At 50.9% G+C, this 70,205-nt stretch overlaps 1 protein-coding gene and 2 long non-coding RNA genes across 13 annotated transcripts; 2 read left to right on the forward strand and 1 right to left on the reverse strand.

Annotated features, from left to right (window-relative positions):
• Positions 1-7,666: 7,666 nt before the first annotated feature.
• On the reverse strand, positions 7,667-11,786 carry LOC106146933. The gene is made up of 3 exons (XR_001231579.1): positions 11,630-11,786; positions 9,607-9,718; positions 7,667-8,223 (listed from the first exon to the last, which is right to left on the reverse strand). It is a non-coding gene; the product is annotated as an uncharacterized LOC106146933 (long non-coding RNA).
• A 195-nt stretch (positions 11,787-11,981) lies between these two features.
• On the forward strand, positions 11,982-26,232 carry LOC106146953. The gene is made up of 3 exons (XR_001231616.1): positions 11,982-12,103; positions 25,307-25,375; positions 26,097-26,232. It is a non-coding gene; the product is annotated as an uncharacterized LOC106146953 (long non-coding RNA).
• Positions 26,233-29,115: 2,883 nt separating this feature from the next.
• Positions 29,116-58,499, forward strand: LOC102013854. Of its 11 annotated transcripts, none has more exons than XR_264353.2 (4): positions 29,116-29,775; positions 53,926-54,220; positions 54,311-55,774; positions 57,076-58,499. XR_264353.2 is itself a non-coding variant. In XM_013506140.1 (2 exons), exons 1-2 carry the CDS (start codon positions 29,322-29,324, stop codon positions 30,370-30,372), a joined length of 636 nt encoding a protein of 211 aa, XP_013361594.1. In that variant the 5' UTR covers positions 29,116-29,321; the 3' UTR covers positions 30,373-30,960. The 11 variants fall into 11 exon arrangements, 1 of the variants encoding a protein (XP_013361594.1); XR_001231612.1 differs by having other exon boundaries at positions 54,311-54,626; XR_001231614.1 differs by having other exon boundaries at positions 54,311-54,402.
• The last annotated feature ends 11,706 nt before the right edge of the window (positions 58,500-70,205 follow it).

The following is a 70,205-nucleotide window of genomic DNA, read 5'->3' on the forward strand; positions in this document are numbered from 1 at the left end:
CAGTACCAAAAATCGAACTCACGACCTTGTGCTTGCCAGGCAGGCTCTTTGCTGCTGAGCTAAATCCCCAGTCCTGAGCTTCCTGTCCTTGATGTACATGGGGCTGGAAGGAGGTTGTGGTCTTCAGAAAGCTGGAGGGCTACAGGGCTCAGCCCCTGCACGACAACTGGCAATCCAGAAACAGAAGCGCAAATTTACATATCACTTTGCATCTCATTTGCATAGCTCCTCAGCCTGTTAAAGTCTCGCCTTTCCCTCTTCCTCCAGCACGTGGGGGCTTCTCTTGCTCTTCCCTGCTTCACAGAAGGCTGGCTCTTTTCCACACATGAGAAGGACAGGACTGGAGTGGGATGATGGCTCCTGGGTGGCACTGGATCTCTTTGGTCCAATTCAACCTGGAAAACCTGCAGCGGGTGGTGGTGGTGGTTCTCTGCTTCTCTTCTGGGTCATTTTTTACCCCTAAAACCAAGAGCACAGTGCTAACAATGTGGCATGTGGCTTTGTCTCTGAGTCCTTTGCCTCTGCCAGTCCCTGTGTGTAGGCTGGAAAGGGGAAACACACGGCCATAAAATGAATGAGCCACAAAAGTTCTTTCATTAAGATCACTTCAGCTAGCCCCCCCCCCGCCGCCCGTGTCTCCTCCTGGTTGGGCTTCGAGGCCCTTGCCCAGGGCAGGCTAGGCCAAACTCAGGGTCTGATGAAGGCCAACGGGGAGGATCACTGGGAGAGAATCTGCTGTGTGTAAGACCCCAGGCTAGGGGTTTCCCACACCCCCTACACTGAATTCCAGGGAGTGGAAACAACCCCAGGAACATATCACCTTTGTTCTTTCCTCCTTGGAACCCAGCAGCTCATTTCAGCCAGGGCTTTCACATCCAGCAAGGAGGAGCCCCAGATTCAGGCAGTCAGTAGAGAAAGACAGCACTGTGACAAGTGCTTGGGATCAGATTTCAGCTCTGCCACTTTTGGCTGTGTGATTCTGGGAATATCAGAACCTCTCTGAGCCTAAGCTTCCTGCTGCCCCTTCATCGCAGCACCATTTTTGAATGGGTGACATTTCTGAAGTCTAGGGGTCAGTGGCATCTGTCCTTCTTGGAGGGTGTTCCTCAGGCAGAGACTTCCTTCTCCCCTTCAGCAGCCACTTCTGGCTTTGGTCTGCTCAGTCTTTGGGTCTGAAGTTAATGCTCACCCACAGGGATGTCGCAGAGACAGACCAGAGTACCCTGGCTCCACAGGAATCCTCGACTCCCATCCCTGCCCCATGCTCCGGAAAAGGGAAAGGGATACTGTGGGGAGTGGAGATGAATGGGTGAGATCTAAAGAATACTAAGCAATAAAGGACTTTAAAATAGATTTACTTTAATTATATACTTCGGTAATTTGCTGTAGTTCCCTATCCCATTATTAAATTACGACTGTAACTCATCGAATGGATTTTCACAGAGAAGACATTCATTTCATTTTATTGTGTTTTTGTGTTATACTCTATAAGAAAGGCCACCAAATCTGCCCTTGTACCCTGAATGGGCTGGGGGTGGGGATGGGACCAAGGTGGGAATCAGAATGCCACCTGCTAATTGCTCTGGGGGCCACCAGGAGCTGCAGGTGGGGAAGGCAGAGGTGGGGCTGCAGGGGGCCAGACCTTCTCTGTGTGTGCAGAGGGAATGGGTGGAAGGACCTGGAAGGTCCTATGTCCCTACCTGGATGTAGAGGCAGGGAGCTAAGGGGGAAGACTTAGTTCTTCAGGTGACCGAATTAAGGTGTGGGGAAGGGCTGCAGGGAAACCCAGGTGGCCTTGAGCTTTCATTTCTCTAGGAAAGAAGTGGAATCTCCCCCGAGCACTGCCAGCCTTGCCTATCCATTCCTGAGTCCAGGCCCTGTGTGCGATGGCTGGAGGAGACGGACATGGTGTGGCTCCCCGTGGGAAGGCCAAGTGTCTGGGAGTTTCCAGGCTCAGCGGAACCTTCTTCACCTCTCTCTTCAGGCCCCATGGAGCTGAGTCAGCCACGATCTGGGACATCTGAATGTTGCCTTCCCATGTGGACAGAACAGACCTGTATGTGGAGGGTGGGGGTCACGAGCAACAAAAATAATGAGAAAACAAGACCTGCTTTGAGCACTTACCTCTTGTTTGTGCTGAGCACTTTATAAATACATTGTTTTTAAAATTGTTATGATATGGCCATTAATCCTTACTATGCCATGTTTACCTATGAAGAGACAGGCTCAGGCCAGCTTGTGAGACAGACTGGTACCTAGGGCCCTATGGAGAGCTGACTCCGGGTCCCTGAGACTCATGCTGGTCACTACAGGTTCTCACTAGTGAATGTGGGAATGAGCTACCAGGGGGCCCAGGCCAGGTGAGGAGGGCTGTGGCTGCTGGTGGTGGGAGGGGACCTTTATAAGCCAGTAGTGGAGATGGCCAAGCTCCAGGGTGGTTTCCTAAGGCTTTGTGGACATCCCACCCCACTCTGAACCCTCTGGCTCTGGCCCTAGCCCCTCTCTGGTGGATGACCCGGCCTGGATTCCCCTCACTGTACCCAACTCGCCCAGTCCTACAGGGCTCCTTCCTAGGGTGGCCTTATGGATGCCACTTATACTTGTCACACAAAAGACTTTCCCTGTCCTATGCCACCCTGTGGTCCCCTTTGTACCCTGCGGCCTCCTAACCTGTCCCTAGGTATTTCCAGACTTCCCCTTGGCTTGCTTTCAGGTATCAAGGTGACCACTTTGCTACTTTGAACTGCCTAGGTGAGACCACTTCAGATTCTATGTAGCTCCTGGGGAACCCCTGGCTCAGGGCCGCTGGGATGGGTCCCACCTGCTTCTCCCTGGTCCTGAGAGCTGTCCTGTCCTGCTTCCTCCAAAACACTTGCCTGGAGGGTGGGCTCTACCTGATCCCTCCCCTTCCTGAGACTCCTCTAGCCTCTAGCCTCTAGGCTTTGGTCCTCTGAGGTCTGCCACGGAGCAAGAGAGGGGAAGATGCCTGCTCACCTGCACAGTGTCATGGGAACAAGCCTCCCTACAAGGACTGGAATCAGCAAGCCACTCTCACATGTGCTTGGCACATTAGAAAACCAGCGGACAGAATGGTTCCGTCTGTAATCTGTAAACAAAGACAGCCAGGCAGGTCAAAACAAGTGAAGGAAATACCGTGGTGTTTTATTTAACAAATCCCTGGCAATGCAGCTTCCTCAGAGTACATGAATGAGCAGCATGATTCTCCAGCCACTCAAGGCTGATACCAGGTTAGCCCTCAACCAGAGGCGCAGTGTTCATGGAAAGCAGGTCCAGACTGGCTCAGGAGGGGGATTATCATGAATGGACAAGCTCTAGCACCTGAAGGCAAATTAATTTGTCTCCAACCTTGGGCTTCTCAGCCAGGGATCTGAGGTGGAGAAGGTGAGTTCTGTTACCTCAATTTCCCGTCCTGAGCCCCCACATGACTCAGTTGGCCCCTTGGATTGGAGCGGGGACAGGGGTTTGAGGGGAACAAGTAAGCTGTAGAGGAATTGCATCTGCTTGCATGTTTGTGTTTCCCCAGCAGCTCCCTGGTTCTGGGAATTGAACCGAGGGCCTTTACACTGAGCTACATCCTCAGCACTCTTTTTTTCTTTTGTTATAAAACAAGTCTCACAAAGTTGTTAAGTTGCCCAGTCTGGGTTTAAACTTGTGATCCTCCTGCCTCAGCCTCCTATAGTGCTGGAATGATAGTCCTGCATCACAGCGCCCAGCTTTGCACATGATTTTGAGATATTCTGAGCACCCCTTTGTCGGTGTACTCACCCAGGGATCTGGGCAGCGGCTGTATGCCTTGCATTAGCAGTACTGTAGCTTTGCGCACGACTCTGCCCCTGATCCCTGACCTGATGTGATGACTTTTCTAGGATGTGACCTCCCTACCCTGCAGCCTCGTCCTGTGCATGTGGTGTTGGGGTTTAGGAACCAGGGGGATGGAGAGAACTCAGAATGGAGAGCGGCTCCCTGGGGGGCATGGGCTCCCAGCCCTTCTCCAGGCCGGGGCTATTGGAAACCGATTGAGTCTTCATCATGAAACTGGAGCTGGCTCATGTTTCCCATTGGTGGGAGCTCTTCATTTCTGTGAGGACCATTTATTTCTAAGTTACAGCCGTACCTTCCCCTCTGTTGTGTTGTAGGTTTGGTTTCTTGGGAGAGAGACGGAGTGGCAGAATGGCTAGTGGAGAACAACGGGAAGGCAGGAAGCTGAAGCAAGGGATGTGGGAGCAGAGCTCTTGCCTGGATGGCCTGGATGACCAGCCTGACCCTTACCCACAGGCTCAGAGGAGGGCTTGACGCTGAGCGTGGCTCTGCTTAGTGTCACCTGCTGAAGGCAGTATGTCCACCATCCAAGCCCAGGATGCAACACATACAGTGTCCCACTGACTCTCCAGGGTGACCAGGATCCCAATCTTAGCTACCATGTCCTAGCCAGTCCATTCAGGTTCCCTTCATCTTCTGGGAGAACTCCTACTCATGCTGCAAGACCCAGATCAAATGTCGTCTCTGCTGAGACCTGTCTCTGATTGTGGCCTTACCAGCCACTGGGGCTCTACAACCCTGCCCATTCCAGACTTTGTTTTTGTACGATGAAAATAGTATCTCCATGCTTGTGAATGGACTCCCTTCTTCCTCCCACGAGTTCCCCAGGGTGAGAAACTTGTTTCTCCTTTTATTTTTGGTACCTAGTGTCATGCCTAGAACATGGCAGCTGCTCAGTGGCTTTGCTGGGTGGATGTAGAAGAGAGAGAAAGGGGAAGGACTGTGGGAGGACTCTCTTGCTTGCTGCTTGCCCCTTTGGCCAGGAAAGTACCTTTCAGCAGGGCCCGGTGGCAGAAGTCCCCCATGGAAGTCACTATGGCCAGACTTGGTGGCTCATGCTGACATCTTGGTGGGTCTTTGTCCTTCTTGGGATCCCCTGATTCTTGGTGGCCAGAGCTCTGTCAGTTTAACGCGTGGAGCAGGTTTACTGTGGGTGCACCCTGCTTGCTTTAAACGTTTTCCTCTCTGTGCCTGGAGTCCAAGAGGGGCCTCTTGCGGGGAGCTCTCCCTCTGAGGGTGGCACCTGGACTTCTTGAAGGTTAACTGTATTTATGTGGCACCTACAGGAGGTTGCCTGGCTTGACAGAGCTGAGGGAGAAGAATGATTAATGGCTCTGTTCCACCACTGCTGCTACGGGGAGAGCCCTTGGCCCCTTCCCAGGAAACCCTGTGCAGTTTTGGCTCCAACTTTTGGGAGGCTTTCTGAGGAGGAGGCTGGGGTCTGGAGTGAGGCCCAGGAGAGCTTCCTGCCTGTTGCAGCTGGGTGACTGGAAGCAGGAGAAAGCAGAGCAGGCCCCAGGGTCTGGGGTTGCAGACAGAAGTGAACTGGAGCTTATGGACAGCAGAGGCTTGTCTTAAAAATTCAGGAGACTTGTGTCTTCCCCCAAATTTAGTTTTACATACCTTAGCGGGACAGTTAATGTTTTAGATTTCTTACCAATTGAATGATTTAAATTAACCCCCTTTCTGATATTTTCCCCCCATTACTGAAGATTGAACTTGGGGTCTTGAGCATTCCAGGAAAGTGCTGTACCACTGAGCTTCCTCCCCAGCCCTTTTAAAATTTTATCTTGAGACAGGGCTAAGATGCCTAGACTGGCTTTCCATGTGTGATCCCCCTGCCTCAGCCTCCCAAATAGCTAGGACTACAGATATGCACCACTGCACCGAGCTCCCTGCCCATTTTTAAGTAAAATGATGTTTCCAGCAACATCTGTGGATGCGTATCTTGGGACTTGGATTGGCAGAGCTCCCTAAGGGACAGGCAGGAGAAAAAGTGAAACTGGAAGCTCATGGGGACCCCAGCACAGTTTTGAGTTTCTCTCATCACCCCAGGTCCCATGTCTCTTCCTTGGAGGTACACTGGGGAAGCTTCCTAGAGCCAGGGACAGTGCCTTTGTCATTTAGGGCTCCCTGGGAGCATCGTGTGATGTAAGGTGCAGTCTGAGTGCTTGGAGTGGGGTTGTTGAATGAATGTGCAAAGCAGGGCTCTCTGGATAGAGTTAAGTGGTATTAGGTACCTGGAAAGGCAGCAAAATCCTTGGCGAGGAGTAAGGAGGTTTCTGCTGGAGCAGAGGGGACAAACGGGTGGGGCACACAGAGAGGAGGCTTTGTCTTTGTTATCAGTGCTCCTGAGAGCATCTGTCTGTCTCTGTCCTTGCTTCCCCATTGGGAAGAACAGGAAGGACACCAAGCCACTGCTGTGTGCAGGATGGTTGTAGATGCTTGCCTTCCCCCATTAGTACCTCTGATGAGACGGTCAGAGTGGTAGGCAGGCCAGGAAATTGGTGGAGTCCTGTCAGTGTGCACAGCAAGGTGTTGATCTCTTCTGATTATGATACTTAAGGTTGGAACTTGGGTGCTGACATCATTGCTTGGCTGTTGGGGAGCTCCGGATGGGGACACAAGGTGCCGACCCTCTCTGATGGGTCAAGTGGGGATCTGGGCAGGACTCCAACCCTATATCTTGCCTTCTCCGCTGGGCTACAGCTGTCCTTTGCGTGCAAAAGAACTTGTTGCAGGTGACCACAGCCTCATTTCCTTTGGCGGACCATAGAAGCTTCGAGGAGGTACACACTGTGTTTGGGTTTTGTGGCTGCAGCAACAACCCCAAACAGACTAGAGAAGCTTAAAATGACATCCAGATATTCTCTCCTGGGTCTAGAGGCCAAAGTCCAAAGTCAAGGTGTTGGCAGGGATAGTTCCCTCTGAAGGATCTCAGGAGAATCAGCACCAGACCTCTCCTCTGTTTTCCAGTGGGTGCTTGCAATCCTTTTCATGCCTCACCTTATACACATTACTCCAATATGAGGCCTCAGTGGTCTCCCAAAGTGTTTGTGTGTCCAAATTTTCCTTCTTTTAAGGAAGTCCATCAATGCATTAGAGTCCACTGAAGTACAGTGTGAACCCTCCTGGACTTGATCCTCTTCCTTCACAGGAATGAGAGGTTAGACCTTGGGCATTATCTCGTGGAGAAAAAAGTGCAACTCATGTAGATACTTAAAACTGTACCTGTCCCTAAGCCTGGGTCCTGGACTCTGCTTTCAGAAACACCTAATCTAGGGATGGCAGCAAAGAAGGCATGCATGTGGAGCAGGTGGTGTGCGGTTGAGGCATGAACACATCTGTCATGGAGGCAGGATGGAGCTGTGCAGAGGGAGAGGCAGAGGTGCCAAAAGGTCATTGGTGAGTAAGACTCCAGGGGAGCAGGAAAGGCGGGACCAGGACACAGGACTAGGAAGGAGGTGGGAACCTTAAACTTCAGTGACCAGGGAGAAAAGATGGAGCCCACAGTGTGTGTGTGTTTGTGCACTGTGCACTCAGGTTCAGTGTGCAAATCCCATTCCAAGATAGAGAAGTGACCTGTGCCCATCCTTCCAGCACCATCCTGCAGCCCCCTGTTTGCAGACCCCCCTCTAACTGGGAGAAAACCTCCTCCCTGTGGGACAACAGATGAGAAGGTGCTTGGAAGACCAAAGCAATGTTCTTCATTGAACATTTCATGACGTATAGCCCTGCATGACTGCACTGTCAAACATTAATAGCTCATCTATTCTTGGATTCATAATAATGATCAATGCCCCTGGGACAATTAAAACGCCATCACAAGTGTTGACATTTTTTTCTGGGGTGAGCAGAGCTTTGGGAAGGAACAAAAGGAAGCTTACTAGAAAACTGACAAACTTCAGGACCCAGCAGGAGCTTCCTTCTTCCTGAGCACAGAATCAGGGTCAGGTGATGCTTCACACACATGGAGTGCATTCCCACATGGAGTGTGTTCCCGTCTGCGGCACCATCCCTGCATCTTCTCATCTGACATGCACAGCAGCACTGAGGTGGGCAGACTCGGAAGCGTATTTACACCTCGGAATTGAGTCCCTCTAGGGGAGCAGGAGGGAGGGAGGGAGAGTGTAGGAGAGTGTGCAGGCATAAGCATGGGTAGGGCCAAGTTCTTTTTTATTGTCTCCTCTTGATAGTTGGTGGCAGATTGCATTCTTGTATCCAAACCTTTTCATCCTTCCTCAGTATAGAATTTCTCATTTGTGTCTTTTGCAAAGTGGTTTTGCAGTCCTCCAGTCCAGAATAGAGGCAGAGTTTGGGGGTCCCATTGGTGCTGGTGTGGCCACACACCATGGTTACATCCAGAGCCAAGCAGCTGCAGACCTGAATCCACAAAGAGGAGAGAAGGTCCATCATTGTTGTTCCAAGTCTGAGATTTCTGGAATTGTTTGTTACGCAGCTTTACTATTATAGCTTACTAGCTTACAAATCATAGGTTCCCCTACTGGAACACAGCTGAGCTACCCTTGCCTAACACCTGGGCTGAGGTGACCTTGGGGAGAAGGAAGTGTATGCATATATTGATCAGGGCTCAGGCCTACCCACGAGACAGGTAGTCAGTGCTACTGGGACCCGGGCTGGTGGTAGAGGGATAGAGAGACAACTTCTTGGTGTCCAGGGGTGGCTATAGTACCCTGACATGCTCCTGTCGCAGGAATCCAGTGGTCCTGGGGATGTTCCACCATCCCCAGAAATAGTCATTTGAGGCACAAGGAGACCGAAGCCCCAGTCTCACTCCAGTAAGACTTGGAAGCCATTCTGCACACACGAGTCCACGTAGTTCGTGGCAGATTTGTTTCTTACAGGAAGTGACCAATGTGGCACCTACCATCAGGGCCAAAAAGCCAGGCCACACTGAACATTTGATTCACTGCCCTGTAGAGTCTTTTTGTTTTCAGATGTCATATGAAATCTTTTTGTGTTACCATGACCTACCTCCAGGCCCATCTGAGTTAGGGTGGGATGGGAGAATTGGACATAAGGGTCGGGGACAAAAACTCTTACTCTGGCAGTTCCCAGAAAGCTAACAAAGAGGTCAACACACCCAAGTGACATGGTTACAGTCTCATGCCCTACATGGGCTTGTTTCATCCTGCTGCAATCTGCAGTCCTGAGGCCTGAGGGGCTGAAGTGCTTGCCTGAAGTCACCAGCTATAGGATGAAAGCAGGTGGTAGGTGCGGACCAGTCCTGGCTTATGCGTTACAGAGCCACATGTATCCCCCTTCTTGAGGGGCTCTCCCTGAGTACAGCTGGATGTACCTTTGCTCTGCCTGGCCCCTGCACAGGGAGGGCATGGAGCTGACTGCTGGTTGGTCTCCATGGTAACAGCTGATGAACTATATCACACTGTGAGCCTCGAGCTGCCTCAGAGTGTGAGTGGCTGGCTGAGATGGCAGGGACCATGGAGGATGGAAGCTGCAGAGTGGGGGCAGGGTGGGTGCCCATGGGCCCTCCCCACCACGGCCATTCTAAAGGTGCTCAGTTGTATCTCAATTGGCCCTGGTCCTGGAGGTGGAGTTTTGCTCTCCTCTGGGAAACTGTTCATTCCAAACCTATCACTTTCCTGTTCTTTGTATTTTTTTTTTTTTTTTTTTTTTTTTTTTTTTGTGGTACTGAAGTGGAGCCCAGGATCTCTCCCATGCCAGACAAGTACCCCACCCTGAGCCATATGCCCAGCCCTCCATATGCATTTCACCAACAGTTACCATATGCTTGGCAGGAGGATCTGCTCTCAAGGGGATGACAGTCCAGAGAGGGAGGCAGGCAGTTCATCAGGCAGTTCCTGTCCTCCAAGGTTCAGCAGGAGGTTCCAGTCCTCTGAAATTGATTGGAGGTGGGGGAAGTTTGGGGCACAATACAACCCCCCAGGAGAGGCACCTGCCCCATGCTTGGGACAGCAATGTCATTCAGAAGAGAAGGATATTTGTCTGGCACCTAAAGATGCGCAGTCAGTTCTGGGTAAGTCCTGGAAGGCAAGGGACTTAGGTGTGGGGTACAAGGGATCCAGGTGTGTGTGTGTGTGTGTGTGTGTGTGTGTGTATGTGTGTGTGTATTTTGTGGGGAGGTGACAAAGAGATCCAGTCTTGTAGGATAGGGGACTCTTGGGTAAGGAGTAAGGGATCCCAGTGTGGAATTCAAGGGATTCAGGTGTTGGCAGCAAGAGACCCAGGTGTGAAAGGTAAGGGATCCAGGTGTCTAGTTCAAGAAACTCAGGAGTTCAGGACAAGGTACCCATGTATGAGGGCAAGGGAATCCAGGTGTAAGTTTCCAGAGATTCAAATGTGAGATTCAACAGATCCAGGTGCAAGGGGTAAAAGATGTGGTGTAGGGAGGAAGGTGATGGAGACTGCTATGAAGCAGCTCTGAGCAGGACTTAATATTAACCAATTGGCTTTCCATGTCTACTTGTGAGTTGTCCAAAGCTTAGGCACCTTGTCTGGAGATGGGCAGTGGACTCATAGTAAGTGAACCTCTGTGAGTCACTGGTCCCCTGCTCAGGCCTGTATTGGCCTGTGAAGTTGGGACACCTCAAAGGACAAAGGTCACAGCTGAGGACATTTGACTCCAACCCCAATTAACTAAGAGGAGACTGTAGCTACAGGCATCTCACTCTTGCGGTGAAGGCCTTCCTGGAGATAACATAGTCCTAATTTAACATAAAGTATTACTTGGAGAAGTCCTTAACGGGGTTCCCAAGTCCTGCTCAGTTTCCTGCATTTTCTTCAGTATTCCCCTCCTTTGTTTGAAAACCTAATAAATATGGGCTGCCCAGAGAATCTTGAATTCTGTGAGATGGTTGAACCCTCCTGGAGCCCTAAAATCATTTCAATTCATTTATTTAAGCCTTGGCAGTCCACTCATTTGGGAGACTGTGGGCTGGTCAGCCACAATAACTAAGGGTTATTAATGCAATAGCCAGGGATCCAGGTGATGGGGACCTGGGATCCAGGTGAGGAAGGCCAGGGATCTGGAGGGAGAGGTAAGGATCCAAGTGTAGGAGGCCAGCCTGGACATGGGAGAAAGAGGTCCTGGAGTGAAGGGAAGGGATCCAGGTTGAGAAGTGGGGAGAGCCAGAGAGAGACACAGAGAGGAAGGGGAGGGAGAGAACCTGAGCTCTTGAGGAGGAGGGCATGGGGAGGCAACAGGGCTTTCCCTGGGTCCCAAATCGGTAGGGCAGTGGAAAGGAGTGCTCTAGGCCAGGCCCCAGGCATGGGGACACAGAATTACACATCCTTGCATAGATGAGGAAACAGAAACTCACATAGCTGCCACCCAATAGAGGAGGGATTGGATACCATGGTGGATCCAAGTAAGGGACTTGGATCCTTCCTCCCCACCCCAGAGTCCCCTATCCTACATGCCTGTATCCCTTTGTCACCCCCCGCCCACACACACACATGCAACTGGGTCCTTTGTACCCCACACCTGAGTCCCTTGCCTTCCAGGACTTACCCAGCACTGACTGCTCATCTCTAGGGTGCCAGACAGACATCCTCTGACCCTCTCTGCCCAAGTACCATTGTTCCCAGGTTAAATGTGGGGTCCTTGAGTAGAGTGGATAGGGCTGCCTTTCTCTGAGATCAGAGTTCCTTGGCCTCAGGGATGAGAATGCAGGGTGGGCTCCAGGCCTGGCTCTCAACCATCTCAGCACGCATCTGGTCTCATGGCTCTAGGTACAGACCCTAGTGCTCCAGGCAGTCGCACAGTGGGTCCTGTGGGGATTCTCACCTCTGCAGGTAGGCTGGGCTCTGCAGGCAGGTTGTGACACCTGGGAACACCAGCGACCCTGGGGAATCAGTCTGAGAAGGAATCTAGTCTTGCCAATCCTCCCACAGGGTTGTTGTTTATGCACCAAAAGTCTAAAGGGAATACGAGCCTGGACTGTTCCAAGATGCTGGGTGGAAATAAGCCAGCTATGCCCGTCCCCAGAGGCTCCAGATTTAGATGAACGGAGGGCTGGAAGGTTCTTTGGCTGAGCACTAGATAAACAGCTTACGTCACCTGCCCAGAGGAGCTGTCAGGAAATCCCCTGGTTCCTGGGCGAGGTGACGCTTAACTCCTTCCTGGTAGGAGTGGGGCCTACTGGCCTTGACAGTGGAGTTGGGAGAGTGCAGTGATCCAATCCCATGGGAGGGGAGATGCATCTGGGACCTGAGGTCTTCCGGACAGGGAACAGTAGTCCTTGCACATCTGGTGTACCAGGTAGGAAACAAGGACCACCTGTCTTCCTGTCAGTGCTTTCTGTGTGGCAGACATGCTGGGCAGTGCTGTGACTGTGGGGTTTTCCCTGCCCTTCTTTCCTCCTCCTCCCAGCTCTCTGCACGTCCCTCACACATGTACACTTACATATATGAGTGAGTTGAGCTAGGGATATAACTTAGTGGCACAGGTGCCTGTCTGGCAAGCGCAAGGTCCAGAGTTCGATTCCCGGTACAAAATAAAGTCACAATGAGTGAGTTGCATGCATGTGTATTGGCACACACATACCTACACACATATTTGCACACATGTACACACTTGCACACACTGCATTTGCAAACATACACCTACACACTTTTGGCAACATGCTCCTCTGTTCGCACACCACACACCCCTCTGCACCAATATGTGTTCACATGTGCACTTGCACACACCCATACGCACATGCACACATGGACACACATTTGCACTCCTGCACATCATATACTTGCACATACAGCAAATTTAAATGCATGAACACACACATTTTAGTGCCCATCCCACGGCACAAGCCTCTATCTCAGTCTCCCTGGTTACTTTTCTCTCCTGTGTCTCCCCACTTGCTGCCTCCACTGGAAGGGGCCTGGCCTTGTGCCTACCCCTCCGACTGTCCCTTGTCTGTCTCTCTCCTGCAGTGCAGGAGGCTTCCTGATTAAGCTGACATCTCCCCCTGAGCTGGCCACAGCCCAGTGGAAATCTCTAGGGTGTGAGGCCAAGAGAAAACCACACTTATGCTCACTGTGGGTCCCTGAAGCCCTTGTCCTCTGAGGAGCAGGGGGATGTGTAAGTGTGAGATGGGTTGGGGGAAGGGTGCTCTTGCCATATCTCTCTGGACAAAACCAGGCCTCATGATCTAGGAGAAGGGAAAACCATGTCACCTAGTTGTGCTCCCTTGGGCACAGGGAGCTCTCCAGGCGCCTTCATCTGAGGCTCTGCCTCTTGCTTCCTGGACTTACCCTTTGGGTCCTGTAACCAGTTTTGAGTGGGCAGATGGACCTTTGTCTCGGTTACTTTTTTCTCGTAGCTGGGACAAAATACCTGACACCCAAAATTAAGGAAGGAAAGGTTTATTTCGCTTACAGTTTGTGGAGGTTTCAGTCCGTACTTGGCAAGTTACAAGGCAGAGTGGCACATGGCAGAGGGCTACAGCTCATTGCAGCAGAACACAGCAAAACAACAAAAACAAAAGCCAGGAATAGCTGCAAGCAGCCTCTTCCTCTCCCGTTACATATGCAAACTATCACCCCAGGGCGGGTGTAGCTCTCACACCCATAATCAATCAAACTCTAAAAGCCTGCCCCATGGCTGCATGAGGCTTTGGGGGGACACCCAGACACAAACCGTAACAGCCCTCTTCCTGAGCTTGCTCTTTAGCCTCGGCAGTGGACACTGCTGATGCGAGTGGTGCCCCTGGCATGGTTCTGTGTGGAGGTGACCCCTGAGAAAGAGCTCAGGCTCCTTTAGTTTTTCAGCCTGGATGGGCTTCTGCCCCAGGGATCCTGGGCTTGGGGCCAGAGGCCCTGGGAATTTTCTCTCCTGGCTCTGCCTAGCTATCTGACAGGTGTGAGGAGAGGTACACACTCTCCACCATTGAGTCCTGCCAATGGGGCCCAGAGCTGCTTTGGCTGGCGCACAGGGGATGGCCTGGCTGAGTCGTAGCACTGCACTTGGGAAACAGTCTTTGCTGCACATCTGCTATGTGTCCAGCACTGGTCTAAGGATGTCTGAGTGATACCAGGTGTGGCGATTTAGAGTCAATGCTCTTAGTACCTGGATCCCTCCAGTTATAGTCTTGATCACTCAATAAATATGTAGCTAATAGATTTGATCTGATCAGAACCCTGACAGCCTGGCTCTGGGACCCACGCTGTAACCACTGAGCCATGCAACCTCTCCAGAGATGCGAGGCTTGCTGGCATCGCACCCCTCTGTTTCCCAGGAAAGCGACTGCTAGCAGCTCTCCCCTTGTAGGCTTATTGATGGGCAGCCAAGGAACTGCCTCTCCTCCAGGAAGGGTCCAGGTTGGGTCTTCTCCAACTGGCTCTTCCTCAGATGTGGGTCCTGACCTTCCCGTGTGGGTAGGGGGAGGTGGCCAAGAGGGCTGGTTCAGGACAGAGCTGGGAGGTGACATGGATGAAGGCATGTTGAGGTTTTTTGAAACACTAAGCCGAGCAGGGTCCTGGCCTAGCCTGGAGCAGATGCCCAACCTCCTCTTCTATGTGGCCAGTGCAGGTGAGAGGGAGGACTACTGACAGCTTGAGTCCCTGGGGGAACAAGGCCTGGAAGCTGCCCCACAGGGAGGTCACCTTCCCCTGCCACCGTGGACCTCAGGCTCTTGCCTTCAGGTAGGAAGAGAATTTTCTGTGGGTGCTGAGTCTCCTGTCCCCAGCTCCAACAGACACCAGCAGGGATGTGGTGGTAGACCCTGGTCCCCTAAGGTCCTGACCTCCTTGTTGCTACAAGGCCAGACCCCAACCTTGCCAGTTCTCCCAGCCCCCGGCCACTCCCTTCTCCTGCTGCTGCGCAGTGAGGGCTGCAGGAGAGCCTCCCGCAGCGAGGGGGCAGGAGAAAGAACTTCACAGGTGAACAAATAGTAGAGCATCAGACATTCTTCCCGAGCCTCATTTTGTCTCCTTTCATGCTAACTTTCCCTCTATTAGGAGCATTTTGAAAAAGATGAAAAGAGAGGAAGAAAAAAGGGAGGATGAGAGGGCACGCAGGACACCTGCGAATCCTTTCAGCCACCTGCTGCTGTTCAGGTCTGAGCTGAATAGTGGGAAATTGGAGGATGCTGGAGGGGCGCCCTTCATTCCTACGCTGCTGTTGGGCTGTGTCAGGCAGAAGAGGTGATAGGGATGGGGTTGGCAGGGCCCTGCATCCTGGGACAGCCCCTATTCTGCTACCCAGCGTTGCTTGTGCCTGGCACATGCTGATGCTCACTAATTTCTTGTTGAATGAAAGGGGGAAAAATCAATAAATAGAAGGGTCTAGACTTTTCTGGCATGATGTGTGAGTGTGGGGGGCTTCCAGACCTCCTTCTTTATGAGACTCTAAGGCAAGAAAGAGGAGATTTGGTAAAGGATCAAACAAGGGGGCAGGTAAGCACAACCTCACTGTTGGTCCCAATGGCGCTACCCGCGGATACAGTTGTTCTGGGTGTGGGTGTTTTGCAGTGTGGGGGGGACTGGGTTGAGTAGTTGCTCCTCCCCTTCCCCCACCCCCTTCTTTCCCCTCCTCTTTTCCTCCCATCAGGTGCTCCTGGGTCTGACCTCAGAACATACTTAGAAGACCCAAGGGGCAACAGCAGCATCAGAACAAGGTAGTGTTGGGCAGAGTCAAAGCACAGTGAGATGTTAGAGTTACCTTTGAATCCATGTGACAGCATGAGACCCAGCTGCTGATGCCTTCAATCACATGGATGGGCCTTGGAGACATGGGAAAGGGAAGAAGCTGGAGCCCAGAGGCTTCTCTGCTTATGACATTCTAGAACTTGGGAATGAAAACCTGAGGCCAAGATGGGGTAGGCTGGGGAACCGGCAGCAGAGGGGCAGAAGGAAATTTCTGGGATCCTGGAAGTATTCTCTCCCTAGATTGTGGGAGCAGTTCCATATCCTATACATGTGTCATTACCCATCAAATGTACCCTTCAAGTTGACGTTCTATCACACTGTGTTGTACTTCAATGAGGCTTTTTTTTTTTTTTGAAAGTTACTATTTATTGCAGTCCTGTGTTCTAGGCATGAGCCAGGACCATCATCATAGGATTTTCAGGACCCACAGCAACCCTGCCCATCTTTTTAGAGATAAGGACACAGGCCTGGTGAGGCCATATAGCTCGTAGCTCAGCTAGGGGAGAAAAGCTGGGGCTTCTAGGGGATCAGACTCCAACCGTGGGGGCTGCAGACTCTGGTCCCACAGACTCTGGGCTCTGGACTCACAAATGATTTGCTGTGCGAGATCTGCCCTCCATTATCAGCAGCCTGCTCACCTTCCTATTTAAATCCAGTCTATTTGATCCATGGACTTTTTTGAAATCAGAGTTTGGTCAAGCTTGGCCCCCAGCAACGCCCTCAGGGCCCCCAGGCAAGCACTCAGATCCTCTGTCCTGAAGGGAGCCCCAGGCTTGCCTCTCTCCCGCTCCATCTTTCTCCTTCTCCCTCCTTTCTCTTGCTCGATATCGGCATATTTGTCACACTTATTTCATTTCTCCTCCAGCTCGGAGACACAAGGTGAGCGGAAGGAGAGCTGTTTGGGTGAGGATTAGGAAGGCATGGAAACCATGGAAACCACTCAGAAAGCCCCCAAAGCTGCAGTCTTCAGGATGCTTGCTGCACTGCCATTGGCCAGTCGTTTGTACCCTCTCTCCAAGGTGACACGCGACTTGTATTTATTTCCCCCTTTTGTGTACCTCTTCCCTTCCGTGCTGTCCTGGGGAACTCACAAATCCAGCTGGGGCAAGAAGCGGCCCCTAGAATAGAGTTCAGTAAGGCACTAATATGTGTGTTTTTGTTTTTTAAACTCTGATGTTTTTAGGCTCATTTCCTGGTATTTTCTCCATCCCTCTAGGAGGCAGCTCCCCTTTTCAGTGATAGAAGGCAGCAGTGGAAAATGTGATTATGAAAATGTGAAATGACAGAGAGGGTGCCGGCTTCTGGAGGAGGCTTGGTGGGGATGGCTCTCCTTGGCTGCCAGAGCAGGCCAGGGCCCTGCCTACAACTCTGAGAAGTCCTCCCAGGGGCTGAAGGCTCTTAGCACAATCTGAGCCCAGTGAGAGTTTCCTGAAGGTTCTGGTGAGATTCAAAATCCTGCGGACAGCCTGGATCTTCCTATGTTTTCTTTTACATAAATGCATTGTGCAGGTTAATTGTTATCCAAATGCTCAAGTGTTTCCAATTTCAGAGTTTTTCTGGTTTCAGAATACTTGCATAGACTTTGCTAGCTGAGCTGTCCTAACCAAAGTTCAAAATGCTCCCAAATCTGAAACTTAGCCACCTTATGAATTTAGGGAGGTTACTGGCTGCTGGTTGTACCTCTCAACCCTCTCCTTCCTGAGTAGTAATGATAAGAAGAGTCCCTTACATTGGACTTTGCTCCGATTGCTTTTCTATCTTGCATTTTATTTCTTTCCAGCAATGCCCTGGAAAATAGGCTGGTTAGGTGTTTTTCAACCTAACCTCCAGAGAAAAAGCAGACCCAAGAGTGTGGGTAGCAGGTATAAGACTAGGCCCCAAGCACCCTGCTCCCTACCAAGCTCTGCCAGAATGCTTGGTCACACGGGCTAATAGCTTTGATGGATCCGATTGTTGGGGCTGTGGGTGGACTTTTCCTGGTAGGCTCAAGACGTGATACCTGGCCAAGAAGGACACTTACTTAAAGGTGACAGGCAGTGCAGGGTCCCTGTCCTTCTCTTGCTTCCAGGCTCATGTTCCAGCTCAGTAGACAGCGAGTGACACTACTCTTCCCTCCCCATGCTGCCCCTCACCTATGCTGCACCCTGAGGCTCCTTCCTCAACCTCTCTTCCCCCTCTTGGTTAGGGCTCTGTCCTCACTGCTATGGCTTGATATAATTTGTCCCAAAAGGTTCCCATGCTGCAGGTTGGTCCCCAGTGCAATGCTACTGGGAAGTGGGGCCTCGTGGGAGCCCATTAGATCGTTGTGGATTGATGCCCACGTGTTGGGAGTATGTTAGATCTATTGGAGCTGGGTAGGTTACCCTGAGAGTGGGTTGTTATAAAGTGAATTTGGCTGTCTCAGCTTGCTCTCTTGCTTCTTCTCCCACTGTGTAATCTCTCTCTCTCTTGCATGTGCTCCTGCCATGGAACCTCCAAAATTGGGTGCTAAATAAACCTCTTTTCTTTATAACCTCGGGTATTTTGTTACAGCAACACAAAATGGACTCAGACATCTACAGAGCCATTAACGTTACTGTGGTGATGTCTCTGGTGACTTTAGTTTTTGCTTAAATGCATAACTACCTTATTATCTCAGATCCTGGGTTGCCTAGACTCCTCTGGGAGGATCTTCTGGCTGCGGCTGTGCTCATAAACATGACTGATGAAGTCAGAGTCCCCAAGATGCCTCACTCACATGACTGGCATTTGGCATTGACTCTTAACTCGTTGCTCAACCAAGGCTGCAGATTGGAATGGCTACGTATGTCCCAGGCCAGGCTGGGTTCTGAGAAAGGGGATCCTCCAAAGTCCCTGCAAGAAAGAAGTTGTGGAAGCTTCAGCCTCCTCAAGATGAGACCCAGAACTGGCACAGCGTCCTGTGTGTTTTCTTGCTTGTCGACTGTCTGATTGCATCTTGAGTATCAACTCCAGTGGACCATGTGAGGCCACATCTAAACTGACTGCTCTGGCTATGGGGTGTGGCTGGCCTGAACGTTGCTGGGGCCCCTCCTCCTCAGCCTCTCAGCCTCCCTCTCTGGTGCTTCTCTCCCTCCTCCGTCTTCCCTTCCAGACCTCCCTGATGCATCCTCTGCAGTTTCCTTCCTCTATATTTCATCCATGCCTCTTTTCTTGCACAACTCCTCATGCTGTCCCTTACCTGTGCTGCACCCCTGAGGCTCACACCTAAGAACAGGCTAGGGTGTCCAACGCTCCTTCAGACATTCCCAGTGGAGGCTAGATTAAGAATTCCAAAGTGCTTCCCTCCTGCACATTCAGAGAAGAACTTGGCATCCTCCTCCCAACTCATCTTTCCTTGTATGGTTCCAGACTTGCTGCCCCAGACTTCCCGCTAAACCAGGCCTCCCAAGTATTCTTGATGATGGAACAGGCACTACCTGTGTAATCAGAAAGACAACCAGAAGTCAATTAGAAAAATAAAAGCAAGGAGTGTTTGTGGTCCCAGGCTTCCTCTTTAGAGAGGAAGGAGAGAGAAAGCTGGTTAAAATGGAGATTTGGGAGCAGCCCCAGCTTAATTGGAAAACCACATTGGTGCAGGCTGGAGAAGCTTCAGGAATGGCAAACAGCTTTTCCCTGCTCAAAGGAATTTTCTGGAAACCATAATGGCCGCCCTTCCTAACCACAGGCTGGTCTTTCTGGCAGGATTAGCACAAGTGTGTGGTCGGGGTGGCCAGGCTGGAGCCAGCCTGGATATATCGGCAGTCTGAGTTCCCTCTGTGCCGACAAGTGGGGCCCAGGATTCAAGGGAGCTGGAGGCGCCCCAGATCTCCAGTTTGTCTTGAACAGGAATAGGGCCCAGCTCCCCACCCTCACCACCACCAACTTTCTGCTTTTTCAGGAATCAAGACATTTCTAGAATCAAGGTTTCAGGAATCAAGAAGGTGCAGAGGAGGGGAAAGGAGCCCAAGTTTGCTAAATGCAGGGCAGCTTCATATCCTTTCTCCTGTCTAGTCCTTTGGGAGGTCTGCTGTCTTTTCTTCTTTTCTAAAGAGGAAACAGGCTGCATAACTGTGCCCAAAATGAGAGAGGAGGCACTGGAATAGCACTCAGATCTGTCTGATTGCACATGACTCTGGATGCTGTTAGGACAGGGATGTCCTCGAGTTAGTGTGGCTGAGCTGGGTTTTCCTGTAGCATGGCCTGTCGGCCCCCCTCCCCGCTATGTAACAGGACGCTACACTGCTGTGAGATCCAGAGCGGGAGTAAGAGGAAGGCATCTGATCTGTGTGGCACCTGCCTTCTGTGGCCGCAGGAAGATACCAGAGGCTGGTGGGCAGCCCAGAGCTTGCCCTGAAGCAGCAACTGGCAGACAGAGAGCTACCCTGCCCATGTGCCCTGGGCATCCGGGCAATCACACATAGTCAGATCACATACATGCTTTTACATACGCAGTGTGATCGAGATATACAATGAATGTTTAAAATTTATTACAGTAAGAGACACATTTCTATTAATCCCTCTTGGTTTACTCCCCCTCACCTCAAACGCACTTATCCCATCATCATTCCACTTTCTGTAGCAGGTCTGGAAGCCCTCTTTCGTGAGTGCTGTAGTTGCGCTGTTGTGGCTGCCTCGATGACTGGAGTAAATGAAAACTGATTACCTTTCCTGGTCATTTTGACTTTGGAGAAGAGCTAGAAGCTGCACGGTGCCAGGTCCAGTGGGTAGGTGTGCAAGGACACACTGTCATGTTTTTCCAGCCTGTCTTTCTGTTGGATGGCACTCGGCAGCAGCATCCACTGTACATGTTGATCATACCTCATCTCTGCTTTTTAAAGTAACGACTTATAAGATGTAAACAAACTTTGTTCAGAATTGAGAACAAGGTCAGCAGAAATACAATGCCAGCAACTTTTCAAGATAAACTCGTTATGGAGAAGTTTAACGTACACAAAAGCAGAGAGAAGGGCCTCACTCTACTGCACAGGGTGGGTTCCCTGAGATGCACAAGGAATGGAAGCTTTACTGCCTCAGGAGGCATCCAGGAAGGACTTCACTTGTCCTGAGGTTTTATAAAAATTATAAAAATAAAAATTCCAAGGTGGTTTTCTTCGAGTTCCTACATATGTATCAGCTTCAAGCCCTAATAATTCTGGGCCTGCCCTTTTCTACTTGGGAGACTTTGGAGCAGCTCATATCCCCTCGCTCCCTGGTCCTTAGGGTCTGATAAACAGCTGGAGGTGGGGTCTTCATTTTCTAATTGTCCCCCCAGTACTTAGTCCAGTCCTTACTGTTGGCCAAACCAAGTCCCCAGGACTTCCTGTTTTGCCCACAGCACAGGCTCCTGCTCTATCTTTGCCCGAGGGCCAGCAGTGATCCTGGGTACATGGAAAGGCTGCTTATTATGGGTGCTCCTTGCTCTGTACCTCATGGGGCTCCAGTCCTCAACCAGGGATTACCCTTGTACAATGGCATAAACCTATAAACCCAGCAGTTTGGGAGGCTGAGGTAGAAAGATTACAAGTTCAAGCCCAGCCTGGGCAACTTAGTGACTTAGAGAAATGGAAAACAACAACAACAAAAAGGGTTGGGGATGTGGAAAGGCCCTGGGTTCAATCCCCAGTACTGCTAAAACACACACACACACACACACACACACACACACACACACACACAACACACGCAACAAACGAAACTCAACAGGGTTTATTTCACTATGCTTCCACTAGATCAGGGGTTCCCAACCTCCTGTCAGGAACCAGGCTGCACAGCAGGTGAGCAGAGGAAGCCAGAGAGAAACTTCTTATCTGTATTTGTCTCTGCTCCCCATCACTTGACTCACTGCCTGAGCTCCACACACCCCATCAGCTCAGCAGGGGTTTTAGATTCTCCTAGGAGCGTGAACACTGGACTGTGCACGCGAGGGGCCTGGGCTGTGTGCTTCTTTGAATCCTTCTGAATCCGTCTCCTCTCCCTGTCCATGACAAAATTGCTTTCCACAATACCTGCCTTTAGTGCCAAAATGTTGCAGACCGCTGCTCTAGATCAAGCAAGATCCCTCATTCACCTATTCAGCAGTGTGTGCTGGTGCCCACATGTGCTTGGTACCGAGCTAGTGTGAACAGGGAACATATAATTCTTGGTTCCAGGAACTTAACTCCCTAGGGAGAGGCACATAGTCCAGGAAATACAGGGAAGGGCAGGAAGTACATGACCCTGTGCATGGTGGTAGGGCCTTGCCGCTCCCCACTTGTGAGAGAATTGCTGGGACCCTTTGCCCACTCTTGGCCTATTTTGGTCCCTCTATGGCTTGTCCAGGGATGCAAAGCACATGCAGACCACTGAGTCAGGCTGTCCCTATTCCAGGGAGGAGAGCAGCCAGGGCCTGCTGACTAGAGTGGAGGGGGAAGTAGTATTCTTCCTAAGTCCTGCTAACATAAAGGAGGCCCCGAGCCTATTTCTGCAGGTGTCTCTTGACCACTATGATCCCAAAGCAAAGCTCCATTTGCCCTTTAGAGGTTTAATGCCTCTGGTGGGAAATGGGAGAGGGTCTCAGTGCTCTGGGTCTGGCACTGTGTTTTCCCAGCTGGCTCCTGCCACGGGGTCACCTCTTCTCCTTCCTAGGAGGGGCTGACAGTAAATAGCTCAGATTTGGCTTATAAAGAATTGCTATATATATATTTTTTCATGCTTGGGGCTGAATTCAGGGTTTTTACACTGAGCTATATCCTCAGCCTTTTTATTTTTTAGTTTTGAGATAGGGTCTTGCTAAATTGCCCAGGCTGAGCTTGAGTGCATGATCCTCAGCCACCGGCATGCTGGGATTGGAGGGGTGTGCCACCACACCCAGGTACAACTTGCGTTTTATAACTCTATTCAAAGACGTGTGCCTGGAGCTGTTTTTCAGGGCTGTGACCATTCCTCTCCTTCCCATTACTAAAAGATGCATTTGAACAGAGAAGAGAGGGACTGTTCCCCAGAAAGCCCTTCATCCTTTGGGAAATAATCAGTCAAGAGGACCCTATTGGAGGAGGAGCCTTGCAATGCCTTCATTGGTCACAGGGAATCTCTGAGTGGCTTTACATCAAAGGACAAAGGGATGGCAGCCCTGGGGTGACTGCACCTCTCTCTCACCCTGCCACCTTTTCCCATACCCAGCGGGTCACGTGACCCCACCGGTAGCTGTCCAGGAAATTGATGCCCTGTAGGGTGGTGGGAGAAGGTACTGAGTCCTGCAGCCAGTGAGTGTGCTCTCTGGGTCTCTGATGATGTTCTGTAAATGCCTGCTATCCTTGGATGGCCAGGTTTTCTCATCCGTTCATTCATTCATTCTGGGTTTATAACTGCGCTTTGTCCTGGGAGCATACACAGAGCACGGGAGGCAGCTGCTGTCTTACTGGAGCCTGCGGGCTGATGAAGGTAGCTTTCCCAGAGGAGGGGATGGTCCAGCTGGGTTTTGAAGGAGGAGGAGGAGCTGGCTGGGGAGGACGCTGGGTGGGAGAGAGTGTGCTCAAGATGGAGGCCACAGGTGTTGTTGGTAGGGGCTGAGCAGGAGCGGGGGCGGGGTAGGGTTCAGCTTCGGCAGAAACAAGCAGTGTTAGGGCTGGAGATTTAGCTCAGCGGTACAGCGCCTGCCTGGCACGCGCAAGGTCGTGAGTTCGATTCCCGTACCAGAAAAAAAAAAACAATAAAAAGAAACAAGCAGTGCACGAGGTGTCAACACCACAGGCTTGCAAGGGGCACAGAGACCTGGAAGAGGCCCCCGTTTCTGGTGTGGGCAGAGTGGAGGGGCCATTTGTGGAAAAAAGGGGCAGCCTCCAAACCTATCCTGAAGAAGACGCCTCTCTGGTGAGCATCTTTCCAAGGAATCTCGCCTTTGAGATGTCCCGGGTACAAAGGGCACTGCCTTGGACTTAGATTTAGCAGAGACTTGGCTGTGGCAAGGAGTGGAGAGGGAGATGCCTCGTCCATCCTGTGCAGGGACTGTGTGTTTGTCAGGCAGATGAGCCCCTGGGCCCTGCTTTGGTAGCAGGAGGGGCCGGGGCCTCCTCACTTCCCTCGCCCACCGCGCACATCTCAGATCTCAGCACACAGAATAAGAAGGGCTTCGGCAGCCGCCTAAGGACCGCCAAATCAGGTGCGGATGCTCAGAGCCTACATCCCGTTTTGAAGTCTGTTTACTCTACAAAATTAATCTCTTTGATGCCTGCAGAAGAAAGATGCACATTAAACAAAGCCGCAATTCTGAGTTCTGATCTCAGCCGTGGTATAACTCTCCAGCTACAAACTGGGGAAAACCAACAGCCTCGGCTGAGGTTGTGCCTTCTCTGCATGCGGCCTTCTCCGGAGGCCTGAGGACACATTATTCTTTAGCTTTCATTAGTTAATCACACACAGTCTCTCTAGACGCTAGACTGGAGCTGGAAGTCCTCTGTGGCTGTGGGCCTGAGCAGGAGACAAGGTGGGATCTTCTGTGCCAGTTTGGGAGCTGAGACCATGCGGTGTCCATTGCTGAAACAAGACCACCTGTGTGAGGATGTCTTTTCTCCCTCTCGAGTTTTTTTCTTTCTTTCTTTCTTTCTTTCTTTCTTTCTTTCTTTCTTTCTTTCTTTCTTTCTTTCTTTCTTTTGAGATAGGGTCTGATTATGTAGTTCACGCTGCCTTGAACTTGGGGCCATCCTCCTGCCTCATCTTCTGAATGCTGGGATTACAAGTGTGTGCTACCATGCTCAGCTTCCCCCCTTTAAGGGAAGCTGAAAAGCCAAGTGGCTTCTGCAGCCACTCATACCACTGGACGCAGTGGGCAGCGAGGGATGGATGGGACATCTAAGCATCGGGATCTAGGCCCCCTGTCTTCCCTTCAGCTTTATGACCTGAGCTGCTGTCTCATCCTCTGCTTCTTCTTATCAGTGAGTTGGGACATTGTTACGGGCTGGGTTGTGTCACCTCCCACCAACTTCCTAGTTTGAAGTCCTTCCTGCAGGACTTCGAACCGTGACTATTGGGAGATAGGGTTGTTAGACAGGTGACCCAGATTCAATCTGACTGCTGTCCTTCCAAGAAGAAGAAGTTTGGGAACAGAGACACCAGAATGCACACAGAGAGGATGGGAAGATAGAGAGAGGCCTCAGGGGACAGTAGCCTTGCCACCACCTTATCTTGGCCATCTGGCCTGCAGGGCAGCCCTGGTGGATGAGGACAGGAACCACCCCTTCCTGCCTGCAGCCCTTGGTGAGGACCCAGTGATTCAGTGCAGGCGAAAGTATAGGGGATCAGAAGGCAAACTACAATTCTCTTCCATTACTTTTTATCCCATTAAGGAGAAAATTTCATTTGGCTGAGGTATATTTTTAACACCTTGCTAATACTGGTAACTCTCCCCCTATCCTTTAAAAAAATGAGATAAACTCAAATAACATAAAATTAACCATGAACTGTTATAAAGTGTGGCTTTTCTGTGGCATTTAGTGCATTCACAGCATTGTGCGCCTGTCACCTCTGGCTAGTTCTAAGATATTTCACGACCCCAAAAGGAAACACTGTCCTCATTAAGCAGTCACTGCACACGCCTCCCCCTACGCCTGCCTCTTCTCCTCCAAGCCTGGCCACCACTACTTTGCCTTCTGTCTCTGGATTTACTTATTCTGAACATTTCATAGAAATACAGTTATTACACAAGTGACCTTGTGTATCTAGCTTCTTTCACTCTGCCTGATGGTTTCTCATCCATACAGTAGCAGGTGACAGTGCCTCATTCCTTTCTATGACTGAGTAATAGTCCATTGTGTGGATAGACCCCATCATTTTATTCCTGCAGCTTTTGATGGACATGCGGGTTGCTTCTATCCTTTGGCTACTTTGAATTGTGCCGCTACGAAATTAGTGTGTAAGTATTTGGATATCTGTTTTCAGTTCTTTTGGGTATATACCTAGTAGTGGAATTCCTGGGTCATTTGTAACTCTGTGTTTAAAATTTTGAAAAATAGAACTCTGTTTCTAATCAAACAAGAGCATTCTTCAGGATTCAGACGTTCACAGGTGTCTCAGTTACTTTTTCCTCATTGCTGAGACAAAATACTCAATGCCCAAAATTAAAGAGGGAAAGGTTTACTTAGCTCACAGTTTGTGGAGGTTTCAGTCCATAATCAGTTAGCTCCAAGGCAGGGTGGCATGGCATGGGGGCAACAGTTTGTGGCGGTGGAAGACAGCAAAAGCAACAGAGCCAAAAGGGGTAAAATAAAGGGGGCAAAAGGGACAAAAGGGAGAAGCAAGCCTCTTTCCTTCCCTTATATTGCACGCAGGCTACCTGCCCAGGGTGAGTGTGGCACTCACACTGCCAGTCCCAGCACTAGACAATGAAGCAGTCACAAACTCTAGATTTAGACACTTCCGAAAAGCCTGATCCCCATGACCGCAGGAGGCTTTGGGGGAACATCCAGACACAAACCGTAACAACAGGCAAGAGCACGGAGCAGGACTTTAAAGACCTTGACCCTCCCATGCCAAGCACGGAACGCAGGGCCTTGCCCATGCTAGGCAGGCACTCTACCACTGAGCTGTGTTCCAGCCCTGAAGACTTTGATTTTTAATGATATTTGTGTCTACAGAATCAGAAAATCAAATTCTGAATTTTCATCTGGAATAACAACATGGATTTTCCTTTTAAAATAAAAGTTACTTCAAAAAGAGAGCGAATGGAAAAGTGTGGCATAAGTAGGTAACATTAGACGGAGAGCCCCAGGCACAGAGGTGAGTATTTTTGGCTGTTTTGTTTATTCCATATCTCCAGTCCCTCAAATGGTGCCAGGCTCCTTCATTAGGTCCTCAAAGAACATTTGTCCAACGAACGACCATATATGATATACTGATGTACAATATTATCAAGACATATGGTCCAAGTGGGATGTGCAAAGGGTGATCAAGAAATACAGTGAAAGTCTAAATTTAAAAAAACTTATTACAGTAAAAGACTTATTGCAGAGAATGATGGGGCAAGAGCATTCAAATGAGCAAGAGTATTCTGAGGAGGATTAATGGCAATGTGCTTTCTACTGTAATAATTTTTTTTTTTTAAATTTCAACATTCACCATATTTTGTGACCATACCTCATCAGTCTGGCAGAAGTCATAAGGAATCCGGCCGAGCGGCCGACAGACAGACCCGAGGGTGACACATAGCCCACACCACTGCAGCTGGGCCTGGGACTCACGCCGCCGCTATCTAATGCCTCGCCTTACCTGATGTGACTGCTGGTCCTCTCTGCTGCATCCTGGTCAGCTCCGTCAGATTTTGGGGGTGGCCCTCTCCCCATTCTTGTGAGAGCTCAGCTGAGGATAGCCACTTGGTTTTATCGCTCCTGCAGAAGCGGGAGGGCGGGCGGCATTGTGCCCCAGGGACCCTCCCAAGTGTCAGAGCTGAAGTGTCATCTCTTGGCCTTAGGCTTTCTTTCCTGCGCTTGGGGCCAGGTTGGGACCCTCGGGAGAAGGCTGGAAGTGACTTGCTAAGCCTGGGAGCACAAATGAAGATTGGCAGCTGTGGGTGGCTGAAGTTCTTCCACCCTCCAGAATGGCAGGGTGTGGGACACAGCTGTGCCCCGCTTCTGTGGCATTCTGCACAGAGCCGAGTGCAAGCTGGGCCTTTCACCAGTGTGGCGGCGACCCCTCCCCTGTCTGGCCCTCAGTTTGCTCATCTGGGAAATAAAGGAAGGGGGCTCTATCCCTAGCTCCAGAGGGCACAGATTTCATTATTATTCTACTGGTCGAAACCTCTGCTGTTCAGGAGCTACTGATGCTACCTGAAAACTAAGCCAAGGGCACCTTCAACATTGGAGTTCTGGGTAGACAAGTTGTCCTGTATCACGCTCTGTGCTGGCCCTACTTGGGCGCAGTTTAAAATGTAGGTCTGATTATGAGGCAGGTTTGATGAAGCCAACAGACCGAGAGACTAACACCACTGCTGGGAATGTTACCCATAGGTGCCAAGAGTGGGCAAGGGTCACACCACACAGGGCCACATGGGTGGCACCAGGGTCCCTCGGGGTGGTACAAGGGGGAAGCCTGGTGGGGACCCTTTACTTTGGCTTCCATGGGGAAGGAGAGGTGGCAGGGGCGGGGGGCAGGATCCAAGAGGGCTGGTGTGGATGGAGGGGCTTTCCAAGGCATCTCTCCCTGGCCTTGGGGGTGGCTGGGGCTAGAGTTAGGGCCACTCTGATAAATGGGGCAGTGGGAATAGGCTCTGGGTGGACAAACCATCCATAAGAAAAGCCCTTTTGCAGACGAATAGTTTACTATCTCTAGAAATTAGCTAGACAGGGCCAGGGATATAGCTTAGCGGTACAAGTGCCTGCCTGGCAAGCCCAAGGTCCCAAGTTCGATTCCCGGAAACCCCCCCAAAAAAAGAAATTAGCTAAGCAGCTAGTTGTCATCTGAATACACCAAAAGTAGTAGAGACATAATGAAATATGTGCTGTGTCCACTTTTTAATTATTATGATGACTAATTATTAGACTTTACTTTTTAGAGCACTTTTAGGTTTACAGAAAAATTAAGCAGAAAGTATAGAGTTCCCATATTCCCTTCCCCCGATCATACAAGCACAGTTTCTTCCATTATTAATATCTTGCATTAGTGTGGTACATTCCTTCCCACAGAACCAATTTTCATATATTAACTGCAGTCCATTGTTTACTCTGGGGTTCATTCTGCGTTCTACATTCTATTGGTTTTGACAAATGCATAATGTCATGTGTCCACCCTCATTACAATGTCATACCAAATCATTTTGCTAGCCTTAATCCCTGAAAGTCACTGAGTTTTATCTTTTTTTTATGGTACTAGAGATTAAATCCAGTGTCTTCACACTGAGCTACATCCCCAGCCTTTAAAATTTTTTTTTCTATTTCCAGACAGGATATCTCTAAGTCATTAAGTTTCCCAGGCTGGGCTTGAACTTTCAACCCTCTTGCCTCAGACACCCAGAGCGCTAGGATTGTGTCACCATGCCCAGCTCACCACTGAACTTCTAATGTCTCCACATCTTTGCCTTTTTCCAGGATATCCTACAGTTGGAATCAGACAGTATGTAGTCTTCAAATTTCAAACTTCTTTCACTGAACAATACTTAAGTTTTCTCCTAGCTTTGGTAGTTCATTTCTTTTTATTTCTGAATAATATTCCATTGCCTAGATGCACCACAATTTGAATAGAATGTTTATCCATTAGGATTATTTCTTGAAGAATGGTGAGGCCCTGAGGGTGATGGCTGGGCTCCCAGCTGTGTTCTGGCAGCCTGGGGTGGAGGCCTTGGGAGACAGTTATCTGGCTGCCTCTGGCCCCGAAGTCAGATGGTGGAGGTGGGAGGGGATTTCTGGGCTTCAACCATTGTTTTCATTCCCTCTTCAGGCAGTTCTTGCCCACACTGCTGGCTGTCCCTGTCCCCTTTCACAAAGGCCTCTGGGGCGGTGATAGCCAGGTCCAACCTGCTTTATCCCTAGGCCTGTGGGGAGAAAGGTCCGAAGCCCACAACCAGCAGGTTCAAGAATGAGTGCTGTGTTCACCCAGGCAACTGTCAGTAGCTGTGAGGAGTCAGACACCCAGGGGACAGTGCTGCAGGGCCGGTAGGGGGCTGGAAGACTCTGTGAAGCTGTGTGGGCAGCTGGGGCCAGGCTGCTGGGCTTCCTGGGTCCCAGGGGGTGGGGAGCTGTGGGCTGTGCTGGGCTCTGTGGTTCCCGCACCCTGCCACTGGCAGCCTGCTGCAGTTCCTTTCAGAATTATTTTTCTTTCCAGACTTAAACAAGGTCCACCCAGTGTCTGAGACATGGTTTGCTGCTCCTATGAAGGCTCCTGGCCAAGGCAGCTCCCAGATAGGGTGGCTGCCTGCGTCTCCTCTTAGCAGAGGCCCTTGCCATTTGGCTGGTGTGTGGGGTGCCCATGCATGTGACTGCGGGGGCGGGGCTCAGCCATCGCTCTTCCCACAGCCAGGATCCAGGCCCCGAGATCTAACCCAGGCTGCTGCCAAAGGTCAGTGGGCTTCATGCTTTGTCCAACTCACGGCTGGCAGGAAGCCGCCCGCCCAGGCCAGCCTCTCTCTGGCCTCTGCTCCTGCAGTCTCCAAAGGGCTTCTAGTGACCCCAAATCACCAAGAGCCAGGAAGCCTCTGTGGGAAAGACTGTCTGTTCCACCTTCTTCCTGCTACATTCTGCTTTGCTCTGGACCTACAGAAGTTCCCTCAACTCCTGGTGCCCACAGGAATGATACCTGCAGGTGGCTGCCTTGCAGAGCTCACAGGTAGGTGGGACAGTGTCCCTCCTTCACAGCTCGGGTGGAGCCCTCTTCTTCCAGGGAGGTGGCTCTGGTTCCCTGCACACCCGGGGGGCTGGGGGGGGGCAGGACAGATATGGCAGGCAGCGTGCAAGGTCCAGTGATATTGAATGATGTCCTGTGTTTTGCACTGGACCGGGAGGAGGAGAAGTGAGGGGCAGCTGCCCGGCAGTCCTGTCGTACCTGTGTCCCCAACATTCCTTCCTCCGAGTCAGGTGCTAGTTCACATCCTCTGAGCATTCCGCCTGGCCTGGAGCCACAGAAGGGGCCAGGGAAGGGGTCCCCACAGCTCTGCTTGCTGGCATCGTTGGGGGCTCCGCGGTGCTCAAGCACCCAGCTCCAGTGTGGCGAGAGGCTGCCTGCGTGTGTTCCATGCCCCCAGAAAGTGAGGTGACAGCCCAGCGCTGGTTGCAGGAGAGGCATCCTGGGCTGAAGGCCCTGGCACCGCATGATCTCTTCACGGAAGGTGGGGACGGCTGCCTTGCTCCACGTCCCCCACAGCTTCCTGTGTCTCCAGCTCAGTTTCACGTCTTCTCTGGCAGCTACTGGAGTCTCCTCCTGTGAGGGGGAGAGAGAGGTCAGCTTTCAACCACAATGTGAAGACAACGGGAAGTGGCTCTTGCAGCTTTGGTGGCTGTCAGACGCCTCCAGAGGAGCAGGGAGCCTTTGCTATTTTAGCTCCATTGTAAATTAGTCTGGAGGCCAAGCTCAAAGGCTGGACCTCAGGATACAGAGGATCTTCTGCTGTTACCATGCTGTGTGTCTTAGGGGAGGTTGCCTCCCCTCTCTGGGCTCATTGTTAAATGGCTGGATGGCTGGCAAGACTTTCTCAGGTCCTTTCCAGGGAGTGACAGCCCATCCCTGGAGGGATAAGGGAAGCAGTCCTTGGACTAGAGTGTATACTTTGTGAGCTGACCCTGGGCTGGCAGGTGGGGCCCGGCAAGGTACACACCCAGCCCAGCTCAGGGTGGACAATGAATGTCTGGGGTGTAGAGAGAGAGGGGCAGTGACCAGGCCACTGTGGAGCGGCTGCAGGAGGCTGGGAGCTGGCACCGTGCTGTGCTGCCAGTTAGTCATAGTTTGCTATAAATAGAAACATATTGTCATCGATTTAGTAAGATGTAAATAAAAGTGGCAGCATTATCTTCATTATTAATCACTTGGGCACTATGCTTTTCACTTTATGTGTGTATTTCCACTCACTCTTCATAATCACCCAAAGAAGTGGGGTTTATGTTATCATCCCTTGATAGATTGAAGACAGTGGGGCACAGAGAGGTAAAGTAACTTTCCCAGAGTCACACAGCCAGTAAGTGCAGAACAGTTTGAGCCTAGGCCCGGAGAAGCCAAAGTCCAAGCTCTTCACCTTTAGGCCACACTGTCTTTTAATATAATGGCAAGGGCTCTGAGGGGTGGTCACTAAACAGCTCTGCTCAGGACTCTTTTGGGGACGCTGAACTTAGAGCCCAGCTGGCTGTGGTTGGTGGATCACCAGGAAGGCCACTTTGAGCTTCATGCCTGGACAAAGGGGAGTTGTCCCTCAGCCCTGGCTCTTCCCTCTCCAGTGTCCCCCACCCTGGCTGGCAGTCACTGCCCGGGCAGTGGGGAGGCCAATTGGATACAGGGTGAGCAGCTTTGAGCTCTGTTTACCTCCTTTGTTTTGTGGAAGCCTTGGCCAGAGGGGCCAAGTGTGGAGGTCATTTATCTTGTTGTTTTTCTTGTCTTCCTAGGAAAAAATGATCAAAAGGATTTAACTAACACACACACACACACACACACACACACACAATTTCAAATTGGAGTTAAGAGGACATTAGCTGGGTGTGGTACAGCATTCTGGGAGGCTGAGGCAAGAGGATCACAAGTTCAAGCCCAGCCTGAGTGACAAAGAGAGACCTTGTCTCAAATGATGCAAATGGCTGGAGTTGTAGCTCAGTGTGAAGGTGCTAAGTTCAATCCCCATGGGGGTGGGTGGGGGAATTTTCCTTTTACCCAGGGACTTGTGCAGGGTTCCCTTTGCAGGACTTGGTGCTTTAGTCATCAAAAGAATTTGATTTTCAAAATCAGACCTGAGCATGGACAGCGTGGAGAGGTTTTGTGCAAATTGAGAGCTGTGCGGTAGCAGAGGGGGTGAGGCGTGGGGCTGGGCATGGCAGGCGGGCTCCGGGCAGGCAGGGGAGAGGTGGGCCCAGTGACCCCTTGAGTGTGTGCAAACGTGCTCATGTGTGCAGCGGGCTCCTGTTAGCATTGCGGGGGTGGGGGGGGGAAGTGTGAGGCGGCAGCAGCGTTCCAGGCCCAGCAGCCTCGCTGAACAAAGCACGTGGGATCTCTGGATGTAGAAGCCAAAAAAACAAATAAAGCCGAAAGTCCAGGCTATAAATAGACCAGGCTTGGGCAGCCCACAGGCAGCCTCCAGCTTCTTCTCTCAGCTGGAACAGCAGCCCTAAAGGCCAACCTTGGCCCTGGTCCCAGGGGAGGGGGAGCCCACTTCACACAGGGCCAGGGTCTGGAGCTCCTTCCCCAGCAGCCAGGCCGTCTGATGTGTGCTGTGCGGCTCAGGCACGTCGTGATCCGCACCCAGGGCTGGCAGAGGTGTTCGGGGTCCTCTCTACTCCTCAGTAGGGCCCTGGTCCTTATCTTCTAGGCACCCCAAACGGTTGGGGGTGGGCAGAGGCCCTAGGTCTCAGGACAGCTGCTCAGTTGTGTTAGCCTCTGAAATGTCACCTGGAATCTACCTGAAGTATAAAACCCGTGTTACTTACCCTCTGGTTCAACCCTTTTCTCTCTATGTTTGCATGGAGTGTCCCGAGCAAACAGCACATCCATCTTTCCACAAATTCATCCATTCCTTCCCTCCCTCCCTCCCTTCCTTCCATCTTTCCACCAGTCTGCTCCCCTCTTCCTCTCCTCCCTTCCCCCTTCCCTCCCTTCCTCTCTTCTCCCTTCTCCCCCTCTCCTTCCTCTCCCACTCCCTTCCTCCCATCTTTCTCTCAATCTACCTTTTCTTCCTTCTACCCTCCCATCTCTGGATCCACAGACAGGATTGCTAAGCACCGGTGCTCCCAGTGAAGCAAACTGTCCCCCTGGTTCTGAACCACTTTGCTTGCTCCTCTGTGCAAGACACAGGCCTGGGCAAAGGCACTTCTGGGGCTGGAGGAGCTGCGGTAGGAAAGTACGGGCTCCTGTGGGAGCTCACCCGGAGGATGTGCTGAGGGGTGTGTGTTTCTGTGTCCCACCTGCAGACTGGCTGGGGAGTGGGGATGGGGACAGAGGTCCTGACCACATCACTGCCCAACTCTGAAGTGTGTGTGGGTGCAGGGGACTCACGAGGTCTGCATGGCTTAAATACAGATGGAGAGGGGCTGGGGATTTAGCTCAGCGGCAAAAGCACTTGCTTGGCAAGCGCAAGGTCGTGAGTTCAGTTCCCGGTACCGGAGAAAATAAACAAACAAACAAAAAAAACAAACAAACAGATGGAGATTGCATGAGGCGATGGGACATAGTGGCAATAATGATAGAATATTGGTGAGTATCACTTATCAGTGCCTGCTGTGTGCCAGCATCATGCATAACCAGTGTGCCAGATTCTTCATTTAGTTCTCTCAGTGGTCCTGTTCTGCAGGAGCGGGATGAAGACTCAAGAGGATCAAAGCACTTGCACTGGTCTGAAGCCAGAGCTTGGGGTAGTCCAGGCTCTGCCATCATCACAAGCTGAGTGATCTTGGCCAGGGCTCTTAACCTCTCTGAACTTCATTTTCTTCATCAAAAAGGAAAGAGTTGCCATGGAATCAAGGGCCTCCCTCCTTTGAAGTCCACAGTCTGCATTTTAAAGTCGGAACCTCTTCATGTGCTGGTGCTTTTGTTTTTAGAATTTACTGGCTAAGAAAACTCACAAGGACAAAAAGCTACTTTGAATTCAGCAGTGGTTTAAAATCAATTTATATTTGGTTATTTGCAACTGCATGTATATGCGTTTGAAAAATAACCCTGATGTGGGCATTGTTTATTCAATCCACACATGCAGGGTGGGCATGTGGATCTTGGTTATTGCATTAAGACCCTGCAGCCCCCCAGGAGCTGGGGCTTACGTTGTTGCTCTTTCCAAGTCTGCATTCAGTAATCCACAGTGTGATTAACTCCTGCTTATCCCTGTGCTGGGATCACAGTAAGAAAGGATGGAAGCGGCAAGACAGTGTGCATAGAGACCCTGAGCCAAAGCACGCACTGTGAGCAAGACAGACACAGCAGGCAGGCGAGGGTCTTCAGTGGCCCCTGGATGGCTCCACTGTGTGGCCAGTGCCATGAGTGCCCCTCCCTCCGGCATCACAGAAGCAGTGGCTCAGCTCCACAGAGCACCTTATCAGGTGCTGGCCATGCTGTCTTGGGGGAGGCTCCCCCAGGAGCACTGTGGGTCATCAAACACCAGCACCGGTCCATTGCTGAGAACTAGAGCGGGTGGTGCGAGGTGAGCTGGGCGATCCCAGAGCCACTCTGATGGAGGTGGGGAAGCTGTGTGGGCTTGGGGAAGGGACTGGGCAGTGCTGCCAGGTGTAGAGTTGGTCAGGCTCCTGGGGAGTCTGCCTATTTCTACCCAGGCCTGGTTGGCACCAGGGAGACAGCAGACTAAGACTTCAAGGCCCCTCTGGGATGACAGCCCCTCCAGGAATCCAGCCAGTCACCCCAGAAGGAAGTGTAAAGGGGAGGTAGCGCACATCTCGGACTACTCCTCATTCTGATGCTCACTGCCCTCTGAAGTCCTCAAGCAGAAAACGCAAAAGCCTGGGAAACAGGTCAGAACTTCTTTTATCTTTGTTTTTTAAATCATTCCTTTTTGAGATTAGATTTGGGTTGAATGCACCCATCAGCATTCTAGCCACCCTGGAGAATGAGCATTGGCGTCGCTCCTCCTCCTCCTGCTTTTCCTTCTCTGCAGCCTCCCCCTTCTCTACCTCCCTAGGGCTTAGTCCATGATGCAACTGTGGGCAATGCAGGCCCTGGTGGCCCTGGCTGCTGACTGTCCCCTGAGTCTGCAGAGGCCACCTCTGGCCAGCAGCATGGCTGCTTGCCTGGGAGAGGAGGCTGGGCCTGCACTGGCCATTTCAAATCCCAGAAGTTGCTCATGAGCTGCAGTTTGACTTTGGTCTTACAGACGATGGAGTGAAGGATTCAGGATCACGTCAACATTGTAATAAACAGAATACAGCTTTGATTTTACCAGTTGTCACACTGATCCTCAGGTGCCCCTAAGCACCTGGCCATCCTTCGTCTTCGGACTCTGTCAGCCCCACTGTGTTTGCCCCCACAGCTCCTGGTCTATTTTCTCCATGTGTGTCTCACAACTTGCGGTTATTTTCTCTGTATGTACAAATACACCTGTCCCACACTGGAGATGAATGTCATGAGGAAAGGATTCATACCTGCAGCTCTCCAAGGTGAGAGTTTAAAAACTAGATGTTTGGATGGTTGGTTGGATAGATATGGATGGAAGGATGGATGCATAGATAATAGGTGGATAGATGGGTGGGTAGATGCACGGTGGGATGGCTAGATGGGTGGATGGATGGGTAAGTGGGTGGGTGGGTAGGTGGACAGATGGCTAGATAGACATATGGATAGATGAGAGAGTAAACAGCTCGATGGATGGATAGGTAGATGGATGGATGAATGGGTGGGCAGGTGGGTGGATAGATGGATCAGTGATGACTGGATGGATGGAGTGATGGATGAATGGCTAGACTGATGAATAAGCAGGTAGGCAGCTAGCTTACTGGGTAGAGCACTGGCTGTGGATAGGTACAAGAAAGGAAAGATGGATGGATCAGCGAGCCCCTCCTCTCGTGAACCCACTAAGTATAAGCCTGGAAGGAAACAACCTTATGTCTTCCCTTTACAATGGTTCCTATTAGTGGCAAAAGGAATATGATATAGAGTCTAGTGGAAGAAATGTAAGAAACCCACTCTGAAAATCAACAAGTGTGATTGGAACTGATCTGAAACGTACATATGTGTCAAATGCCAAAATATCCAGGGACCACAGGGATTCCCCCTACCAAGGAAGATTCTAGAAGAAGGCTTTTGTGGTAAGGAGGAGAGGAGAGCCACTCTGGGGAGGCCCATGGGCTGTGTCTGTGAGGGGTGAGAATATGAGTGAGACTTGTTACATAACTTGCCAGGGCTGGTGCTCTTAAACTGATAGCTAAGGACAACTTGCAGGTGGAGGTTCATCAGCCAGTTCTGGAAGAAGGAGGGCTGATAAAAAGTGGCAGAAGTGATGTTTTCAGCCTTCTGAGGTTACGATAGGAAGATCCTCTGAGCTTCTGTAGGGACCCGTACCCTGGAAGACAGTTAGCTATCACTCCTCCATGGGAGGCATAGCCAAGCATTGGCAGCCATTTTTAGTATACATGCTGCTGAAGCAAGCACCTGGCAGCCATTTCTAATTTGCCATATCAAGCCACTACTGATCTAGGCTGGTGTGAAAAAGATGGAGTCCTTGGGACACTATTGAAATTCTGTCCTTGAAATTCTGTCATTGAAATTCTGTCCTTCATAGAGAATGTCCTTCCTTCCTCTCACTAAAATTATGTAGATTTTATGCAAATTTGGTGTGCGAATTGGACACTCCTATTCTCCCAAGCCTTTGGGAACAGAAGAGACACAGTAATGTTTACATCACAGGGGCCTCTGTGTTAATGCAGGACCTCACCTCAGGTAGTTGATTCTCTTCCCCTCCTGAAGTGCCCAGAGGTTCCAGGCCCTTCATATGCCTTTGCCTGGCCTCTGCCCACCATTCCTGGCTGTTACCTTGATATCTTGAACTGCTGCCTGGACTCTGATGCTTGCTTGCTTGCTTTGGAGGGTTGGAGACACTGCCACTCCTCTGGGTTCTGGAGTTTTAGGGGCCCCATAGGAAGGCTACCTGAGCTCTAGGGGGTGGTGGTGTGTGTAGAAAGACTGTCCACTTGGTGCCACTTTTGGCTTTTCTGCTCCAGGGCTGGCACCATGCACCCATGTGGAAGGGCTTCAAGAACCTGTATCTGTGCTCTGCAATTGTCTTACCTTGGGGATTCAGACTCTTCTCAGAGGCTCCAGTCCCTCCTTGTCCTTATCATCTGCAGTCTTCACTCTGCTCAGTCTCCAAGATACGTGTAGCTGCCTGCAGCTGCGCCCAGACACGGTCCCTGTTCCCCTCCTTGGAATCTGCTCAGCCCCCTTGAAAATGCAAGGAGATGTTTGCATCTCAACTGAGCCCAGCTGGAACCCCATGAACTCAGAGACCCTATGATGGTTTATCTCTGATGTTCCCTCAAAACCTCATGCTCTCATAGATGGTGCTTTTGGGAGGTGACTGGATCATGGGGTGTGATGTTCATTAGTGGATTAGTCCACTGATGAATTTTTGGCTAAATGTGTTTTTGAGAGGCAAAGCCTGGTTGAGGTGGGGCACTGGGGTGTGGCCTGGAAGGGTCTATATCCCTCCCTCCTCCCTCTATCTCTCTATTTCCCACTGCCGTGCCAGGAGCTATTTCTCCTCTGTGATGCCCCTCTTCCAGGCTGCCCTGCCTTGGAGCCAACTGACTATGGACTGAAACCTCTATACACTATGAACCACAATAAGCCTTTCTTCCTTTAACTTGCAAGTGTTGGACATTTTGTTCCAGTAATGAGGACAGTAACTAAGACAGGCCCCTTCTCTGCAAAGATCTCCGGAATCTAACAATGCACCTCCACACAGCTCTTGCCAGAGCTCGCTAGGTCTTCAGATAATGTATGCTTGTCCTACACCATGGACAGAAGTGAGGTCCTGTGGGTTGGGAGTCGGACCTAAGCTCTTGGCACAGTGCTCTGCCAAGGTGACCCGAACATGGTGGACTGTTGAGGAGGAAGGAGGTAGGGGACAATGGGCCAAACCACAAGGCTGGTGTGTGCACGTGCAGGGAAGCCTAGAGGCAGTTGCCCTCCAGCTCCCTCAGCACCTATTGCACCACGCAGCCTGGTGCTCCTGGACACTGTCTGTTAAGACCTGCACATCCCACACTTACCCCTGCACCACACTGGCCTTGTGGCTGCAGCAGTCATGAGAATGTGGGAGTCAAACCAGGGCGCCTGAACAGAGTTCCTGTCCAAACCACTTGGCAACACTGCGTGGAATACATGGCACCAAACTTGAACCTGTTCCCCCTGATGCTGCCTTCTCTCCCTGGCTTTCCCCTAGGGAGTCTGGGGCAGACCCCCTTCACTTTTCTTGGCAGCCCTTTGTGTTTCTAAAGCTCCCCCTCTGCTCTAGGGGTCAAACCCAACCGGCTCCTCGATCTACGACTCATAGGCTGGCACAGGTAGCGAATAAGGGGGAGTGGGGCACAGCCCAGCCTACGATGCTAGTGCCTACCCCGTAACTGCCCCGTATGTACCCATGTCAAATCAATGTGACTCTACCCCTTACCACAGGTGCCCACTAACTGGCCCTAAGTGGCACCCATTTTGGCACTGGGGATGGGTACTCCTTCCTGTAAGCAGTGTGTTTCCCACTGCACTGGCAAACTGTATATGGGATATATATATATATTTTTTTTTTGGTTTTTCTCCGGTACCGGGAACCGAACTCACGACCTTGCGCTTGCCAGGCAGGTGCTTTTGCCGCTGAGCTAAATCCCCAGCCCCTATATGGGATATTTTTTGAAAGCAGATCCACAGGCTGGAGAGGTGGGGTGCTTCTGCAGAAAAGGGGTGCTCCTGCAAGCAGAGAAGTAAGCTGGCCTTGGGGATCCCAAGGCACAAGCTCCTCTGCTAATGGGACTCAGATCAGGGAAGGTCCACTGAGCTCTAGGACCCAGCCCAGGAAGCCTAGGACAGGAAGTCCTTCTGTTTTCTGGTGACTCCCTACAGGCCTCCTTGTGGAAGTGCCAACCTGATACCTACATCTCGGCCTAAGGATGTGGGGTTTGTCACTTCACGGTGGCCACAGCCTAGACAGTTTTCAGTCTAAGAGTGTTCCTCTCCCTAAGTGATTCCTTAAGGCAGCCTCTGGCCTGTTCAAGAGGCCATGCTTAGTTTTTTTGGTACCAGGAATTGAATCAGGACTTTACACTTGCCAGGCAGGTGCTGTGCCACTGAGCTATATCACTGGCCCTAGGGGCCCTACTTAGGATCATCACTACTATTCTCTCGTTATTGCAATGAATAATGATGAGCACAACTCCCACTGGGAGTCCCCAGCACCCTGGCTTGGGGGGGCCCACAGAGATCTCTTGTCAGGACAGCAGGGAGTGCATCCCACCCCCCTGTAGCCCTGGAGGCCTCTAGAGGACCCCTGCTTCATTTACCCCAGATCCTACCGAGCTGTAGATGGTGCAGTGGGCCGGGATGGTCCTTTTCACCAGAGGAATCCTGTCCTTTTGCAAAGAGGGCCACAGGGTCTAGAGAGGCCAGCCACAGCACTGGGCCAGAGCTTAGCTGACACCATCTTGGACTGACTGGGCTCCTCTGCACTGTCTGTCCTTATGTGTCTGGATGTCCTGGACCAGGGGCACTGGCTGACAGAAGAGGAAGGCAATCCCTCAACCAGGCCCTTCTTTCCAGAGGCTCCTCCTCATCAGCCTCTCTGCCTGGATTCAGCTGGGGTCTTGCCACAGATGGGCAGGGTGGCGGGACGATAGCTGCAGGGGACAGGGAACAACAGGAGCCAGAGGGAAATTCTGAGGTCAAAGGATAGAGGAGCCTTCCCCTGGGCCACTGGCCACCCTCACAGCCATTGAACTGGGCAGCAAGGTCCAGGACAAGTTCTTTTGCGGGCTTTCTTCCCACTCATAGCCTCCCACCCTCCAATGCCCCCTGGCATTCTGGAGACCCAAGAGCTGAGTTTGTGTCAGACATAGGTAGGCTTGCGTATGTACACACATGCATGCACACATGTATGTGTGCGTGTGCGCATACACACACACACACACACACACACACACACTTGCATGCACGTAGGGGAGGCATTTGGGGAAGGGTATAGGGACAGTCCTGGCCGACAGAGAGAGAAATAGGGACAGAGGAGGAGGGACCTGGAGGAGCAGGAGGAAAGCGGGAGAGTGATGAAAGGAGGCTGTGGGGAGACTGCTGGTCAGAGAGATCTGAGAAGGATGGAGTTGCAGGAGAAGCCTGAGAGGAGGAGTCCCTGGTGCCGCTCTGGTCCAGCCTATTTGTGGGGCATTTCTCACATGAGACCCCCAACTTAATGAGAGGTTACTCCATGTTCCTGCCCAAAGGGAAGGCAGAAGAGGCTGCAGACACAGGACTCCCCGAAGCTGAGCAGGTATAGGGGGTGTTTTCCAACTCCACAGGCCAGCCTTGTACTCAGCATGGCAATAGAAAAAGAGGGATTTTTAAAAACTAGTTCCATAAGGTGATCTAACTTTGATACCTGAACCTCACAAAGACTTGTAGAGAGAGCAGGGTAAATGCAGACTTTGCTCCTGAACACGGGTCCGGCAGTGCTAAAACCAAACACTAGCAAATCAGACTCAGCAACAGGAGCGAAGAAGAAGACCTCTTGACCAAGCTGAGTTTACTCCAGGAACTGGGCTAAGAATTGAAATTATACCCAGGTGTGACTCATTGCATTGACAGAATCTAGGAGAAAAACCACCTTAGAGCCCGAGAGGACACTTATAATCTATAGCCATAGCTGCATCACTGTCTAGGTTTAGTGCCTGAAATACGCAAACTACAACTTCACTGTGGAAGAGACCGATGACAAGCATAGAAAGGGTGCTCAGCTCCATTAGTCAGTACAGAAATACAAACTGAAATCACAGCTTCCACTAAATACACAGAACAGAGTGACCAGAGTCAGAAGGACTGACTTTGAAAGGGGGCGACAAGTTTTCAGTTCTTTTGGGGATATTCCTAAGAGTAAACCCCTGGGTTGCATGGGGATTTTATACTGACCTTTTTGAGGAATCACCAAACTGTTTTCCACAGCAGCTGAAACATTTTATATCTCCACCAGCAATGTGCAAGTGTTCTAATTTATCTATGTACTCACCGACATTTGAGGTTTTTTTTTTTGCTGCTGTTGTTGTTTTAAGTGACAGCCCGGCTAGAGGGTGTGAAGTAGCTCTTCATGTGGTTTGGGTTGCATTTCCCTGATGACTAATGATGGTGAGCATCTTTTCATGCACTTCTTGGCCTGTTGTATATCTTCTGTGGAGAAACATCTAACTTCAGCCCTTTGCGCATTTTTGTGATTAGATTCTGAGAGTGGTAAGCTGTATGAAGCCCCAGTTGCCTCACTGTAAAATGGGAGACATAGTTGCGTGTCCCCATGGAAGAGTGGCTAACTGTCCTGGCTTTAGCAATAAGAGTTCTGCATCCCAAACTGGGACAGCTGGTCACCCTACATGGGCAGAGGGAGCCGGCCATGGAAGGCCTTTGGCCTACATCTCGGCCCAGAGTTCCTACTCAGGGAATGGCAGCTGCTATTAATTATAATCCTTTAAAATATGTGCTCATGGTGGAAGAATCTGAATGTAAAAATCCAAAGGCAGAAATAAGTCACCAGAAGTCTACAGTGTGACACATTTTCAAGGGTTTAAAATTCTTTTTAGGAGCTAGGACCTTGAGCATGTTCATATATGCAGGGGAAGAAGGGAGTAACAGTCATTTCATTACGAGTACTTACTGAGTGTTTATTACATGGGAGCTGCAGAAGGGAAACGTTGCAGGCACAGGAAGCAGGAGACAGCTGGTGGCAGAGGGCCCCTCAGAGGTAGGACTGCAGGACAGAAGGCATCTGGGCTGATGGGGGGGTTTCCAAGAACGAACCCTGGCTTGCAGGGCCTGCCTCTCCTTGAGAAGCTTGAACTCCACAGCCTCAGTTCCAGGGTTGGAGCAGCCTGCCCCAGGGTGTCCTGGAGCCCGTGAGACTTTCTGCCTCCCCTCTTGCTGGGTTCCAGTGGGCTCCACCTTGATCTGAGCCAAGCTCCTAGACACTTGTAGTCAGTCACCCACTCAACTTTGTGCTGAGTGTCCCTGGGTCAGGCCTGGGTTGTCACTGTGGATGTCCCTCCTGAAGAACTCAGGGCTCCCTCAAGGAAGCTCTAGAGCAGATGAACTTGACCACCAGGAATCTGTCACTAAGCTGAGGGCCCCGATGTCCTCGGAAGCACACAGGGTGGAGTTGTTCCTGCTGGGAGACACTACATTCTGGAGTACCAGGAAGGACCAAAGTAACCCTCAGGCAACGCTGGCAGCAAAGCCTACAGGTGCCCAGCATGGCCCTTTGAAGCCCCTGCATGTCTCTTTCTGTCACAAGGACACTGCGTCTGGGCTTCCCAGCCCGGATCCATGCACCTCATGGAAAGTGGAGAAATAACCCTGGGTTTTCAAACTCCCAGGACACAGGGTCCAGGCCTATCTGGTGTCCTTGGCTCAAGTTCAAGCACATGCAGAGATAAAGAGGCAGAGAGATCCTAGGAGTCAGGGACCTTGTCTCCTGATACCTTTGCTGCCGTTTAGCAGCCCTGTGACCCTGAGCAAACCATTTTTTCTAAGGTTGGGTTAGAGCCTCTCAAAGTGCCAAGCATGTGCTCAAGCTGTCACTAAGCTCTACCTCTTAAAGGTCCCACGACCTCCACACATGAGCCCTCAGGGGACAATAGACATCCGATCCATAGCACCTCCTTTGAAATGTAACACAGCAAAGGTGATAGGGTGTAGCTTCCCCCGATTACCAAAACTAGCATCTGTTTTGCCCAGGGACTCTTCTGGCTTTGATGGTCCAGGTGGCCATGCTGCGGTGGCCCCATGGAGCAAGGAGCAGAAGGTGGCCTCTGGCAACAGCCACTGCGAAATTGAGGCTCTGAGTGCAAGAGGCCACAAGCAACAGAATGAATGCTGCCAACCATGTGGGCTGGAGGCAGGTCCTTCCCAGGCTGAGCCTCAGATAAGCCTGAGCCCTGACTTTGATCAAAGCCCTGACCTTGATCACAGCTCTCAGCTGAGATCCTGCCGCAGCTGAGCCCCAGCTGAGTCACACGAGACTCCTCCTGACCCACAGAAACCGTGAGATAACAGCTGTGTGTTCTTTGAAGCTGCAGTGACGTTGCTGCTACTGCAGCCACTGATAACAAAATAAGATGTAGTCAAGGAACTGTGTGCATCAGCCAGAAAACCAGTCTCTCTTCCTGTCTGTCTCTCTGTCTCTGTCTTTCTCTCTGTCTCTCTGTTTCCCTCTGTCTCTGTCTGTCTGTCTGTCTCTCTCCTCCATACTGGGGATTGAACGTAGGGGTAGTCTCCTGAAGTTACATCTCCAGCCTGGCCTTGAACATCTTGAATTTTCAGTCCTCTTGCCTCAGCCTTCCAAGTAGCTGGAATTACAGGTGTGTGTGCACCACCATGCCTGGCTCTGGCTGGCTGTCTTATAAAGTTCCCTCCCAGCCTGCAGAGTTCATGGCCACACCTTACTCATTTTGTTCTCCTGGGTTGTGCTTAGCAGGGGAACTCGCGGTACATCTGTGTAGCGAAGTGTTGCCTGAGCCCTTGTTTGTGTCTCAGTGAAGTGGGAAGGCTGATCTACAAGCAGGCTGTGCCTGAGTGCTCTGGTTGGAGGCCAGAAGCCAGGTCTGGGCTCCCTCCCCCCATGACTTTGGGCAAGGCTGTCTGAGCCCTGTGTACCTCATCGATCAAACATGGAACCTGCCCACCCACAGGTTTGTGCAGGTCAAATGAGCTAATATGACAGCTTATTAAGAAGCCCACAGAGGTAAGGGATTGTTATTATTTGTTATAAAATGTCACAAGCATTCCTGCTGCTTGACTCATGAGGCTCTGAGACTTGGGAGAGTTTCCCTTCCAAATAAGGCTTTTCTTGTGAGTCCCAGGTCTCCCAGCCTAGGCAGAAGGCTGTGCTGCTCCCACCTGTCCTTCCTTCTCTCTCTGCAGAGAAACCACACCCACAATGTGAGCACCTGAGTCTGTGGACGCCAGAGGACGTTGGCTCCCTGGCCCTTGTGGTGTGGCTTGACCTCAGCACCAGGCAAGCACAGGGCATCTTCTTCATAAATACCACGGGGACCATGGGCTGGCTTCTGAGTCATAAGGCAGAGGCAGATAGGACTGGATAGCAGCAGGGAAGTGACAGATTTTCTCACCAGGGTGTCAGAGGTCAATGCCTTTGCACGTTGGCCCACCACCCTTTGCAGCAAATCTTGCTTCAGATCAAAACTTCAGTTTCATTGTGGAGGCAAATTTTCTCTAAAAGCTGTCAACACTGCTTTCTGCTCTTGCGTGGGAGCCCTTGTGACTTTCTGGGGGTGTCAGGCAGCCAGAGACTTCAGGGAGCAATGGGAGATTGGCTCCAGTGACCTAGAAGGGGTGAGCAGTAGGGGTTGCTCAGTTGGCCTTTTTGGGATGAATGGCAGAGAGAAGCATCCAAGCACCCGTGAGGTCACTGGGCCAAGACCACCCAGAGGGCCAGGCTGGAAAGTCTGGCCAAGGGCACGGAGTAAGGGGCTGTGGAGGGTGAGAGAGGAAGCCGTGCTGGGGCCCTGTGTGAGATCCCAGCCTGCTTCGCAGTAGCGGAGACACAGGCTTGGGCCTGTTGGTTCTGCTGCTCCCAGCCCTACAATCTCGAGCCAGCTGTGTAACCTCTGCTGTCTGCATGACTCTGTTTCCTTACTGGCTTGGCAGAAAGGCACTTGATAGGTGTTAGCTATGATGTTCTGTTGCTTTCATTAAATATTTAAGAGCCGGTGACCTTTTCATTTATTTATCTATTTTTAATACACTGAGTGACTATTATATGTGGGCATTGTCTCACGTTTACAATAATGAGCAAAATAGAGAGTCCTTGTATTCATGGGGCCCATGTGCCACTAAGAGAGAGATAAATATATACATTGTCATCCGGCATTGAGTGCTACCAAGAACAATGAAGCTGGGAGAGATGTATGAATGGCAAAAGTTGTTTTTAGGTCAGCCATTGACAAACTGTAGTCCATCACAACCTGCAATTATAAATAAAGTTTAATTGGGAACACAGCCCTGCTCCTCTGATTATGCATTGGCTGTGACCACTTTTGAGTTGAAGGTTTGCCACAGACTGTTGGGGCTGCAAAGCTGAAAATATTTACCATCTTGCCCTTCAAGAAAAAAGTTCGCCGACCCCCACAGACAGTGTGGACAGGAAGGGCAAAGGAGAGGGCGGAGCAGATGTTCTGGGAAAAGGGTTCAGAAGAGGAAATTGCAAGTTCATTACCCAGGTGGGAGAAGGTGCCAGGCAGGTGGGGGACAGCTGGGAGGTCAGTGGGAGCCAGCAAAGGGGTCTGCAGGGGTCAGAAGACTACTGTGCTGGAGTTGGACATGTGTGGGCACGGTGCAGGCAGGGGCTGGGGACGCATGGGGTCTGTGCAGGGGGCAGCGTAGAGATCATAGTAATGTGGTTGTCTTGAAACCCAGCAACAGGTTGGGCAATGTATTAGTCAGTTTTCCCATTGCTGAACACTATGCCACCCACAGCTTAACGGAGGAGAGGTTTATTTATCTCACCATTTAGGGATTCAATCCTTGGTTAACAGGCTCCAAGGCATGACTGTCATGGCAGAAGGGCGTGGTAGAGCAAAGCTGCTCAGTTCATGGCAGCCAGGAAGCAGAGCAGGGAGCAGTGCCAGAGAGGAAGGAGGAGGGAGCATGTGCGGTTCCCAAGGCCATGCTCTCGTGAGCCACCCCGACACACAGTGTGCTCTAACTATCTGCTAGATGTTCCTTAAGCCAGTGATGTTTCTTAATCCAATGAAGCTGACATATCAGGATGAACAGTCACAGGGAAAGAGAAGTTGGCTAATCTGGATACACTTAGAAGGCAAGACTGCCAGGTTTGCTAAGCCCCAACATTACAGGTATGTCTGTCTTTAAATCTTGGGAAGAGTTTGGTGGACGGTTGAATGAATGAAGTGACTTTCCAGAGATCTTAGCACAGTGCCAAGAGAGCAGCCAGCCTCTTACTGATCTGGTCCCAGTTCTCTTTCCAGGGTCCTTCATGGCAGCAGATGAGTTTTAGCCTGGGGGCACTCAGCGTCACCAGTTCCCTGGACCCCAGGGGCCAGCCATCAAACTCAGGTCTGCCTGTCCCACCTCTTGTGGTCCAGGCCAGGATTTCCTCTGGTCCAGACATTGCTTTAGGTTAACCCGTGGGGACAAAATGGCAGGTACCACTCCAAATTCACCAGACTCTTACTCCATTCTGCTTCCCCGGGCTATGAGACCAGACTTGCAGGGGAAAGCTGGAGCAGAGTCCCAGAGGAGATCTGGGGAAGGCTTTCATCACCTCTAATGATCTAATATCAACAACAGCCTCATAATAGGTAATCTCCACATTACTGTATTTACACTAATTAGTTAATATGTAAAGAGTGCCAGTCCTGAGATCGGCGCACAGGAGAGTGATTCATAGCAGAAGGGGAGACAGCCCACAGCCCCCAGGCCATCGCCCTCCTGGCCTGTGAACAGAGGCTGCAGGCTCCTACAAGCAGCCTGGTGGGTGAAACTTCTTGGGAGAGGGAGCTGAGCCCTGGTGAAAGCCTGCCATGAGTGCTCTTATCCCTGTCCTGTGTTCAGGTTGTGCCTCTGGGACCCTCACGGTACTGAGGTCACAGCACAAGCTCAGCCTACCCCAGCTTCTGTCCTCCCACTCAGGCTGGGCTTCAGGCCTGTGTGTGTGTGTATGGGGGTAGGGAGAACTGGGCTGCTTGAGATCAGGGCTGATGCCCTAGACAGCGCCCTGGAAACTGGGTAGGGACTGTGGTGTGTGCTCTGAGGAGCTCAGTAAATGCAGATGCATTTGTTTCCCTGTGGATGGTTAGAGGGATTCCTGGTAGCTTGTGGGGCTGCGACACCTGGAGAGGCAGAGGTGGGAGTCTATCTGTCCTTGAGGGTGGGAAAAGATGGAACCTTGAGCTGGAGAAGTAAAGGGAAACTTGAATCATGCCACCTTCACAGAGAAATAGGATCCCCGTTTTGGAAAGGCTTTGGAAACCCTTCACTTATTTTTTTTTTTAAATAGTTGCATTGAGATACAATCTGTATACTTCAAGATGAAGCTCTACCCCGCAGAGTTACCTCAGAATGTGTCAGTACACAGGACCTTCGAAGAGGTACTTAAGTTCAAATGATGCTACTAGGGTGAGCCTACTCCAATATGACTGGTATCCTTATAACAAGAGGGAATTTGGATCCACAAAGAGACCCTAGAGACACACACACAGAGGAACCATGTGGGAATATGACACCCTTGGGGATCCACCTGCCAACAGCTTGATCTGGGTCTTCCAGACTCCAGAACCCCAAGATGACAAATTTCCTTGGTTTCAACCACTCAGTCTGTGTTATCCCACTAGGACAGAAGACTAATACCCTATACAGTTCTAGCATCAGTTGTCCAGTTCAATGAATTTTATGTATTTACTGGTATCTGCAGCTAGCACTCATCAGCTCCAGGGCATCTCATCCCTTCAAAAACTTTGAGCCATTTACTGTCTCCCTTGCCCCATCCCCTCTCCCTTGACCCTAAGAAACCACTAATCTGCTCTCTGGACCCTTCCTATAAATGGGAACATGTGACATGTGGCCTGTGCTTCTGGCTGTCTTCACTCAGCAGTTTGTTCTCAGGACTCATCATTTTACAGTTTGGGTCTGAATTTCCGTATGTTCCCCCATGGCCAACCATGCTTTGAGTATCCACATGTCAATGGGTTTCTACCTTTTGAGAGTGTGACTAATCCTGCTGTGAACATTTGTGGGCAAATTTTGGTTTGAATATAATACTTTCATTCCTCCTGAGTATAACCCGGAAGTGGAATCTGGATATAACCCTGAAATGGAATTGCCAGATCGTGTAGTAAGTGGATAAAGACTTCGAGTCATTTTAAAGATAAGCTGCAGCAGCAAGTGATAGGGCTCCTCTCGGGTTACTCAGCAAGTGGCCTGGGGCAGCTCTTACAGACAGAGCCCTGGAACACTTTTGACTGGGGCTGGGGGTGAATGGGCAATGCCAGAGGGGTAGGGGAAGGTGGGGAGGGACCTGGACAGAGCCTGAAAGCTCTGTCTTCAAATCTTGTCCAAGAACTTGAAAGTCCACCAACTAGAGATCCGTTCTTGTTAAAGGACAATTTTGACAAAAGGTAAGATCAAAATGGTCAAATGAGTAGAAATTGGATACAAGTCAAGAATTTAACTCCTTGATGAAGAAACCAACTTGCAGGAACAAGGTTCAAAGGCAGGACAAGGGCATCGACATAAGGAATGTACAGTCAGTCTACAAACTGGCTTGCCTGGTCAGTATGCACAGTGATCTGTTGTGTTTGATTTGATCCGCTGGGCACAGTTTGTACCTAAGTGTCTGTGTGCGTGGGTTGATTGTATCCTTGTAAGCTTGCTATGGCTTACATAGTGGCCATAGTGCTGAGCAGGAGCCAGAGTGATTCTGATGTTTGACAGGAGGGTAGCAGGAGGAGCCAGCTTTTCTGCCTCTTTGAGGCCCCAGCAGGACAGCCTCCAGGGCTTTCAGGCTTAAAGGGCCTGGGGTCATCTCAGAAGCTTGACCACTGGGTAGTGTCCTCCAAGCAAAGCCCAGGGGTCTGCTGGAGAGTCCAACTGGGGAAGACACCTTCTGATGGCAGGAAACAGCTCTGGAGGTCACCCACAGAGGGAAGATAGGGCACTGCCCATTTGGTTTGTTCCAACCTGCTTCATTTACAGGGAGGGATGGGTTGTAACAGATTTATGAATTTTGGAGTCAGGGTCACTACACTGTCCCTGGGACTTTAGATTGAGCTCCTAATTGCAATGAAATAAGAAAATGCAATTTCTCAGGCTTCCTTTGTAGTTAGATGATGTTTCTTCACAAGCTGCTTGGGATGGTGGGCTGCAGGGATCATGGGCGAAGTGTCCCAGAGAGCAGGCCTGAAGACCAACCTGTGGGCAGCCTGCTTCCTGCAAGAGGTCTTGTTATCTGCTGAGGGCAGGAGCTGAGGCTGCCTGGATACCTTCCTGCTTTCTTCTGTGCCTCCTCAGCCTCCATCTGAATAAATGTGCAATGAGTATTATCAAAGATCAGATGCAAGGGACCTACTCAGTTAGCTTCGCCACGGTGCAAATTAAGACCTGCAAGAGGGACTCAGGAAGTCTTGGTTCTATTCTTGAGGGCTCTGCGTAACTTCATCTGTATCTGCTCTTGTCATGTTTGAATGCCTTCAGGAACTGGGACCTCAGTACTTTCAATGGTAGCCCGTGTCACCTTGAGACAGTTAGGGCTGTGACAATATTTTTTCATATACAAGACTGAGAATCTGTTTCTGGGGCTTCAGTATAGTACTTGTTTCAGTTTCATCCCTTGGGGTCTATGATGGCTTGAGTGGTAGTATCCCCTCCCAACCTCATGTGGAATGCAACCCCCAGTGCTGTCATGTTGGGAGCTGGGGCCTTTGGGTGTGACTGAGTCAGCCCTTGCCAATGGTTTTGTGCTCCCTGGCCTTTCTGCCTCAATCTTCATGTTGGAACAGAGAGAAGTCCCTTCCAGGCACTGATACCAGCACCCTTGGGCTTCCCAGCCTCCAGAACTATAAGAAATAAATTTATGTCCTTTTTTAAACATTTATTTTGGATCAGGGTCTTGCTAAGTTGTCCATGCTGGGCTCAAATGTGTGATTCCCCCACCTCAGCCTCTCACAGTACTGAGATAAATGAATGTTTTTTATATATACCACCCAGTCTCAGATGTTTCATTATAGCGGCACACATGGGCTACTCAGAATAAGTTCTGAGTTCATAGCAGCACAACTTCTTAAAGAAAGGCTTTTGTCCCTCTTGAATTTATTTTCTTTTTCAGGGAGCCTAATCTCAAGTTTCCTTACCTTTCTGGTTAGCTCAGATTGATTTGATATAGTCTCTGCCCTCTACTCTCTCTATATCAGAACTAAACATTAGACTATGGAGTGTCAGATGGGGTGAAATCCCTAGAGAGCCAATGATTGACTTAGTGTATGTTCAAAGGCTTGAAAGCCAGGGAACCCAGGAGGTGAGTTCTAGGGAGAGGGCCTGGGAACAAGGGAGGCAGGGGCCAGAATGCTGGTGTAAGTGCTGGACTTTTAGTATTCCAGAAGTTTTGATGTCTTCCAGTGTCAAGGGCAGCAGAAGATGGACAACTCAGCTCAAGTGGAGAGAGCAAATGTGCCCTGCTGCCACCCTCTGTTCTGTCTGCCTCAGTGGACCCACTGATGGGTGTCCAGCTCTTTACCCAGTGGATTGGTCAGCTTTCACATTGCTGGGAAACAATACTCGACCCCCACGACTTAAAGGAGGAGAGGTTTAATTTGGCACATGGTTTCAGGGGAGTCAGTCCATGGTTAGCTGGCTCCAAGGCAGAAGTATCATTATGCAAAGGCATGGTGGAGCAAACATATTTAGTTCTTGGCAACCAGGAAGCAGAGCAGAGGAAGAATACCAGAGAAAAAGGCTGAGGGACTAGGTATAGTGCCCAAGGTCACACTTCCACGACCATCCCAGTGTGCTCCTTAAACTCCCTGGGTAGCACCCAAAGCCAATCAAACTGACACTCTGCCCTAACTGTCATACTCAATCTACTGATTCAGATGCTAACCTCTTCTGGAAACACTCAGAAGAAGCATATGGCATCCAAAAACCCAGGCAAGTTGACACCTGAGCTTAACCATCACTCCCAGAATGCATCAGCAGCCTGAGCCAGTCAATATCTGTAGACAAAGCAAGACCACACAGCACCCTGAAAGCAGCCAGCTGTACCCTGGCTCCTGGAATGAGAAAACTGAAACTCTCAGAGACTAAATCACTCTGCCCCCGCCCACAGTAGGACATTAGCAGAGAAACAGGATGCGTTTGTGTGAGTGGGGATGGAGAATATGGGGACTGTGGGATCACCTTCCTCCTATCTTATTTTGGACTCCCTGGTAAGCAGAGTCTGCCTGGCTCCAATACTTCAATCTGAGTATAGTTGGCCCTTGGATTCTGCCTTTGTAGTTCAACAAATGGTGGAGAGAAGATGTTTGAGGAAAAAAAAATCCTACAACAATAAAAAAGATAATTCAACAATAAAAATGATACAAATAAAAAATCAATGCGATAACTAGTTACATGGCACTTACATTATATTAGGTATTATAATAAGTCATCTGATTTAAAGTGCACAGGAGGAAGTGTTTGGGTTTTTGTTGTTGTTGTTTGTTTGTTGGTATTACGGAGTGAACCCAGGGCCTTTGCACTGAGTTACATCTCCAGCCCGTTTTTACTTTTTAGTTTGAGACAAGATCTTGCTAAGTTGCCCAGACTGGGTTGAATTTGCAAGACCTCTGCCTCAGCCTCTCAGAGTGCTGGGATTGTAAGTGTGTGCCACCATGCTTGACTGCACATGCCACTTTATGTAAGGATTTTGAGCACCTGTAGGTTTTGATATTCTTGGGAGACTTGGAACCAGATGCCCCTGGATACCAGGTTATCTTCTCCAGGAGGAAGGTAGCTGGGCTGAGTTTGGAATGAAGATTGCTTTATGGGGACATTCCTGGTGCCTGGACTCACATCCCAGGACAAGAGACTCAGGCGCTGGGGAGGATCGATGTGCCCAGAGATAGAGCCACCTTCAGGCTGGAGGCTGTGTTGCTGTTGGTGGCTGGCACACATGCCCTCCCCATCCCCCCTAGGCAGAGCCACACGGCCTTCACTCATCTCATCTCTTCCTGGGATTTCCCCGGAGATGTTGGGAGTGTTGACCACCCCTTGTCCTCTCAGTGTGAAAGGGCACTGTCACATCAACTGATCATGGCGTGGGTGCCAACTGTACCTTCCCATAGCAGCAGCTGGAGCAAGAGATGCCGCTTGCCTGGGACAGGAGGATGGCAAGCCGAAGGGAATGCGCTGGGCCTAGGAGGGTGGGAGCGCCAGCACTGTACCCAGCCTCCGAGGAGGGAGAAGGGCTACCTCCAGCCTGCTTTCACTCCTGCTCCCCCGGCTCTGTGACTCAGAGGGAGCTGGAAAGTGACTGTAAAACGCGCACAATGAATGTGGATTCTCCAAGGAGAGGGAGGGTCCCTGAGGAAAGAGGGGTATTTTCCACAGCTGGGCCTGGAGGTGGCACAAGCTCACTGACAGACTTTCAAAACTGGAACCCCAACCGGGGTGTGCTGAGGGGCAATGGAGAGTCTGGGGGGCAGGCGGTCTCTGGGTGTACTCAGGGCTCCCCTCCCACACACAGACCATCTGGATTGGTCCTGCCCTCTCTTTCTCTGACCCAAATGTCCAAGGGACCCGCCGCTCTGGCTCTAGCTCTAGCTCCGGAGCAGAAAAGCTGAGGCCTCCTCTGTCCAAGCCTGGGAAGGACTTTTGGCGCAGTGTCAGGGTCCGGTCCCGGCTCGGCCAGGGAGGTCTGATGAAGAGAATAACAATCCCCAAGGGGTGGGCGCTGTTCCCATTTTAATCTTTCCCTTTTGGCAGAAACTAACTTTTCTGTAAAAACAATGAAAAATCAGGGTGGAGTTTCCGCCTCCAGCCACTCGGCACCCCCGGGAGGAGTTCTGTGGCTGGGGGAGGCTAAGGCAGTTGGCTCTGGAGGACGGAGCCCCAGCAGCCCGGTGCCCCAGCCGCCCAGTGGCCAGCCAGGTCGTTGCTTGCCTGTGTCCCTGCTGTCCTGAGGCCCCACCTGCCGTGCAGAGGCCACCCTGTGGCCTAGACCTTGGGGTTCACTGATCCCTCACAGGGCCGGCCTCACTGAGCCACAGTTCTAGGGACTGTGGAGAGCAGGCTGGGCTACGTGGCCAAGCAGGTAAGGAGTTTTTGGTTAGCAGGTCCATCTCGCCCAACTCCTGATGTCAGGTCCAGCTAGGACGCCCATATCTGTCCTGCTGCTGGCTCCTTGCTCGCCACACCCTGGAGACTCAGCTCTGAGCTGCCATTCTGGGGGACCTCATGTCCCTTGCTGGGCTTTCTGGCTTCCTTTCATATTTTACACAGCCATTCTTCGCTGTGGTTCATAGGACTTGGTCAAAAGTCTTGCCTCTGTGTTGGTCAGCAGCATCTAGAAGATCTCAGAATGAAATTGTAGAGGGAAAATGCCTCCAAGAAAAAGTTCCCAGGGCGGGCTGGGGGTGCAGAACCCCAGGCCCTGGGTCTTGGGAAGAGTAGATTCAACAATAAGGAAACTGGGTGAGGAACAGGCAGGTGAGGATTGGGAGCCCAGAGCTGACTCGGAAGAGGGCGCTGTGGGGGCGGCCCTCGCCCACCCCTACCAGTCCTCTATTTCTTTGTGACCTGAGGCTGGGCCTGCCAGCATCCTCTTCTTTGTGTTTTTGTGACACAGTTCCTTGTACAGTGGAAGCTTCTAGAATGAGGCTCTTTGCGGATGGGGGCACAGGGTCATTGGTACGTATTCCTCCTAGTGACAGATGGGACACTCTTGCTCACAATCATGATGGAGTCCCTGAGAAGAGGTCAGGGATTCAGTGATTGGCTAGGGTGAAAGGCCTCAAGAAGCCAAAAGCAGGCTTGACATTGTGCAGGTGGGGAAGCTGAGGAACAAGAAGGAAACTTGCCAAGGGCCGCTCCCCAGTTCACAACTGAGGACTGGAATTGCAGTCCAGGGCTCTTGGCTCTCAGAGCTGCCTTTGCCATCCAGCACTCCAATCCGGGGCAGGAGGGTCAGTGAGGGGAGATGGACAAACACACCCATGTTCACACACACACACACACACACACACACACACACACACACACACACTCATCCCCATGCGTCAGCAGAGCCAATTTAGAGAGCTGGGTGGAGGGCAGAAGGCCCCTGAGGCTGTGGGTCCCTGGGGGCTCAGAGAGGAAGAGCCACCAGCAGCCAGAGGCCTCAGAAGCTAAGTCTCCCACAGATGCTGTTCTTTGTTTCCATTAGGAGAAGATCTCAATTAAAATAATTACAGATACAACAAAAAAATCACAGGGAGAGCAGGAAAAGGGAGTTCAGTTAAATGCAAATATATTCAGAATAATGTTATGAACTCCATTCATCCCCTATGAAATTACCCATTAACAATTACACGCTAATTACCCACCTTTTCATTGTTTTAGAGAGGAAGAGATTCATTCTGGCTAGAACTGAATAGACACCCGGGATATCAAGCCACGCTCTTCACAGTGGACCAGAACACCTCCTACCTTTTGATTAAGGCACCAGGATGTTAAAATGGCACTGCAGAGCTGAGAGCTTTGTCTTCAAACAAACAAAGAAACAAACAAACAGAACCGAGTCTTGCTTTCCCATAGGAAGAGTTTTTTTCTTTCTTCTAGACAGGGTAAATTGCAACAGACTCCAGGCTCTTGTCTGGATTCTGCCTCTGTGAGCAACCATACTAGGGCCTAGTGAGTGAGTGGTGTCTTATTTGCATTATATAATTTAATTTATTTTATTTTCCTTCATGGGAGTGGCGAGCTGTGATCTCTTCCTCTGTTCCAGGCTCCTCTCGGGACCGGCTCCTCACTGAGCTGTGGCTGTTGAGGCCGAAGGGTGTGTCAAGACGAGGCAGGTGCTCTGCAGGGGAGCCCCAGGTAAAGGCCTAGGTGACCGGTGAGGCAGAAGGGCAAAGCACCTGGGAGCAGAGCACTGTCTGCGTGTCTGTCCAGGGCACTCCATCTGACTTCCAAGACTATCTGGCTGTTACAGTCAGCTCCTCCTACAGGCGGTGAATTTTCTACTGTTTGATGTTCCAGCCTAGTCCACTCTGTGCCAAGCAAAAGCACAGACATCCTTTGTCAAGGCGCACGCTCCAGATGTAGGTTGAAAAGATTTGGGCCCTCAACTCTCAGTGTGAGGGGTGGGCTGGGGGACAGGACGGGGAGCACTAGCTTAGGCACTCTATGTGGCCTCCCTGACTCTTCTCCCCAGCAGTTCGAGGGTGGGGATCTCTCCTCAGTCCTAGGAGTTGACTTGTCCAAAGCTACAAACAGGAAAGCTGGAAAAGGTGGCCTCTCTGCCTAAGAAGTCACATCAAATGGGAGGGTGCCAGGATTGAGGCCCCTGCACCACGAGCCAGTGCTTAAGGTGGGGTCCCAAGGCCAGGAGTGCTCCCTGACCTCAAGGACATCTAGAGGACTACGTCCTCACTGCATGAATGCTCAGCTGCCATCTCGAGAATGAGGCAGCTGCGTTCAAATCCCCGTGCTATTGATTCTCAGCTGGGTGGCCTCAGGCCAGTTACGGAACTTCTCCGAGCCTCAGCTTCCTCTTCTGTAAGATAACCCCCAGCTCCCTGAGTCTGTGCAAGGGGTCACTGAGCCTGGTGTAAAAGATGTGCACAGGTGGGCTGGCCACATGCAAGGATGAGTGCTGGGTGTTAGCAGAGGTCTCCTGCGTGGTCTCTGACTTCCTGACATCTCTATGGACACCAAGAGCAGCCAGGGACAAGAGACAGCTGGGGAGCAGTGGCAGGCAGAGTTTGCCCTAGGTGTGGTGGAGGGAGGATTTCCTGGCCTGGCCCAAGCGGCCGTCAGTTTCTAAAGGAGAAACCGGCCATGTGAGGTTGAGGTGGGGCTCAGATGGGCACCAGAGCTCCCTCCCCTGATGTTGGGAGGAGGGTTATGCATGGGGAGGATTCTGAGGCCCCAGAGACACTGCTGTTTTCCAGCCAACCTGCTGTGTTCTACACAGTTGTATTTGTAACTCTGGTTTCTTGTGAAAGTCCCTCTTGACTGTGCTCTGCCTGGTATAGCCAGGTGGGCTGTGCCAATGGGAGACTTCATCCTGGAGGGTGCCACGTGGTCTCTTAGCCTGACACAGGGAGCCCTAAAACAACACATTTTTCTGAGTCTAACAGGGCCAACATTCAATGGTGACTACAGGAGGACCCAGGCCTGTACTCCGGGCCTTACATAGCAATTTTACCTGTGAACTTCACTGGCTTGAGAACTGCCTAGGGAATTGGTAAAGCACACTTGTGAGACTGTCTGTGTGGGTCATTGAGGTGTACCTGTGGGGACTCTATTTGGTCCCTGGCCCTTTCCTGTTTGGTGCATTCCCCTGTGTTGTGTGTCTTGGCTGCCAGCACATGAGCAGATTTGCTTTACCACATCCTTCTGCCATGATGTCCCTGCCTTGGAGTCAGTAAACCATGAACTGAACCCTCTGAAACAATAAGGCAAATTAAATCTCTCCTCCTTCAAGTTATGGGTGTCAGATATTTTGTGCTAGAGATGACAAAGCTATCTAATATAAACTCAGTGAGGTGGATTTTATTTTACAAAAGAGGAAACTGATGCCAGGCATGGTGGTGCATAACTGTAATCCCAGCACTCTGGGAGGCTGAGGCAGGAGCATCACAAGTTCTACTCTAGCCAGGGCAATTTAATGAGATCCTCTTTCAAAATAAAAAATACAAAAAGACTGGCGATGTAACTCAGTGTGAAGATGCTGAGTTTAATCCCCAGTACCACAAAAAAAGAGGAAACTGAGGCTCAAAGGGGTTCAATCACTTGCCTAAGGCCACATAGCTAAGAATCATCTGCAGAAGAATTTGAACTCCAGCAGTCTGACTCTAGAGTGCCTGACCACAGCTTGCCTCCTGGATACTAAATGTGCCCTGTCTCCTCAGTATAAGCCAACCCAACCTTGTTCTACCCCCACCCCTTTCATTCCTTGTCTTGGTTAAAGAGGCCTCCAAACTCCATCTCCTTAGGTGGAGACTGGGGGGAGTTTCACTCCATTCCTGGCCAGGTCTGCAGCAGTCCTTGCCTGCTGACTCCATTGCTTCTGCCTGATGCCAGCTTTGGTTCAGCTTTCTCACTTCCTGCCTGGGCGGGACCCCAGCCTCCTGGCTGATCTCTGGCCTCCTTCCTGATCTCCATCCTGCCTGGCCTGGCTACCTGCCAGTCTGGCTCTTCCCACTGCACACAGGCCCAAAACCAGACCGTGAAGGGTGTACTTGACTTCCAACCCTGCGATCCTGCCCCTGGCTGTTGACAGCACTCGGCAACCTGTTGTCCTCACAATGTGCTTTATTGTTCCATGACTCCACTCCTTACTCATGTTTCCTCAGCCGAGAGCACCCACCCTCGCCCCTTGTCTACTTGGCAAGCTCTTACTCATACATTAAAACCCAGCCTCTGGTTACTTCCCTGCATTCTCTTTCCTCTCTTGGGCTACTTCTAACTAATTTGAACACATGGTATCATTGTCCTTGTCACTTGCCGATACTGATCTGCTCATCAATCACTATCCCTCTTTAGTTTCCAAGTTCCCATGGAAGGTACTAGAAGCGTGTCTGGATTCCCAGTGTCCAGCGGAACCTGGTTCTCAGTGATGCTGGCCCCATGGAACTGGACGACCTTGGTCCCGACCTGCTCCATCTTCAGGAGGCTCCTACTTGTCTACGGACTTGCAAACCCTGGCAAGCCCATTTGTGGTTTGCTAATGGGCTCACCTCTCTCCTGCAAGGTCCACATGTTCTGGCCTAAAGAGAGTCTGTGACCCACGCTCTCCTCCTGATTCTCCACTCACAGGTGTGGCTATGGTGAGGGCAAACACCAAAAGATAGTGTTTGCTCTTGAGAAGGGACGCATTCCGACCAAGTTGGCTAGTAAGTGATTTTCTGCAAAGTAGAATAATTGGTTGAATGTTCCCATGGCAACAGAGCCTTTCCTGGAAACCACTGGAGGGAGAGGAAGGCTGTGGTTCTGCCTGGTACTGCAGGGCCCTGGGTAGGGCCAGCAGAGATGGTGATGCTGCTCGGCATCCGGCTTCCTCTGTGCACAGCCTCGCCTGGCCCTCCGGCTGCTCTCTGCCTGCCTCCCTGGGCCTTAGGCACATTTCCATGCCACTGCCCTGCAAGAGCACTTGAGCAGGTGCTCACCGTTCCCAGAATTGTCCCATTTCCTCATGTTTAAGTGTGGGTTTTAAGAATGGCACTATCTAGGCAGGGCATGCATGAATGATTCACCCAGCGCTTTTGTAGGCACTGCTGTGGGGTTCTCAAAAATGGCCTTGGAAGGCTATGCTATTCACAACCCACTTCCCAGATGGCCATGAGGCTGGCACTGAGGACGTGACTGGGAGCACAAAGAGGCCAGAGGTGTGGCCAGCTGCCGGGCAGGGTCGGCCCAAACACTCTTCAGCACGGGCGTTCTCTTCACCCTGTTGGGAGGCAGAGATGGGAGGGGACCTTCCCTTACCCACCCTTCCCTGCGCCTGGAATCCCAGAAACAGCAACCTCCTGGCTGTGGAGGGCAGGTAGAGTGGGCGTGCTGCTGCCTCTTCCTGTGGGATTCCTTGCACCGGCCTCCCTCTCTGGGTGCCTGGAATCAAGGTGGAAGGATAGAGAAGGACAGTGCCCCTGCATCTCATAGCTGGTCTTGGAGCAGGAAAAGCACCAGAATCTACTGGGCGAGAGGCTCCACTGTGTGAGCATGTTGATGTAGCTGAGTGTGCATGTCAGTGCGGGACAGAGCCTGTGTTTATGTATAAATACAGGAGTGTGCGGGGGTGTGGGAAAATGTGTTTGTGTGTGTAAATGTTTGTGTGCATGTGCACTGCATTATGAGAGTGTGTGCACACGTGTGTGAAGGCATGCATGCAGACCTGTGTCAGCATAAAAGAGTGTGGGGTATGTGTTTACGTGTGAATGCATGTGTGTGTGTGAAAATACACACGTGTGTGTCACAAAAGAAAACAATGTGTGTGAATATGTATGGGAGTGCAGATGAGGGTGAGGTACAGCTGTTTCCATGGTGACGGGTATGTGCTAAGGGCCCCCCTGACCTCCATGGCCAGTCTCCCACTGGGAAGGGAGAGAGGTGGAGGCAGCAGGATGTGAGCTTTGGGGAACTGGTGTGGCCTTCTCCTTCCTTCCAGCAGCTCCATGGTGCATAGGCTACACCATTTCTTGAGTGGGGGTGGGGGTGGGGACCCATGCCTGCCAACTCTCCCTGCGACACCTCTTCTAGACCTTTGACTCTTTCAGCTGTGCTCCCAGATACTCAAGGCAGACACAAGTGGTGACCCATCAAATTCATGACCCCAGAGATACAGAACAAAAGGGATGTTTTGCATTTTTCTATGTGTTATGGTTTGTATCTGAATGTCCCCACAAAGTCTCATGCAGTCATGGGGCAGGCTTCTAGAGTTTTTGATTGATCCGTGGTCCAATGCTGGGATTCTGGGTGTGAGTGCTACACCCAAAGGCGGTAGCCTGCATACACATAAAGGAGGGAAAGAGGCTTGCTCTTTTTGATCTTGCTGCTTTTGCTGTTTCCTGCTGCCATGAGCTATTGCCCTCTGCCATGTGCCACTCTGCCTTGGAGCCAGACAAGTATGGACTGAAAACTCGGACTGAATGCTCCACAAACTGTGAGCTAAATAAACCTTTCCTTCCTTAATTCTGGGCATCAGGTATTTTGTCTCAGCAACAAGAGAAAGGTAACCAAGAAAATATATCACAAGGCATGGGATCAGGACAATCCCTACATCTGTGTCGCAGAAGGAATGCCCCACTCAGAACTCCTGGCACATACACATGCCTGCTGTCTCTCAAGTTCTCAAGCACATGGAACCATCCACAGGTGCATTAGACCAATACATCCTAAGCCAAAGCCACCATTGTCCTACCCACATTTGAAACATGGTTGATAACCTTGATAAAATCAACCAAGAGAGTCCATGACCTCTGCATAGGACAACAGGGGCAGAGTCGAGGGACGTCTGCTGGGGATTGGCTGAGGTGGTGTGTGGCTGTGAACAAAGAGCAGAGATGTGGATGAAGTTGTGATCTTGGTCTTGGAGTGCTTCCCCTGCACCAGTGAGTTCACCACCTGCCAGACACTGGTCCTGAGGGTCTTCCCGCTCCCTGGGAGGCAGCAGGCGCTGTGATGTGCTTTACAGTGAGCCTTGAGTAGCATGGTGCTTGCCCCCTCCTGAGCTGCCTATGCCAGATGTCACCAGCACTCTGAAGAAGCAAGGCTGAATCATGCTCTGGAAATCAACCAGTCTGCCTTGTGCTCCTCACATATGTGGGAATAAACCTGTGCTTTTTTCAATACACTGTTTACTTTCTGTATTTCTGTGATGTTATAAGGAACATATTTTTATTAAAAAATATCATGTCTGACAATCTTTGTCCTTTAATGGAAGTATTTAGTCCATTTACATTTGATCTAATAACTGATTTGTTTGGGTTTAAATCTGTCATCTTAGTATGGTTTTATATCTGTCCCCTTTCTTGCCTTTAGGATGAATCCAGTGAAGTCAGTGATCTCACTTTCTCCACTATTAGTTTGTCAGTTGCACTGTCCTTTATCATACTTTGAGTGGTTAGTCTCCTAGATATTACAACACATGTTCTAAATTTCTTGAAGCTAATAACTAATGCTTTTATGTAACAGCAGGGCACAAATTACACAAAAAGTCTGTAAGAAATAGAAAATACAGGTATCTCCAGTTGAAAATACAGTTGGACTCCCACAGATAGCAAAATCTGTAGATGTTCGAGACCCTTATGTCGAATGGCACAATATTCACATATAACCTATATGCATCCTCCTCTACAGTTTAAACCATCCCTAGCTTACTTGTAATAGTATATTATAAAGTAAATGCTATGGAAATTTGTGTTCTATGTACTGCTTAGGGACTACTAAGAAAAAGATAGCAGTGTTCAGTATAGACACATTTTTTTTTCTCAACTATTTTAGATCCAAGGCTGGTTGAATCTGAGGATGCAGAACTTGTGTCTCTGGAAGCCCAACTGCATGCTTAACATTACTTAGCTCTGAGTTGTGGGGCTATGCGTAGTTAAAATTTTTTATTCTTTACCTTCCTCTGTATTTAAAAAAAATTACGATAATTATATAATTAATTTTTATAATTAGAAAAAAATAGATTTAAGTAAAGATGGTGTACAGAGAAAGAATCATTCCTTAGAGAAGGGCTGTGGAATCCAGGCACCTGGACTCTTTCATCTGAGGGTTCTCTGTGCTTTGAAACATCCTTATTCACTGCCTGCTGTGTATGTGGCACTGAAAGTTTGCTCTGACTCCAGGATTTGTCTTATGAACATTGTACCTTAGCTTCTATTCTGCAGGTAAGGTATTTGTTAAAGTTGAACATACATTCAGAAAATCACACTTTACACACACACAGGATTCTCACTGCTGAGTGTGTCAGTATCACCCCCACCTAGAGGGGCCTCAGTTTCTCACCATCATTGGTGCACACAAGGTAGACACCATCTTGATTTGCACCACCAAAAGTTATTTCTCTATTTTTTAAAAAAAAATCCCAGCAATGGAAACTCACAGCATGTCTTCTTTTGTTTCTGTTTCCTCTTTAACTGGCCAAAACCAAGGGCAGGGCAGGCTCAGCACCAGTCAAGGAAGGGGCTACTAAGGGCGTGGGTACAGGCAGACATGGACTGATTACGTGTTATTCTTTGGACAATCCATTCCAGAGGTGCAAAAAGACGAATCTGTTTTGGTGGCAATAAGAGAAAAATATAATTATAACAATCTGACATTGTAATTAAAATGTTGCATTTACTCTCTGGGAGGCTGAGGCAGGAGGATCACAAGTTCCAACCTAGCCTGGGAAATTTAGCCAGACCTTGTTCCAAAATAAAAAAAAGTAACAAAAGGGCTGGGGATGTAGGTCAGCTTGAAGGCCCTGGGTTCAACCCCTAGTACTGGGATGAAAAGGAGGCTGCACTTAACTTCCAAATTCAAAGAGGAGTAGCCCTTTTAAAATTGACCTTCTGCCAAGATGCAGCCTTCTCTGACTCAGAGGTTTAATTACAGGGCTTCCTCTTCCCTCTCCTACCGAACACACTTTGCTGCGGGATAATTAGCTACCTTGGCTGCCTACAGGAGGATGAGTGTGGCTGTGCCAAGAACATAAAGGCGAGAAACAAGCGGTAGCACTGGGGGGCACAGAGCACTCACCCAGATCTCTACCTGATTGTTCCACTGTCTAATGTGATTCCCCAGAAAGCCTACCTTTCAGTGTATCCCTGCATTTGTAGGGAGCAGGAAGCAGTTGGTCTGACTGCCAGGACCAAGAGCCCCAGGGACCAGGTGTCCCTCTTCTGCAGAGGGTCCCCTTCCTGGCTGTATCCAGCACTTTCTGGATGCTGAACTAGAGAACAAAGAGGGGGCGGGCCCAGGCCACACCCACACTCTGGTTTGCAACACCTCCTCCCAGCGAGCTCCCTCCCCACCAGAGCTGTGCTCAGGGCAGAAGGGGCTCACTGCGGATGAGGTGGAAGGAGCCCCGGCAGGTCTGAGTGTGTCCCCTCCACTCCCATTTTACATGTTCAGAAGCAAACACGGTGTTTTTTGGACTGTTTTCCCCTCTGGCTAATCTGTGCTTCTGGTCTCCCCTCCCTCCCTTCACTGCTTATAGCCCTTCCGTGGTCTGTATAATTAAAAAGTGATAATGGCTTTTGTGGTTTAAAAATTAAAATGACAAACAGCCCTTTGAAAGCATCCTGAATGGCTCAAACAGAAGAAATCACAGGTGGGGAGGTAAAGGGCAGGGTAAGAAGAGCTAGTACAGGTGGGGGAGTCACAGCAGGTGCTGGAGGACAGTCAGCCAGGTGAACCACCTGCTTGCAGGGTCAGACTCAAGAGTGTTGCCTGGACCAGCCCTTCTGGTGTTGCTATCTACTGCAGTGTGACAGATTTTCCCCAAACCTACAGGACCCGAACAATGGTAGCCACACACTTTCTGCAACTCAGGAGGCTCCAGGAATCTGGAAGCCACCTGGCTAGAGAGTCTAGGTTGGGCTGTCCCTCAAAGCTGTGGTCAGGTCATTGAGAGGCTTCGCTGGGGTTTGAGGGGCTGCTTCCCAATGGCTCATTCAAATCACCAATAGCTGGGTGCCGGCTGGAGGCTGGAGGCCTCCGCTCTTTCCCGGGTAGACTTCTCCACGCAGCATGTCAGACCCTCACAGTGTGGCAGACTGCCGAGGAGGGAGAGGTGTGGGAGAGAGGGAGGTGGAAGCCGCTGTGCCTGCATCCTTCGACCTCTGAGGTCATTAGACAGCCGGGGAAAGAAAGTTCAGGAAGCATTCATGGGTTTGGGCTCTCTGGGACATAGATGTCCCCTGCCCAAAGCCCAGCCCCATGGGTGTGGGGATCCTGACGCCTGTCCGATGTTGGTGCCGACTCCAGTCCCTAGTGGCTGAGCCCTGATCACCAACCAGGAGTCTGTGACTTGCAAGTTTCCAATACTCCAGGGATACACCGCTTCCAACTGGACCTAATGAAACTCCTCTGCAGGGAAACCAGACAGCTCTGAGCTCAGGGTCTGGCCCCCAGGCCACCTAGTCAATGGCCAGGTCACTCTGCTTTTGCAGGCTCACCCTGAGGACCTGTGGTGCTTTGCACTCATAATTTCTGAGGGCATGTGACTTCCTTCCTCGATCCTCCTGCTGCTGATCAGGTTAGGAGTGGGGTTACTGTGGTGCTCGGTCTCATGTCCTCTCCCACACACCTGGGGCTGATTTTCCAATGTGAGCCTGAATGTTGCATCCTAAATGCAGAAGGTCCTGGGCACACTTTTATGGAATGGAAAAAAGGTACCCTGGAGATCCCCCTGGGGCTGGCAACACCATTCTCCCTGCATTCTGCCCAGCCCTCCCAGCCCCGGGCCCCTCTCTAGTCCTTGCTCCACACTGAGTGCAGCTGGTAGGATTTGCATGGGGCTGAGCATTTGGGCAGGGAGCGCCTCAGGAGCAAGGCGCTGTGGCTACTGCTGGCCGTCTTCACCCATGTGAAGCTAATGCAAGACAGATTTACCTGGGGTCCTGAGGAGGACTCATCTGTATCCTGTTTCTGAGCACAAACCATCTCTAGTCCTTTTACCTTCCCGAATGCCCATTCCTGCTAGCTCAGCACCCAGGAGGAGGAAGAGAGCCAGGAAACTGCCCTGGAATAAAATAGGTCATCAGAGCCAGGTGTGGTGGTATATACACTTGCAAGTCCAGCACTCTGGGAGGCTGAGGCAAGAGGACTGCAAGTTTGAGCACAGCCTTAGCAATTTAGGGACTTAGAGACTTGTCTCACAATAAAAAATAAAAAGGGTTGAGTATATAGCTCAGTATGAAGGCCCTGGGTTCAATTCCCAGGAAAACACACACACAATCAGAAAAAGGTCCTGCTTCATCATAAGGCCTTCCTATCAAGAACATTTTTTGGAAGACTTTCCCTTCTCCAGCTGCTCAGTGGGGGAGGAACTCACACTATTGGCTTCTCAGCCACTGTACTGGACTCAGGGCTGAGGCACCCAGGAGGGAAAGGGCTGGAAGCCACATGTGGGATGAAGACAGGGTGGGAGTGGGACCAACATCTGGAGAACAGAGTAAGCTCCTGCCGTGCCAGACCATTTCTCAATCGAGGAGTGTGAACACAGTAATAATGCTGATCTGTGTTAATCAACGAAAACAGTGATAGAGCCTGTTCCAGTCCAAAGGCCCTGGGTTCAGTCCCCAGTACCACAAAAACAAACAAACAACCAACCTGAGATCTTGACCATGCACACAATAATGACCCCAAAAGCAAAGCAGAGAAGCCCTTGAAGAGTGATGTGAAAGGTTTCTTAATGACTGTGACCAGCCAGCAGTTGGAGCTAGGGGCCAGGTTCTTTTCTGACCCCTGGTAGCTAGCTGGGCACAAGCTCATTTGAGGCTCTGGGACGGGTTGGCACCCTGGCCCGGCTCCAAGGCCGTGCGGTGTGCTTTCCTTGCAGAAGGCAGAGGCTGTGTGAGTCATGTGATTGTATTTTTAGCAACACCCAGGGATCTGCTGCCTGACAGAGAATCCAAGGGGATACTTGCACAATTACCATAACAAAGGCAATTAATTTGGATTAAACCCACAGGGGTGGAGCTGGCTTTTTGCTCCAGAAAAGGAAAGGGAAAGGAAGCCTGGTGGTGCCACAGGCAGCGCCCACGGGTGGAGGTGCCCATGGTGTTCTCTGGGCAGCAGAGGAGGACTGCATTCCAGGGGGCAGCTGGCATGACCCTGGTACACTGGACATTGTCGGTGCCATCACTATGTGGTCACAGCAAATCGGCTCCACTTGGGCGGGTCAGAGAATTGGACTCATCTTTATTGAAGCCCTAGGCCCCCAACAGTCTCCTAGGGGTCCTGTCCACCACCATGATCATGTGTTTCTGCACCGTCACCATCACCACCACCACCATCATTATCACCACCACTATCATCATTACCCCCTCCCATAATCGCTAGCATCACTACCATCATTGTCGTCATGGAGAGCTCCACATGTCCCAGATATCTTGCTGAATGGATTGCACACAATATCTCATTGGATTTCTTCTTTATGACAGCCGTGGGGAGAAACCAATACAACGATTTCATTTTGCAGGTACATAAACTGAGGACCAGAGAGATTTAGGTTTGACTTCCAAAGGTGTATAATCCTGAGAACAAAAGGAACTCTCAAAGCTTCCTGGACTCCCCCAGTCTCAGGTGTGGTCACAGCAGAGCTGTGAAGGAGGCAAGCACAATCATACAGGCAGAAAAGAGTAGACTTCAGGAGCTGCCCCTGCCCTCACCAACTATTTTTTAAAAGTAGATTCTTGTTCAATGAAGACGGAGGTTTCTTCTGAGTCTTTGTTTGGCTGATGAGATAGAATCAGATGAAAATACCTACAGCAGAATCCATGCAGAGAATAAATGGGGGTAGGAATAGGAGACACAGCTGCCTGGGGCCTACTTAGTCCACCTAGACTTCTCGAGCTGAGTTGGGTTAAGGACACTGGGCTGTGGTCCAGCCTTTATACTTACCTACTGTGTGACCTTGGGCAAGGCCCAGGGGCCAGCTCCTCCCCCATCCATGTAGGTGTGGGGATGTCCGTGTGTGTGTGTGTGTGTGTGTGTGTGTGTGTGTGTGTGTGATGTGAATTAAAGTCCACCCTGTAGCAGCTCATAATTTTCACTGTATTAGTGCCCTGTTGCTGCTATAACAAGCTAGCACCACTTTGGCAACTTTAAGACAATGGAAGTTTATTACCTTATAGTTCTGGCATTGTAAAGTCTGAAACCTGGCAAGGCTGTGCCCTTTTTGGCTATAGGAGAGAAACTCCTTCTTTGCTTCTTCCTGTCTCTGGTGGCTGTTGTGTTCCTCGGCTGCATAGCTCTTATCTCTGCCTCTGTGGCCACACGGCCTCCTCTGCTTCTGTCTGTACAATCTCTCTGTTTCTCTCTTACAAGGACACTTGTAGTTGGATTTGGAGCCCACCAGGATAATCCATAAGGACCTCAAGATCTGCAATATCTGCAAAGGCTTTTTATCCAAGTAAAATCACAGTCATAGGTTTTAGAAATTAGGATGAAGACATGTGTTTTGGGGCGGGGCACTATTTGGCCAACCACACATGCTCTGCTGGAAACATACCGGTCATCTGTGGTCCTGGGAAAACTTGAAACATATGACCTTGGCATCCAAGATCCTCTTCAGGTTGATGCTTGATCCCCATTTCAACTTTATATCTATTGTAAATTCATAAAACTTGAATCTAACACAAGCTATTGTCTCCACCAGCATCGTCCTTGCCATCAGCATTATTAAGCATGGTTTCCAGAAGACAGTATTGTCCAAGCAGAGCTCTTACTTAGAAGTGACAAACCTATGCCCCTGGCCCTTAGGACAATTGCTGTCGTGTTTCTGGGCCTTAGTTTCCCTCTATAGTTGTTTAATCATGTGTTTAGTGACATGGCTAAGCATTGTGCACGTAAAGGAAGAGGAAAGGTATGTTTTCCCTGCAGATCTCACAGGGCTGTATTGAGGATAAAATGAAATGAAAGGTGGGAAAACACTCTGGGAAATTAAAACATGTGATGCAAATGAGATGCATGATAATTCTCATCCCCTGGGATTTGGCCACCTGGACTCTGGAATGGGCCCCAGCTTCTGGAGTTGAACTTGGCATTCGTGACACGTCAGCTTTCTTTGCTTCAGGGAAGAGCAGAAAGGTTTCTGAGAGTCAGGTTCCTGCAGAGAGGAAGCTCTTCAAAGCCTTTGCTGTTGTTCCTTCTGAGCTGATTCTCTCCCTCTGGCTGCTTGATACTCTTGGGGTGCCTGGAGGAGAGCCCCAAACCCCATCACACACCCCAGGAAGCGAGCCTTGTGCTGTAATGCTCCATCACAGATGTCTCTGGAGGCCTAAGCCAGGAACATGCTGGTCCAAGACCCCACAGCCACCTTTGCTCTGGGACCAGCTACCTAGCAAGGACAGCTGTAGCCTCTGAGAGTGTTCCTGGTGCTCCCAAGCCACCAATTTCAAACTCACTCTGCCCTCACCAGCGTTGGGCATTGCAAGAGCTGCTGCCAATTGCCCCAGCTTGGCCAGGTGTGGGCTGCATCCCAAGAGGAGACAGGAGTTGATAGCGGGTCATGGAAGGCCACCAATCCAGTTTACACGATGGTCAGTGGGAGGCCCTGGGCTGGGTGCTGGCAGCCTCACGTGGGGCAAATGGAGACCAGGGCTGTCCTACTTCAGTGCCTGATTAGAAAGCAAGGAGCAGGTGGGGAAGGGCTGGAAAGCAGGGCCAGGTGACAGGTGCTGTGTGCCAGGCTCACAGAGGGGAGGAAGGATCACTTTGTGGCAGGAAGGATCTGTGGCAGGAAGGATGACTTTGCTGATAGCAGCCCTGGGACAGAGATGCCTGTGGAAACGGGGACTGCCCAGGAGGCAAGTGCAATAGCTCAAGGAGAACGGGACTGGCTGGTCAGAAGGTATGGACCCGGGGTGGGGTGGGCAGAAACCCGTAGGAGGTAGAGGCCAGAGTGCAGAGACTGTGGGCAAACCCATGTGCTGTGGCAGAGGAACGTGCCCAGTCCACTCTGAGGCTTTGCAACTGGGGACAAGTTCAGTTCAGAGACCACAGGTTCGGCAGGTGAGTGCGGCATCTGTGGGCAAAGGTCAGGGGAGAGGGGTAAAAGCGTAGACCTGAAACTCAGGGGCACAATGAGTCACTAAAACCAAGGCACAAATGTTTTTAATGATACTAGTGTTTAATGCCATCCAGACAAGTGGCAAGGGCATGGTATCCATGGCAACACTTACTCATCATGATGCAGTTCTGGGAGGTTGTGTGTACATCACCGACACAGGGAGAAAGGCCCGCAGGACCCAGAGTCTGGTGCACAGAAGCTTTGGGGTGACATGGGCAAAGCCTGGTAGAGATGGGCAGGTGGGCAGCAGAGGGCCAAGGTGTCTCTGTTGTGCTGGGATGAGAAAAGGACAGAGGGGACCTGGGGGTGGAGGGAAATACAGGGGTGTTGTTTGTGGGGGCTTCCAAATAACCATGGCCTGCTTCTCACTCTGTCAAGGCCAGGCCCGTCGACACTCGCCCGAGTGCACCCCTACATCTTTGCACACATGCATGAACGTGCAGAGATGCACATGTGCGTGATTGCACAGTCAGTGTCAGGAACCCACAGCTTCAAATAGGTCCGCAGACGAGTGGCTAGAAGCTGTGTCTTCCCAGTCCCACTAGGTTTACCGGAAGAAGAGGTCACCCCGCAGCTCTGCTGTACACACCAGCTGTTTTCTCTCCAGTCCCAGCATCTCTGCTCCCACTAGTCTGGGGAGCAAGTGTCCCCCAAGAGACAAGAACCTCTGCAAACTTACCCCAAGAAGGGCCCGCATGGCCTCTAACAGCAGTCTAGTCCCCTTGCTTCTGAGAGAGCATCTTTCCCATGCAAGGGGGAGTCCATTCCTATAGGCCCCCTGCACCTCCCTGGGACCAGCGCCCCAAGTTACCAGGCTGAGGCTTGGCCACAGAACTCTGTGGTCTTGTGGAAGACACGGGGAAGGCCAGAGGGAGGGGGGCCTCCAGGGAGGTCACTGGATCTGTGCACAGCACTGAGGCTTTCTGGGGTTTTTCTTTCTTTTTTTACTCTCCCATTAACTGGTGCGTGTGTGGGTGGGGGGGGGTGGGGGGGTCCCTTCCCCTGACTTTCTTTCACTTAGGCCTCCTCTTTGGTATTTTTGTTTAAGCCTCTCTGCTGGGCTCCCAGTATGGAAAATGCTGTTTATGTCCAGGGAGCCTTAAAAAGACAGCTAACTGGCTCCCTGGCTGCGGTCCTCTCCGCTTGTTGCCCTGGCAACCGGAGGCAGGGAAAACAGAACCTGTCAGATGGAAAATGTCAGTTACAGCAGATCTGGAGAGCAAGGAAAGGGGTGGGGAGGGAAAGGAGGGCAAACTGGCAGGGGCTCAGCATCTTGCCTACCCCAAGCTCGTGCAAGCCCTTGTCCCATGGAGCCTGGGTCCTTGAATGAGGGCTCCTCCCAGAGCAGAGGGCTTAGGAGGGAGAGGAAGGCCTAGGAAGGGAGGGGATGCCAAACAGGATTAGTAGGGAGGTGACAGGATGGCTATCCCCTGCCCACTGATGATCACATTGTTTTAGAGGTGATTTGAGCTATGGGTTCTAGAAACCTGTACTGCTTTGAAGCTCAGAGTCTGGGGAGATGAGTAGGGAGATGCTAGGAAGTAAAAGATACCAAATTCCAGCTGTCCCAAGACCCTGGAACCTTGTGCCTCTCTCTCCATATTGATCTCCTCCCCTGCTTTCTGTCAATTGATCAATGCTGCTGCTGAAAAGAGGAACTGCCATTTAAAGCGGTGGGAAGGAGGACCAGACGGAGCATTCACATTAATCAAAACAGTGCCCTCTCAGAAGGACGGCAGGAGAGGAAACAAAGCAGGAGGTTTGCAGAACAGCCTCAGATGCTGTGTCGGGGAACGCGATATGTGGGGCGTGCGGGGTGCTCTGAGAGTGAGCCAGGCACGTGTGTGTGTGTGTGTGTGTGTGTGTGTGTGTGTGTGTGTATGTGTGTATGTGTGTGTGTAGGACTATGAGCTCTCTGCAGTCAGCAGTTGTCCAAAACCTCCTGAAGCGCCCCCAGTCTCCTGATTTACTGGAGAAACTCCAGCGCCCCCACCAATAGCCCTGAGAGAAAGCATGGGGGCTGGGGAGAGACAGGCTGATGCTCCCATCAGCTGGGCTCCTGCTGTGTGCTTGGGGGGCTAGTCACATGGAGCTCATTAAAATAAAAGCAGCAGCATGAGTGTGTGTGCTTGCACATGTGAGTGTGTGTGTGTCCACAGTGGGAGGGGCCAGAGCTGCTTCTGTTCATCCTCCGAGGCCCACATGGAAGCCTGGGTGTGAGGGATCCAGGAAGGAGGCAGAGTCACAGATGCTGAGCTGGTTTCCCAGGGGGATGCAGGGCTCTCTGCAGAGTCAGAAATCAGACTTGGGCGGGCAGTTTGGCCCTGCCTCAAGGATTTTTCCAAATCAGAGTCTTCTGATTCTTGTCTTTGAGGGGTCTGAAAATTGACCT

The sequence above is a fragment of the Chinchilla lanigera genome, unplaced genomic scaffold (genome assembly GCF_000276665.1).
Source record: "Chinchilla lanigera isolate Chin_1 unplaced genomic scaffold, ChiLan1.0 scaffold00105, whole genome shotgun sequence".
In the NCBI taxonomy this organism is placed as follows: Eukaryota; Metazoa; Chordata; class Mammalia; order Rodentia; family Chinchillidae; genus Chinchilla; species Chinchilla lanigera.

Excerpts from the sequence above, each read along its gene's own strand:
- LOC102013854 (XM_013506140.1), top strand. The coding sequence starts at position 29,322 with ATGAAGGCTCCTGGCCAAGGCAGCTCCCAGATAGGGTGGCTGCCTGCG. Across the intron at positions 29,776-30,190 it reads CTGCCTTGCAGAGCTCACAG|AAAGTGAGGTGACAGCCCAG; the intron begins GTAGGTGGGACA and ends CCATGCCCCCAG.